General features: G+C 36.7%; 4 protein-coding genes across 7 annotated transcripts; 2 read left to right on the top strand and 2 right to left on the bottom strand.

Moving 5' to 3' along the window:
* The first annotated feature begins 1,535 nt into the window (after positions 1-1,535).
* On the top strand, positions 1,536-7,631 carry LOC141596933 (calcium-dependent protein kinase 11-like). The gene is made up of 7 exons (XM_074417214.1): positions 1,536-2,526; positions 3,763-3,906; positions 4,403-4,555; positions 4,668-4,783; positions 5,437-5,604; positions 5,719-5,943; positions 7,203-7,631. The coding sequence occupies exons 1-7, from the start codon at positions 1,947-1,949 to the stop codon at positions 7,344-7,346; spliced, it is 1,530 nt and encodes a 509-aa protein (XP_074273315.1). The 5' UTR covers positions 1,536-1,946; the 3' UTR covers positions 7,347-7,631.
* A 17,606-nt stretch (positions 7,632-25,237) lies between these two features.
* Positions 25,238-28,639, top strand: LOC141596932 (large ribosomal subunit protein bL21c). The gene is made up of 5 exons (XM_074417213.1): positions 25,238-25,725; positions 26,123-26,203; positions 27,541-27,642; positions 28,224-28,298; positions 28,388-28,639. The coding sequence occupies exons 1-5, from the start codon at positions 25,363-25,365 to the stop codon at positions 28,472-28,474; spliced, it is 708 nt and encodes a 235-aa protein (XP_074273314.1). The 5' UTR covers positions 25,238-25,362; the 3' UTR covers positions 28,475-28,639.
* Positions 28,640-28,927: 288 nt separating this feature from the next.
* On the bottom strand, positions 28,928-32,131 carry LOC141596931 (NAC domain-containing protein 30-like). Its single transcript, XM_074417212.1, has 4 exons — positions 31,935-32,131; positions 30,019-30,199; positions 29,660-29,931; positions 28,928-29,564 (listed from the first exon to the last, which is right to left on the bottom strand). Exons 2-4 carry the CDS (start codon positions 30,179-30,181, stop codon positions 29,010-29,012), a joined length of 990 nt encoding a protein of 329 aa, XP_074273313.1. The 5' UTR covers positions 30,182-30,199; positions 31,935-32,131; the 3' UTR covers positions 28,928-29,009.
* Positions 32,132-43,963: 11,832 nt separating this feature from the next.
* On the bottom strand, positions 43,964-46,045 carry LOC141596930 (uncharacterized). 4 transcript variants are annotated; one of them, XM_074417211.1, is made up of 3 exons: positions 45,853-46,045; positions 45,066-45,139; positions 43,964-44,639 (listed from the first exon to the last, which is right to left on the bottom strand). In XM_074417211.1, the coding sequence occupies exons 2-3, from the start codon at positions 45,135-45,137 to the stop codon at positions 44,085-44,087; spliced, it is 627 nt and encodes a 208-aa protein (XP_074273312.1). In that variant the 5' UTR covers positions 45,138-45,139; positions 45,853-46,045; the 3' UTR covers positions 43,964-44,084. The 4 variants fall into 4 exon arrangements, with proteins under 4 accessions (XP_074273312.1, XP_074273311.1, XP_074273310.1 ...); XM_074417210.1 differs by having other exon boundaries at positions 45,878-46,045; XM_074417209.1 differs by having other exon boundaries at positions 45,903-46,040.
* Positions 46,046-72,089: the final 26,044 nt, after the last annotated feature.

Below are 72,089 nucleotides of genomic sequence, written 5' to 3'. Positions count from 1 at the left end.
CTCATTTCCTTTTACTAGCTAATTTGATTTTCTTAATAATCTCCTCTTATAGGAGTTTATGTCGTATTTGTCGAATAATTAGTCTTGTTGGAGTGGCGAAGCAGTGCTCTTGGGCAACTGTTGGTTACGACCACTTTTGGTTCCATGTGGGTTTGGGTGAGAGGATGTCCTGTTCCTCTTCCGTCATTGTTTGTAGTTGGGTGAATTTGACGTTGGAATTGGTTGTGGAGCTTACCTCTTCCCAGCTTTTCAGCTTACTCTTTGTCTTTGGAGTTTGGTCCGTTGACTGTAGTGTTCGTTCTACGTGATGTAGGAGAGTTTTCTCCACCGAATGTAGGCCTTCGTGGCTTACCTTTCACTTTAAATTTCTACGCTCTTGTGGCGTAAGTATACCTCGTTCTTGGCTCGCGACTTCTCAACTGATCCAGTCTCCTGGGAGAAAAGTTTGTCGGGCTGATGATTTGGGTGAAAATGCTCGTGACCAGATCGTCGTTATCTATCATCAAGTTTCGGATTGCCTATGGAAATCGCTTCCTAGTTGTTTTTTTAGTAAGGAACTATTACTCTCTGTTGTTTCTATTTCGGTTTTACATTGTAGTACTTGAGTATGGCTTTGAGAGCCATATTACTGTAATATAAGACTTTTGCGCATTGTGGAAAAAAAAAAAAAAAAAAAAGTTGAGTCGGGTTTATCGGTGAATAATATCCACGAAAAGCAAACGGTATTGCTCTTTCACATACGCATTTTACTCTTTCACATACACAAATTACCTTTTTACCCTTTTTATTTTTTCAACTTTCTCTCACCCTTATCCCTATCTTTCGTACTGTATGTTAAAAATAATTAATAAATCCAACAACCCCATTGCCACCACCTCCATCCTCGTACCTGGCCACCACTAACAACCCACCGGCAACCATAGCCGCTTTCGCCCACCCATCATAGACATGAGGCGGTAGCGTTTTCCCCAATCGCTCTACTCCTGCCGCACATCGCATCATCGTCCCTCTTTCCTGCTCTCCTATTAGTATGCTAGAACTCATTAATTAAAAAAATGAGAAGACAATCAAGAATTAAACGGATGATAATTCTATTAAGATATCAAACTAATAATAATGTACGTCATTCCCTAGCCAAAATGAATCGCAAGATGAAAAATTTGTGTACATTAAAGCAAAACAATCAAGAATTCTGACCAATTACTTGCCGAAAGAAATTTGTGGAACAAATTTTCGTTTTCGATTTTATAAATTAACACAAAACACCCACGTTGCAAATGCAATTTTGGGTAATATATAAAGCAAACTAATGTAATGTTTTGATAAATTAGAGTAATTACTTGTTTCATATGAGAATTAAAATCCATAATTGAAGATTTTGAGTGAAATTTAGTTAGGTTTTAGAAGGAAGAGAAAGGATAAAATCAAGGGTTTTTTAGTAGAAAGAAAGGTAGTGCTTGGAAACATTATGAAAATATGTATGTGAAAGAGTAAAAACCGTATATGAAAGAGCAACACCCAAAGCAAAATGTAGTGAATCACTCAATCCTATGCGTTGAGAATTATCCACAGTCAAGGTTAGGTCTGGTTAGATCGCGATGGATGATGATTGGTGACATGGAGACAATATGTAGTGGTCACCTACCAATCAGCACGACACTGCATCTGCATTACTACTGCATATACGATTTACATACATACATTTCCTGAGAGCTGCATACCTGATTGATTGCTGATTCATCTCATTTTCCCTCCTATGTTTATCCCTTAATTATCGACGACACATTAATTTGTCTCATTAACAACTTCTTCCCCCAAATTCACACAGATCTCATCACAATAACATTCCCCCAAAAAAAAATAAAAAAATTTGAGCTACCCATTTCAGATTTCACAAAAACATTCATACCCAGGTAGAAAAAGATCAAATCTTTGCGATAAAAAAAATGTCAGAAAAGAAGGAAACAAGCTCACCAGAGGTAAAGAAATTGATGACATCAACAGCAACAAAACCAACAAGATCCGTATTACCATACCAAACCCCAAGATTAAGAGATCATTACACGATTGGTAAAAAATTGGGACAAGGTCAATTTGGTACAACATATTCATGCACAGAGAAAGCAAGTGGTAGTCTGTATGCATGTAAATCGATTCCGAAACGGAAATTATTATGTAAGGAAGATTATGAAGATGTATGGAGAGAAATACAAATAATGCATCATTTATCAGAACATGATAATGTTGTTAGAATAAAAGGAACATATGAAGATTCAGTGTTTGTGCATTTGGTAATGGAATTATGTGCAGGCGGTGAATTATTTGATCGAATTGTTGCAAAAGGACATTATAGTGAAAGACAAGCTGTTCAATTGATTAAAACTATTGTTGGTGTTGTTCAAGCTTGTCATTCTCTTGGTGTTATGCATAGAGATCTTAAACCTGAGAATTTCTTATTTGATTCTACTGATGAAGATGCTTTGCTTAAGGCTACTGATTTTGGCCTTTCTGTCTTTTATAAGCCTGGTCAGATTTTCTTTCTTGCCATCTTTTGGAATTTTTCTGTATGATGGTTTTGTTTTGTTCATGTAATGCGAGTTTTCCTGGCGCCTTTTTCTTGTGAATTTGATGCTCAATATTGCTCGTTATGTGAATCTGTTTTGTTGATGTAATGTGTAGATTTAAATTGAATCTGATATTGGGCTCGTTTCTCGCGTTGGACAGTAGAATGGAATGGGTTGGATGTTGAGTGTAGCTTTGATTTTGTGCATTTTGGCCATGGGAGACTAGAAACCATTGGCAAAACTGTTGTGGTTTCTTAAGGATAAATTTGATTTTGCAATCCAATGGCCTAACTTGGTTTGGAACATGATTAATAAGCAAAATGTCTTATTAATCTCATGTGCTTCTTGTATCTTTATTGGGAGAGTGTTGATGCATTATATGCGTAATTTTCATTATGGATTTTTAGTATTAAAAGGTGCAAGGCACACCAAGGTAATGAGGGTGCATGGCGTAAAGAGAAGGCGTGCACCTAACGAACAAGAGGCGCACAATTTTTGCAATCGAATGTGTATTTTCAAAATAAAGTATTGTGCAAGAATACCCTATTTAGCAAGTCATTGAAAGAGGGTTAAATAAATAAGATATATGGATAATGGAAAAACAGAAGAGGGAATAAATGCAGACTTTGCATGGGAGGAAGCGTTGCTTTTTGTGCTTATGCACAATGCAAAATAAAGTATTATTTTTCGCATTTTGAGGTGTGCGTTCACCCATGGACGGTTCTGAAGGATGATTCATGTCAGCCGACCCCAAATCATTTTGGGATTAAGGCTCTGATGTTGTTGTTGTTGTTGTTGTTGTTGTTGTTGTTGTTGCACAATGCACACCCAAAACACCTGATTCGTTTTAACTGGCGCTTCACCAAGCCTTGAGCCGAGAACAATTTGTTTAATCTAAGATTATGGGTCCTCCCGAAATACCCTCTTAGTTTTTGTAACCTCATGATTTAGGTTGTGCACTTTTGCACATCTTACCTTATCCGGCACTTGGGGGATGTTGACGGAGTTGTATCTCTGTTAGTGTGGTTGCATTGCTAGCATAGTAGTATTGCTAATCCACTGATCATCATAATGTCCTTATGATCATAGTTGAAGTTAAAAGTGCTTGATATTAAGTCGTATTTTCTTAAAATTGCAAGCACTCTCCTGTACTTGTTTTGTAAGTTGCATATCATCTAATAATCTTGTTTGTTTGCAGGGCAATATTTTAGTGATGTAGTTGGGAGTCCCTACTATGTCGCTCCTGAGGTCTTGTGCAAGCGCTATGGGCCTGAAATTGATGTGTGGAGCGCTGGCGTTATCCTTTACATTCTACTTAGTGGGGTTCCTCCATTTTGGGCTGGTAATTCTTTTGTCACCTGTTTTGTACCAAATTTATGTCACTTCAACTCTTTACTGTGGTCGCTCTTGTGTCAAATATGACTCCTACGGACACGGTATAGAATTCGTCCCCAACCCTTACCCAAATGACATTCCATAACAGGGTAAAAAAGGGAGGTCTACTTGACAAAAGCCGAGTAAACATTGTTTATGAAACATTTGGGAAGATATTTTTCCAGTGACTATGTCTTATTTCGCAAGCATCTTCGTATTTCATTTCGAGAAAACTTTAAATATCTCAATTTATAGATATATTTTTGTTTTGGAAAATGTCCCCGTACCTGTACACTAATTCTAAAACGCAGTTCTCGTGTCTGAAAAGTTGAGGTATATTGAGTCGGACACTTGGATATGTTCCATTGTTCAACACCCATAACCTAAGGCCTAACAAATTATAAGATGTCATGTTTTCCTATCTGTTAAGATTTTCATGACCGATTTCATTATTTTCTTTGCAGAAACTGAGTCAGGAATTTTCCGACAAATTTTGCATGGCAAATTAGACTTTGATTCTGAACCATGGCCTAGTATCTCAGATAGTGCGAAGGATTTGATCCGCAAAATGCTTGAGAGAGACCCAAAGAAGCGGTTAACAGCTTATGAAGCTTTATGTGAGTCAAAAATCATAATATAGTTATATCCGTGATTAGTGCTATATATCCTTACGAATTGTTGTCCTAATCTAGCTGCCGTGAGTTTAAAGTCTGAGTTTTATTTGTGAAGGTCACCCCTGGATTGTGGATGACACTGTTGCACCAGATAAGCCTTTGGACTCTGCTGTTATATCGCGCTTGAAACAATTTTCAGCCATGAACAAAGTGAAAAAGATGGCTTTACGGGTATGCTCCTACCATTTATACTTTAAAATTATTATGCTGTCATTTTTTATAGCAAGATGCTTAAATACACTATGCAAATCAATGATATGATATCTAGGCAGAAGATCACTGTTAATGACATGGTTTACTCTGTAAGGAAAAAAAAATCATGGCTGAGTTCTGCTGCTATTCGTATATACAGCTACGGGTCAGATACTATAGCGTTAACTCTTGTGGGGAATTGATAAGAAAGATGCCGAATACACCAAGTAGGCTTTGCCTTCGCTACGTGTTTCCGTAGTTGAGCCTCTTTTCAGATTTATTCACTGAACTTAGATCCAAACCTCTTCCAAACACTTTTGTGCTAAACATGCAATGCAGCAGCACTGCGCCTTAGATCGCCCAGTCATAGCCAATTGTGTCAAATAGATGGGCAATGTTAGCATCGCCATATGCTTAAGAGTTAAGACATCAGAATATGTGTGATTTGATTATTTTTTATCAAAGTGTAATGAACGTTTTGAGATCAAGATTACGAGAAAGTAATTTAAACCTTTATTCCCGAGAGGTTTGGTTTCAGGAAAATGTAATTCTCAAAAAAGATTTATCTACATTCAATATATTTATGCAATCTATATCAATAGTTTGAGATTCATCTTCAAAACTTTGCGCAGGTTATTGCAGAAAGCCTTTCAGAAGAAGAAATTGGTGGTTTAAGAGAATTGTTCAAAATGATTGATACTGACAACAGCGGAACAATTACTTTTGAGGAACTCAAAGTTGGGCTTAAGAGGGTGGGGTCTGAAATGACCGAGTCTGACATCAGATCTCTTATGGAGGCAGTAAGTCGATAATTTCAACTTTCATTATTTGGGCTTGAGATCTCTATTCAATGTCTAGCCATCAAATTTATGCTTCCTTCCACCAGGTGTGTTAACATTGCTTGCTTTTTGTAGGCCGATATTGACAACAATGGAACTATAGATTACGGTGAATTCCTTGCTGCTACCCTGCACATGAATAAGATGGAGAGGGAAGAGAACCTGATAGCGGCCTTCAAATATTTTGACAAAGACGGTAGTGGTTACATAACAATTGATGAGCTTCAACAAGCTTGCAAGGAATTTGGTCTAGGTGAGGGTCATTTGGATGATACAATAAAGGAAATTGACCTGGATAATGTGAGTATTCTTTCTATCTTAATCTTTGCTTAAATTTCTTGCCTCTATCTGATTATTGGTCTAGGCGAGGAGGGTCATCTGAGATCATGTTTTCTTATCCCATTTATGCCTGTTGATTTATATGTTGGGTAAAGAGAGGGCAATTTATATTGGTCATCTGATATCAATTTTTACTTCTCAATGACTTCACTAGATATAGATAAGAGTTGTGTTACCCCGACTCTTCTACACGGTGTCGTATGCAAATTTTTCAATTTTTGGGTCTAGAGTGAAGTTGTCGAAGTGTCGTGTCATGTCGGATATACGACACGCAACACGGCAGCTAAGTGAAGTGTTGGAGTAAAATAGGATAAGAATGTATGGGCTCCTTATTACACCATCTTTCTTCGGCTTGATTCTTTATCAGCGGTTCTGCTTTTCAATCTCATTGATGATTAGCCTATTTTAGGTAGTTGTTCAGCATCATTCATTTCAGAAAGTAGAAGTTACATACAGTTTAACTACAATACATGATCACAACAACAACATAACCCCAAAGTCTCAGAAGGCAAATTGAAAATTGCATTGAGCTGCTACTTCATAAGTCCTACGGAGTAACAAATAAAATCACTTTACTGAGCCATGTTGCTTTATTTCATCTTAATCAAGAGCCCAAGAATAACAAGTCTTCAGCTCTAAAACAAACATGACATAAACTTGATTAGCTCACTTAATCCTGCTGTGTGCTTTGGAGAACTTGTAAAAGAGAGCATGTCTCCAATCGTCTCTTAACAGGATATAGGACAACCATTTGCTACTTCATGAAAACAATAATTGCACTAGCTTGAAATTTTGATCTAAGAACAAACATTACCCCAAAACCACGAGTCCATAAGGACTGTAGCTAAGGCGGGTAAGGGAGCTAAGATGTACATAACCTTCCCCTTGTATTTAGAAAACGTGGAGAGATAGTTTCCGAATGACCAATAAATATATAAGTGAATCGAGAACTGCATAATCCAGCTGCTACTCCAGTCAAGAAGCACAACCATTTTAAGGACTCATTTTGTTTTATTCCATGATGATCCAAAGTGGATCATATCTCATGGTGAGGAAAATCCTTGGTTCTGTTGTGAATGAACATGTAGTTACGATTCCTGGTCGACGGTATGTTTCAAATGAAGGTTCCTGTTAAGTTGAGACTGAGACGTAGTTGATGTTGCTGTTGTTGTTGCTGTTGACAATTACTGCTGATGATTGCGATTTTTTGAATTGAATAGGATGGCCGCATAGACTTTCAAGAATTTACTGCCATGATGAAGAAAGGTGATACAGGAGAGGGTGGAAGAACAATGAGGGGCAATTTGAATTTTAACTTTGCTGAAGCATTGGGAGTTAAAGACACGTCTTCCGCTTCGAGCTGAGAGCATCGTCCACTGTACAGCTCCGAAGGGTAGTACAGTACTTAGCAAACCGCCGTTCATCTATATAACCTTCACTTGTTCTATTACTATTTTATAGGACAGAGCTTATGTCTTCAAAATTTAAGATTTTTATTGTAAGAGCTACTCAATCTAATGCTTTTAGATCATTGTAGGAAAACTGGAAAAAATTTGTTTCAGTTTGAAGGGGACTTTTTTGGGCTCCTGAATCATCCATGATTAATGCTGTCATTTGATGATTAGTAATCCCATTCCCAATTAATTTCAGATTGTCTTGACTAACTGATGCGATTGGGTCTGGACGAAGACAAATGAGTGACTGAAGTCCAGCAAATTAATCCGATCCAAACGAGCAAATACAATCCGAAGTAGACCCGAATTCAAAAGTACTCTAAATTCCAGAATGCCCTACATGACCACGATGACCAAATTGAAACGAAAACCCGGATAACAATGACTAGTAACAACTTGAATGATCCGAGTCCAAGCACCTAACCTTAAAATAATCGAATTCAGATTGACTCATACAATATAACCCAATTGGATCACAATCCAAATAACCCGATTGTCCAATCTAATCTACTCCTAATTGAATTGTTTGGCCTCGACCTAAAAACCACAAAATTACTTTGAAAGTGAAACCTTACTGCTTGTTACTGCTTGAGATGAAGCCATGAATGTAATTATCACCGGAGTAGTAAAGGAGTGGGGATCTTCTGTCCCATTTGGTGTCTCAATGTGTGTGTCACTCCAATCACCTTCTAACACATCAACAAATTAATATAATTATTGCAATATTTTATTTTGCAACAAGTGATGTGTCAAAAGATGAATGAAGTGGCACACACAATGAGACATTAAAGTGGGACCGGTAATAAAGGCTAAAACAATAAGAAATGGAGGAGATTGGTGATTAGTGGTGGTTATGGAGGGTGGAACAAAAAGGTTTGGGAGGAATTATTTCCTCCACATAAAGGTAATACATTACTTTCACATGGAGGTAATATATTACTTGGGGAATAAATAGACTATTACACTATCTTCTCCCATTTCTATCTCCAATCATCACCACTTCCCTCTATTTTTTTTGTTCATTTAGGCTCCTCTTACCCAAGTAATAATTAGCTCCATCTCATTCCATTCCAAGTAAGCTGTCAGTATGATGAATTAGTACACTACCACTATTACTTAGAGTAGGCAATGGGCCGTGTTGGGCCGGCCCGTCGTGCATTCCCCCAAAATTGGCCCGATCCAGGCACGGATATTGGGCTCCTCGGGCCGTGCCGTGTCAGGCCCACTGATCCAAACCTACGTCGCGGCCTGCTCAAGGCACGACCATTTTCGTGCTCGGGCCGTGCCGAACCAATGGGCTTTTCGTGCCTTGTCCGTGGGCCGGCCCATGTGCTTTAATATTTTTTTTTATTTAAAAAAAAACGTTATATAATTGATATATTTTTAGTACTTTTTGTTTAATAAATGATGATTAATGGTTTAAATATACTCCCCCATATTTACTATTTTCTTTCCTATTTCCTTAAACGGATTATTCAGGTTTTCTTCCCCTTTCTTATTTTGGAAACGTTTACTCTTATTTTATTCATCCTCTCTCCTATTACCAAACCCCACCCAACTTTTACTCTTATTTTATTCATCCCTCTCTCCTATCACCATACCACACCTAACTCACAATTTCTTATTTAATTCCTAATTATTCATTCATCTCTCCAATTCACAAACTCCACCATCTTCCTTTATTCATTCTTTAATGAGTAATAGGTAAGATAAGGGACTCAACTATGAGTTTTTTTACAGATGAGGGACTCAACTTTTAAATAGTACAGTTAAGGGACTCAAGGGTTAAAAGTAACGGAATGTTCACATTCATTGACAAAAAAGTTGACAGTTAGCTACATAATTATCAAATAAATCCTTCTTGTCCAAAATACATGTCTCCTGAAAGACAAAAAAATGCATTTCACACTCGTCAAAGTGGAGTAATATTATGAAGTGCTTCCTTGGTTCTTCTTGCACTGACAATATTCTCCCTTCGTGATCTATGGTTTGCCCTTTGCCCAACTCTGAAAAAACAAACCTAATTGGCTAACAATGCATACACAAAGCACACATTATGCCGGCATAATAACGAAACTAGGTAAGTTAAAATTAACAAATTACCTTCCCATGTGCGACTTGTAACACAATTTCTTCCGCTAGAGTCCATTAAAGTGGGCATGCCCGTAGATGTTGTGCTAGTTTGAGATTGGTCGTAAAAAGTGAAATCACGCATTGTAGTAATGCCACGTAATGTTTGTTGACCTTCAAAATTGGAATAATATGCAACTTGGTTGGTCTCTACCATATCATCCGCCAAATGATTTAATAGAAAAACATGTAATAACTTTACGAAAACAAAAAACGTATACAAAAACAAAATTTTAGTCATAATCTATGAATATGAACATGTGAAAGAAAATAAGACAAGCAGCAATGTTTGAGAAAAACGTATACAACACAAAATTCGATAAAAATGTATACAACACAAAATCAAGCTCCAGTTAATATAAGTTTTAATAAATGAAATTAGTAAACATCTATGAACAACCAAGCTAAAACAAACGAAATTGACAAATTATCATACTTCATCTAGTTTTGGGTTTACTGCTAAAACTATGGTTAACCCTTACAAATTTAACACATGGATTTTTGTATATGTGATTATAAAAGCATACATAATTATTGTTGGATAAAAAAATTGTTACTTGAGAAGAGATGAAGTAATTTAAGAAACCACCATCCTGACAACTCCATATACAATAAGGTATTCATGCAAAAAATAATTGAAATCAATACATGCATATATATAAAGCAGAAACTTTCGAGCGATATTAGAGAGTCCAAATTTTTTAGAATTCCTATATATAAAATAATTTTTATATAAAATTATTATCATTATCCTAATAAGTGTAGATCTAGCTTTTTCTTCTTAATAATTTATGAGAAAATTATCCTAATCAAAGTAGATCTAATAATTTACGAGAAAATAATCCTACTAGAAGTAGATCAATTATTTATGAGAAAAATAATACTAATAGAAGTGGATCTAATAATTTATTTATTATTCTTTACTAAAATAATAATAGGAAAATAACGAATATTTATTTTTAAAATATTTATAACGCAAAAAAGTTCATATAATAAATGTATAAAAGTATTAAAATTACATATTTTATAAACATACAATTACTAATTGTGAGAAAAAAAATAAAAGAGATCCTAATTTTTTACAAATATAAAATATTCTCCAAAATCTAAATTGTTCGATTTTAACTACTTAGTGAAACTCGTGTACTAATAAAGATAATTTTATTTTAAATTTTTTTGAATATTTAAAATATTTACAAAATATTCGAGTTGTTAATTACAACCAAACCCCTAATTATCTTCCAAAAACCATAAGAAAAAGCTGATTTTTATTTTTAAAAAAATACTCCAGAAAAAGTAACATGTCATAATAGGAAAAAGAAGTAAGGAATGACATTTACTTAATATTTGGCTTTAACAACGGCAGCGGGAGGAGAATTTTTTTTTATAATGACAATATTAGAATTAAACAATTTCAACGGTGGCATGAAATAGTTTTAATTCTAAAAATATGATTATATTACCAATAATATTCACATAGCTATCATTTAAAAATATTAAATAAGTTTCATATTGATTTTGTCAAGCCAAAAATTTAAATACAAATGAACAAAGTCAAGAATTACAATTTTTGATAGGCTTGTCGCGTACCTATGCAAAGATAAATTCCCTAAACACAAATAAATGTAGTAATAGGGGTCGAACACAAGGAAACGGGAATTGCGTCGTGAATTGCTATGGGTAGATTTTTATCAAGGTCGATTTCGTTTTTAGTTTGGTTTGGTTGATTAATGATTAACAAAGGTTGTAATGAGATTATATAATAAAAGGGAGTCTAAGGGGTTCGGGTCACACATGCAAGAGTAAACATATGATTATGATAAATTCGGTACTAATAACATTGTCAATTGCTTAGGCTTAAAGATACCCACCTTGCGGCATTAGCATCAACCATAGAACAGGTCCTAGAGAAACTCTCGTCCATGACTAGATTGTCCTACTACACATGCTTTGTCTAATTCGATTCCAGGCCTCTCGATTTTTAGAATGAATGAACACACTTAATCTATGAATAAGGCCTTAAACAAAGATTAAACATTATGGTGCAAACATGTGATAGAAGAAATATGAACAATATTATTATTAACCTATTTTATCATGTTATATATTTGATTTATGCATGGCTCCCCTAGCCCTTAGACTAAGAGATTTAGTTACTCATATTAAGATGTGAATTGTAAATTAAGCTAAGAGAAATGATAAACATGATTGTATGATTTATATAAACTAAATGATTTAACATGTAATGTGATATTAAACTAAGTGGTAGAAACGAAAGGGTAGCGATATAGATATGAAAACGTAAATGGAAAAAACATAAACTAAATAAGCAAGGGTAAGAATTACCGAAATAGAAGTAGAACTTGAATTGCAAAGAGAAACAAATGCTTGAATTAACTTGGAACCAAATGTTTAACAACTACAAGCTTAATAAAATTGTAAACTAATATGAAAACTATTGAGAGAATTATATTTGCTTAAGGTTATGAAGAGTAAAATGAGACGTGAAGAAGAGATGCCTAAAGCCTTGGAATACCTCTCCTATAAATAGGAGAGGAAGAAGAAACGTAAGAATCCAAAGAGCAGTCAACCCCGATCGGGGTCGTGGTAATCCGGGTTAATTCCCTTAATTCTCTTCTTAATTGCAAATGGCATCCAATATTCGTGGTTAATGATGCGATTAATCACCCGGTTAATGCTTCACATTCCTAGCATCCAAAGCTTCCTTAGCATCCAATGCCTTCACCTTCAAATTGGACTTTTATATCGGGCTTAACTTTGCTTTTGACAACATTTGAATTAAACATGTTGATCCACCAATTTCTTCATGCAAAATCCACTCCAATACTCCATGCTTAGTCCAACACTTGGTCTTGTTTAGCTAAGTGGACTTGGTGTACAAAATGATAGGAAAAAGCCTCCAAATGCTTAGATTCCTACAAAAACATAGCAAACACAACAATACACCTAGAACACAAGATTAACTCAAAAGTATACTAATTAAAGTATGACAAACAATAGAAATCGAGCAAAAATGAGGGGTAAAAGTATATATAAAATGAACATATCAATTTTATATGGGACTAATAATCCAAGAACCAGCTAACTATGATTTTATGAATGAATCGGTGTACGATAAATATATATAAAAATTGTGCGGAATAAATATAATCTGCTATTATATCATCGAATTTTTTCTTCAAACAAGTTTCAAATTCATATCAAATTCATAATAGACGTTAAAAATGTATTGAACTGCCAAATATACAAAATTATTCGGTTACATCAATTTTTACTTTCTTACTTCCAATTCATCTATGTGTTTTTATTCACTTAATTATTTACCGCGGTTTGCGTATTGTGAACCCCCGCAATAACGCGGAAATATAACTTGTAAATTCAAGCGGAAATTTGGAAATTTTTTGATACTTTTAAAGTTTAAAGCGCGGGTTCATTAAAATCCAAAACACAAATAAAGAATGCGGAAATAAAGATTAAATTATACAAACGTGATAGTCAAGGTGAGGGAAAATATATCCCTCGAATGACAAAATGATAAAAGGTGAGTCTAAGCAATCCTACTAAACCGACTACTAGTCCAAGGTGCTCGCTAGCTCACACATGTCTTCACCCCATAGATGCACCAACTAATACCTGTCATTCATGTAAACATGAACGCCACAGTCAGTGGGGAGTAACTCAAGGTTCTCCCAGCCACAAAATGTCAAAACGAACATAACAAAGAACATAAACACATAACCATATTAGATAAGATATGAGTACATCGGATTATAACTAAACATGGGATCATACGTGTTTAAACCAACAAGGATAAAAGAAATGGTAGGATAGGCAAGTAAGTAATGCATAAGCAACAATAAATAATTAGAACAGAAAGACAAGGAAGCAGACACGACCACTTAGCCACGAGCACGTATTTCAAGGAGATATGACCAAAGTAATCATTCAAATAATGCAAGACATTTATCACTCTTAGACTATAATTTCCCCGGGTAGAACTACGATAATAATACGGTCCTAGTCTAAATCTGCAGATTTTCGGGTGTACATCCCGATTCGACGTGCGCCAAAGACAAGACGCACCCAAGACTCGACTACTAATGAGACCGAGTACCCCAATCGCGGAAACGACGAAAGTGGCGGAAAGACTAAGATAAGACTCACTTGCGAAGACAAGTGGCCAAAAGCCGTACTTGCCGAACAAAGACAAGTAGGCCAAACTGTACTTGCGAAACAAAGACAAGTAGGTCAAACCCGTACTTGCGAACAAAGACAAGCGGGCGGAAATGTATGTCAAGCATATACGATGGTATTATGGCATTTCTACAAGAATACGACTCTTTTCAATTAATCATGTGGAATAAATTACTCGTATTTGCAATACGATAAATAAATGAGAATAAATGAATTAAAGCTCATATAATAGATAAATGAAGATATTTCATATAGTTATGACATGAATAAACAATAAGTTCCACATTTATGATTCATGTGAGAAATATATAAATAAACGGCAAATAATGAATTTAAGATACATAAAACATGTGACGGAATTCAATTTAATTAAACCCGAACAAAAATATTTCACGGATAAAAATTAACCCAATTTAATTAACATGTAGAATAAATCATACGTACTTGAGGCGTGATAAATAAATGAGAAAGAGCAAGTACAAAGTCGTAAATGGAGTATTCCACGTCATTTCATACTTTTATAACGAGGACTACCATTTTATTTCATATAACTAAGCCATTTGAGCAAAAAGAAAACAAGCGGGAATGAACAATTGCATTATGTAAAACATGAGATGAAACGTAAATAATCACATGTGAGCCATTCATACGCATATGCCGCAATATACGAGTGACCCAACAACCACAAGGCATGTTCAAAACTTAACATAGGATATGGGAAGGCATAAAACAAAGGAGGAAAGACGGTCGCGAACTGCACAAAAGACGAGATGGACACACACGGGTTAAGGCCGTGCTGCCCAGCCAGCCTGCCCACCCTTGCCCACTGCCCAGGCCATAGCATGGCCACTGCCCAGGTGCTGCCAGGCCGTGGAAAACCCAGCCCAAGCCGTGGACAGCCCAGTCCAAGCGTGTCCAGCACAAGGCAAGGGGACGAGCTCAAAACTTCAACAACTTACCCAATTCAATGAAATAGGCAGATAACATGTTACAAAGGAGTATAGCATATACGGATTACGAAGTTGTAGTATAAGAGCATGAATGAACGACAAGGTATTATCGGAAAGATAAATCATGTATTTCAATAACAAAATATACGCGTTGATTATGGAGTGTCTGACTGCTAGACCCGACTAGAAGTAATCATCCAGAAACCCAATTCGTTCCCGAACAGAAATGCGGAAACAAACCGAGTCGAGACCCCCCATTTCGATCACTCTTATGTCCCCAAAAACAGTCCCGACAAGCACCATTTTACCCGCCCCAAACAGACTCATACACAGTCCCAAAACGGCACTTCACAGTCCATGAGTACAAGAGTGACCTGCACAAAGCGACTCAAAACAGTCCTACAAATGCATACAACCAGTACCCAGAACTCAACATGTATCCGTCTCAGTTTCAGCGTCTAAAACCCCTATTTCGGCTGTCCATAACATCACACAAACCGGACCAAAGATGGTATCCAAAACAGACTTTAAGACAGTCCCAAAACGGCCTACTCAACACGCTGCGACAGTCTTAAAATGTCCCGAAGTACCCGCAAAAACTGACTCAAAACCGTCCCAATTTCTGTCTTTAAGACAGTCCAATTCGACTCCTATAACTTCTATGTAACGATGCAAAAAAAAACTCAAACACCCCGGTTCACTTCATTTTGAGACGGAAAATTTACATACAAATGAGAAAAACATAAAGGTTCAAACTTTGACAAACAAGAGCATAAAAACGACACAAAAGACAGAAATATCGACATTTGTCGAGTAACCTATCACCGTTACCTCTTGGCTATTCACACTTCCGACTCAAAGCTACTCCGAGTTGTCCGAGATAGCATCTACACACAAAATACACAAAATTAAAGAGGAATTTCGAACTGAAAAAGGGACGGCAGACCTGAAACGTGAAGAAAGTCAGTCCCTTTCTTACATAGAAGGAAGGAGGACAGAAAGAGGAAGAGTTTGGTGTAAAGTTTATCGAATTTGGTTGAGAATGGAGGCGGGATCTGGGTCTCAAGCTCGGCGAAAAGATGGAGTTTGGCTCTCTGTCGATGTTGTCGATGTTGTTGCATCTGGTGACTTCGAAAAAAAGAAAGGAGATGAGGAGAGGTGGGGACGGAGAGGTGAGAGAGGGAGTATGTAATAATAATAATAATAATAATAATAATAATAATAATAATAATAATAATAATAATAATAATAATAATAATAATAATAATAATAATAATAATAATAATAATAATAATAATAATAATAATAATAATAATAATAATAATAATAATAATAATAATAATAATAATAATAATAATAATAATAATAATAGAAAGGTTATTTAAGTTAGAGTGTAAGTGAGTAGGTGACGGTAACAAAGACGAAAATATTTTTATTATTATCACCTATTATTAATATCCGAATAAATATATATATATTTTTACCGACTAAACTTTTAAAAATATAGTTTCCATAAAAATTATGTTTAAAAATGAGAGTAACTAAATTGAGCAATTGAAAATATAAATAAAGCGATAGAAAGATTAATTAATTTATAACTGCTAAGATTGAAAATTCGCGGGTGTTACAATCACCCTACCTTTTAAAAAGTTTCGTCCTCGAAACTTGAAAGTGGAAAATGAAAGGTTATAAAGGTAAAACTGGACTTTTGAAATCGGTAACCAAAATATTAAAAGGTTACTTAACGTAAGAATTTAAAATTCTTTCAAAAGTTTCAAATAAAATTTTCCGACAGAACCCGATCGAAAATTAAATTATTTGCATAAATCAAAATCCAAAATACTTTCAAAAACCTTAACGGAGAGTTTTTAAAAGTATAAGTCTTATTCATGGAACGAAATTGCCCTTGTCGTGCACACAAGAACGCTAACCTTCCAAGTCAAAGACAATTTAAAACAAAAATCAATTCGCCGACAAGCGTAGAACAAGTTATCAAACGTCTCCAATAACGAGTTCTATCATCCGATCAACGTTAAAATCAAAAGAAAAGATAATCCACTCAAATTTTCTCTTGCAAAAGCCAAATAGAAGTGAAAGTTTCACTTTTAAACTCAAAAAGGAGTCAAGTTTCTGAAAATGTAATCTTGAACTTTGACAAAGAAATCATAAATAGATCAAAGTTAACAGGAATTGGTTAGAATATAAAGAAATCATAGGTTTAGCAACTCGAAATCACGATAAGGAAGTCTATACTCAAAGAACAATTATGGAATTAAATCAAATTTTCATTTTCAAACCTTTAAAATAGGTAAGGTTTTGCAAAGGTAACATAAACTTTTAACGACTCAAAATTGGTAGCTTGAAAAGTTTAGAAGTTGTACAAAATGAAAAGTAACTTAGACATCATAAAAGCAAATTACGCTAAGAGGATTCAAACTTAACTAATCAAAAGAGCTATGATGAATTTCATAGGGTAAGAATTGAAGTCAAATCAATAAGAATGTCAAAGATAGAGTTTTATAGGTTACTAGCATCAAACTTAAGGGAGGAGCACGACGAAGCGAGGAAGAGAGGTATGAACGGTAACGCTAATGATCAAAGAAAAAGGGACATTAGACAACAAGGAAACGCCAGATACTCGAATCTCAGATAACAACATCAACCTAAACGGTCCCTGAAACTTCCTAATAAAATCAATCCCATAACCACATTACTTCCAAAGATTCCTCAGGATAACTTACGCCACTTTACTTACCTCTAAGCCACACCATGAAACAAAGTATTTCATTACGCTTGTGATTCAACAATTCCCAATCACTAATCATCCACAACGACCTCCACAAAAGAAGATCAAAGCTACTAACAAAGTTATACTCATATCCAACAACGTCAAAAGGTAACACTACCTATGTATGGTTATCCACATCCTAAAGGAGTTTTCTTTCAAGTTCACATCATAAACCTCACTCCATGTTTACTCACAAAGTAACAACGCTGAACTTACCAAACCTTTCAAATCCCAAAATAAATAACAAAGCCACGTTCTATAACTTTAGTATCACATGCAACTCACACTTAACACGCAGAATCCACCAATCAATTATACTCACTTTATCAAGTAACTAGGTATAGGAATCACCAAGTATGTCTCATCACACTACCTAAGTCTTTCTAACATCACAACCTCTCAAAACCAGGGTTATGCGCCAACCACAAACAAAATCCTCAAAAGTCAAATTATCCAATCAAGATTAACATCCCACAAAAGAAAGAGAACTATCTAAAAGGCGTTAAGGGAGGATAAACAAGGAACAGAGACAAGCTGGGGGTACAAGAGTAACTTCCAAGGAAAAAGAGAAGAGAGTTTAGAAGAAGGAATAAGTATCAAGAAGTAAAGAACAAGGCAAGATACACCAGAACGAGGAATGTCTTCGAGGAAGTAGAAGCATTCTTCAAAAGTTGAATAAATCCTCAATCTCCAGCAATAGGCACCGAAACTTGATTGCCACACCGGTAAGCTCACGGTTGTTGATCCAAGGGTACAAAAATAATTGACAATCAACAAATATGTTAGAACCTACCACGGAGCATACACAAAGAGACTACCAATTGATGTCCTTATATCTACCCATCTCTCATTCATTATTTAAGGTCAAGTTCAAGTTTAAATTCAGGGTACACGTGTGTGCGTCGGGAGCAACAAAGGCTCTGATACCAACTGTGAACCCCCGCAATAACGCGGAAATATAACTTGTAAATTCAAGTGGAAATTTGGAAATTTTTTGATACTTTTAAAGTTTAAAGCGCGGGTTCATTATAATCCAAAACACAAATAAAGAATGCGGAAATAAAGATTAAATTATACAAACGTGATAGTCAAGGTGAGGGAAAATATATCCCTCGAATGACAAAATGATAAAAGGTGAGTCTAAGCAATCCTACTAAACCGACTGCTAGTCCAAGGTGCTCGCTAGCTCACACATGTCTTCACCCCATAGATGCACCAACTAATACCTGTCATTCATGTAAACATGAACGCCACAGTCAGTGGAGAGTAACTCAAGGTTCTCCTAGCCACAAAATGTCAAAACGAACATAACAAAGAACATAAACACATAACCATATTAGATAAGATATGAGTAAATCGGATTATAACTAAACATGGGATCATACGTGTTTAAACCAACAAGGATAAAAGAAATGGTAGGATAGGCAAGTAAGTAATGCATAAGCAACAATAAATAATTAGAACAGAAAGACAAGGAAGCAGACACGACCACTTAGCACGAGCACGTATTTCAAGGAGATATGACCAAAGTAATCATCCAAATAATGCAAGACATTTATCACTCTTAGACTATAATTTCCCCGGGTAGAACTACGATAATAATACGGTCCTAGTCTAAATCTGCAGATTTTCGGGTGTACATCCCGATTCGACGTGCGCCAGCACAGCACGCACCCAAGACTCGACTACTAATGAGACCGAGTACCCCAATCGCGTAACAAAGACGAAAGTGGCGGAAAGACTAAGATAAGACTCACTTGCCGGAAACAAAGACAAGTGGCCAAAAGCCGTACTTGCGGAACAAAGACAAGTAGGCCAAACCCGTACTTGCCGAACAAAGACAAGTAGGTCAAACCCGTACTTGCCGAACAAAGACAAAGCGGGCGGAAATGTATGTCAAGCATATACGATGGTATTATGGCATTTCTACAAGAATACGACTCTTTTCAATTAATCATGTGGAATAAATTACTCGTATTTGCAATACGATAAATAAATGAGAATAAATGAATTAAAGCTCATATAATAGATAAATGAAAATATTTCATATAGTTATGACGTGAATAAACAATAAGTTCCACATTTATGATTCATGTGAGAAATATATAAATAAACGGCAAATAATGAATTTAAGATACATAAAACATGTGACGGAATTCAATTTAATTAAACCCGAACAAAAATATTTCACGGATATAAATTAACCCAATTTAATTAACATGTAGAATAAATCATACGTACTTGAGGCGTGATAAATAAATGAGAAAGAGCAAGTACAAAGTCGTAAATGGAGTATTCCACGTCATTTCATACTTTTATAATGAGGACTACCATTTTATTTCATATAACTAAGCCATTTGAGCAAAAAGAAAACAAGCGGGAATGAACAATTGCATTATGTAAAACATGAGATGAAACGTAAATAATCACATGTGAGCCATTCATACGCATATGCCGCAATATACGAGTGACCCAACAACCACAAGGCATGTTCAAAACTTAACATAGGATATGGGAAGGCATAAAACAAAGGAGGAAAGACGGTCGCGAACTGCACAAAAGACGAGATGGACACACACGGGTTAAGGCCGTGCTGCCCAGCCAGCCTGCCCACCCTTGCCCACTGCCCAGGCCATAGCATGGCCACTGCCCAGGTGCTGCCAGGCCGTGGAAAACCCAGCCCAAGCCGTGGACAGCCCAGTCCAAGCGTGTCCAGCACAAGGCAAGGGGACGAGCTCAAAACTTCAACAACTTACCCAATTCAATGAAATAGGCAGATAACATGTTACAAAGGAGTATAGCATATACGGATTACGAAGTTGTAGTATAAGAGCATGAATGAACGACAAGGTATTATCGGAAAGATAAATCATGTATTTCAATAACAAAATATACGCGTTGATTATGGAGTGTCTGACTGCTAGACCCGACTAGAAGTAATCATCCAGAAACCCAATTCGTTCCCGAACAGAAATGCGGAAACAAACCGAGTCAGACAGTCCCATTTCAGTCACTCTTATGTCCCCAAAAACAGTCCCGACAAGCACCATTTTACCCGCCCCAAACAGACTCATACACAGTCCCAAAACGGCACTTCACAGTCCATGAGTACAAGAGTGACCTGCACAAAGCGACTCAAAACAATCCTACAAATGCATACAACCACCCGACCCGAACTCAACATGTATCCGTCTTAGTTTCAAATGTCTAAAACCCCTATTTCGGCTGTCCATAACATCACACAAACCGGACCAAAGATGGTATCCAAAACAGACTTTAAGACAGTCCCAAAACGGCCTACTCAACACGTTGCGACAGTCCCAAAATGTCCAGAAGTACCCGCAAAAACTGACTCAAAACCGTCCCAATTTCTGTCTTTAAGACAGTCCAATTAGACTCCTATAACTTCTATGTAACAAAGTGCAAAAAAGAACTCAAACACCCCAGTTCAGCTTCATTTTGAGACGGAAAATTTACATACAAATGAGAAAAACATAAAGGTTCAAACTTTGACAAACAAGAGCATAAAAACGACACAAAAGACAGAAATATCGACATTTGTCGAGTAACCTATCACCGTTACCTCTTGGCTATTCACACTTCCGACTCAAAGCTACTCCGAGTTGTCCGAGATAGCATCTACACACAAAATACACAAAATTAAAGAGGAATTTCGAACTGAAAAAGGGACGGCAGACCTGAAACGTGAAGAAAGTCAGTCCCTTTCTTACATAGAAGGAAGGAGGACGGAAAGAGGAAGAGTTTGGTGTAAAGTTTATCGAATTTGGTTGAGAATGGAGGCGGGATCTGGGTCTCAAGCTCGGCGAAAAGATGGAGTTTGGCTCTCTGTCGATGTTGTCGATGTTGTTGCATCTGGTGACTTCGAAAAAAAGAAAGGAGATGAGGGGAGGTGGGGACGGAGTGGTGAGAGAGGGAGTATGTAATAATAATAATAATAATAATAATAATAATAATAATAATAATAATAATAATAATAATAATAATAATAATAATAATAATAATAATAATAATAATAATAATAAGGTTATTTAAGTTAGAGTGTAAGTGAGTAGGTGACGGTAACAAAGACGAAAATATTTTTATTATTATCACCTATTATTAATATCCGAATAAATATATATATTTTTTTACCGACTAAACTTTTAAAAATATAGTTTCCATAAAAATTATGTTTAAAAATGAGAGTAATTAAATTGAGCAATTGAAAATATAAATAAAGCGATAGAAAGATTAATTAATTTATAACTGCTAAGATTGAAAATTCGCGGGTGTTACACGTATGGCTGGTTATTACTATGTCATGCACTGATTGTATATTTAAAAGTGCAATAATTTTTGCAGTAGCTTTTCATAATTTTTTTTTTTTTGGAAAATTTCCATTTTGGTTCCCTGAGGTTTGCATAAATCCACTTTGGTGTCCTGAGGTTTCGACTACTTCCCACTTTGGTAACCCGAGTTTTGAAAAAAAATTCATTTTTTTTGTTAATGGCTAACTATGAGGTATCGCATACGAGTTTAGTTGAATATAAGGTACTGCTTAGTATTATAAATTAGGTTTAAATAAAGACAACTAATTGCATATATATTGGTTATGAAGTGAAAACGATTGTACATATATAATTAGTAATTTGAAGCCATTTTCTTAAAATTGAAACTCTTTTTTGAAAATTTGTTCATTTTGTTATTATAAATAAAGAGTATAATAATAATGTAAGATAATGATACTTGATTTTGTTGATAGATAAAATTTCAAATAAACAAAAATGAGTTATAATTTTAATAAAATTAATCTAAAACTAATCGAGTTTAACAGTAGTATCCTAATATCCTACTCCCTCCAATCCACACAAAACTCTTCATTTGCTTCTTGGAGGTCAGACTTTGAAAAGTTGATCATTAATTCACTCAAAAATATATCCCACATCTACAAAATTAGATGTCGTATTATATATTTCGCATGAAGTTCATAGGGAACAACCAGTCTTAATGGTAAATAGTCAAAAATAAATTTATTATTTAGAGATCTAACAAAAATCCTCCAAACAGTTTACACATATAATTGAGATACATGTTGTTTTGCGTACCATCATTCAACATTTACACTGTCATATGCTTACAAAATGGAATATATTGGTAGATTTTGTAAGTCAATCTAATTTGTGAATCTTATAAAAGTCAGTCTCAGTTATCATGTGTTCATTTTAAGGAAATAAACCACATTTTTGGGAATGGCGTTTTAAATTGACTAAAATCGGTGGTGCGTACAACAATAAAAATAGGTAACTGTATAATATAATTAACGTAAACCAAAAGTGTAGCTTTTATGTTAAATGGACCGATGATCCATCAATAATCAACTAAATCAACCCAATAGTTTTGTGTGTTCCTATTTTCAACATAGTTAGGCCCTTTTTTTTTATCAACTTAATAGAATTCTACTACCAAACCATGACAATGTAAATTAAACCAACCTTTGCAATCTATTGTTCAACAAATTCATAGAACATTCAACATGCATATTATAAAAGATGATCTTAATGGAAGCCTCATGCATTCTATGTAATAGAATCACATATATTTTTATACTGTTGTTTAGAGACTACTAATTTTATTGGAATTCAGTATGGATTTGATTTTACGATAAGTATATAGACCAAAACACTCTTAATTGTAGATAGTCAAGGTAAACTTATGCTATAAGAGATCTAACATTTTCTCTAAACACAATTAATATAGATAATTATGATACATGTTGCTTTATGTAACACCATTTAGTTTTACGTAATTGTTATTGGTTAGAATAATTTGTAAAACTCATAAAGGTCTGTCTCGATTATTAAGAGCGGTTTATTTGGTAAGCTGCACTATGTTTATGGTGATAACGTTTTGTATTTAATTAAAAACCAGTGATACTTATAACAATAATGAAAAAACTAACTACATACTCTTACAATGTTACTTGATGTTTTACAACTGAAATGATAACTACTAAATGAAAAAACTTCTATGATAAAAGCACTAATAGTTCATTGATGATCAACTATACCAATCACGAACTTTTATTTTTCAATGATTTAAACATAATTGAATTTTTTTTATCAACTATAAAATATATTTATACAGATGATCCTAATGAGAGCCCCGTGCATCGCACGGGCTTTTCAACTAGTAGATTAATATCACAAGAGAAAACTTAAATTGAACAATTAATTAGGAGTAATTAGTATCACTTACTTGGTTGTTTCTCCAGAAAGGATGCCCTGATTTTTGATTTTGGGGAAGATGGAGAGGGTTTTGTATATCAGTTTAGATTTGATCTAAGTGACTTCTAGAATTTAATTATTTTATTTCTTTTTTTTAATAAAATATACTTGCAGCACACATTGACGCCATTTTTTTCGTGGACATATCAAGGATTGAACAATATGGGATAACAGCGTTATAACGGAGTCCCTTAACTGTACTATTTAGAAGTTGAGTCCCTTATCTGTAAAATAACCCATAGTTGGGTCCCTTATCTTACCTATTACTTATTCTTTAATCATCTCCTAAAATCTTTTGCTTGCATCAAAGGGAAGAAAACCCCGAATAGGAGAGAGTATATTTTATTAAATATTAATGTACTTTTTGTTTAATAAATAATGATTAATGGTTTAAATCTATATTTTATTAAATATTAATGTACTTTTTGTTTAATAAATAATTATCAACTGACCATTCTTCGGGGGGGCCGTGTTAAGCCCGTCGTGCAGTGCGTCAAGGGCTCCACGTGCTTTGGCACGGATTTAAAAAAAATCGCGTCGGAGCCCGTCTTAAGCCTAGTCATGACGTGCCCGTGTTTCCTCAATTATCTCGCCGGGACGGGCCGTGCCGTGCTGTGGGCCGTGCCGCCCACCGGCCCGCGGCCCTTTATGCCAACTCTACTATCACCCCTAATTTTTTAACTCCACTCGCCCTATTAAAATGATGTTGTCACTCTTGTTCTTAATTAAAGGGATAGAGTATTAATGTTACCCTATTTCTTAAATCTTTCCAAAAAGAGAAAGTAAGACAATAAAAATGAGATGAACGGAATACAAATTTTGCGCATTCATCCACTTGTGCTAGATTCTACTCCGTAAGTTCGGGTCAATTCAAATTCGGTCAAATTCAAATCCTTAATTCACATGCCAGTCAAATTCGAATCAAATTATACGAATCGGTTCAGTTTTGCTAGTTTTAAACTTCTAACTCAGAGTACTCGAGCGAGTCTCAAAACTATGAAACTTTAGAAGTTTTTTTTTTTTTTTGGTCTTACGAAGCGCGCACATAGTCGCATTACAATAGAGGGGAGGAGGGATTCGAACCTGAGACCTATTGTCCACAATACCTCCGTCTTAACCACTAGACTAAGACATACTCCCTCCAATCCACACCAAACTCCTCATTCACTTTTTGGAGGTCAAACTTCGAAAAGTTTGACCGGTAATTTACTCAAAACTATAAATCATTCAAAAATAAAAATTACATATTTAGTTTTGCTATGAAAATATCTTTCACAAAATTATATTTTTTGTGAAAAATTTCTACATTTAAAGGACGAAAACTACGGTCAAAGCGTCGCCTCGAAGACCACCCAAAAGCAAATGGGGAGTTTGGTGTGGATTGGAGGGAGTATTCGGTATGAAACTTTAGAAGTTGGAAAGGGTGTTTTGGTCATTGAGCCAAAAGAGGATAGGATAACTTCACCCCACACTCTAAACACAACACCAGTTTATCCTTGAGCTTAAAAAAACCTTCAAGGACTTGCAAAAACAAGCAAAGCTCTCACAGGAGTGCAACAATGGCGTCCGCAACCTTGTCCTTCACACATTCATCCTTGTACACAACACCACCTTCATCAAAATTCCCTCAAAATCAAAATCAAAATCCATTTCCAATTTCCCTCTCCAAACTTAATTTCACCTCTTCCATCTCTACTACAACCCTCCAAACCCTTAATTTTTCCTCAATTAAAACCCTAAAAAACACCCAATTTACGCCCAAAATAGTCGCTAAAGCTGCAGGAACTGAGGCATTTGTGAGAGAAAATCCAGCTGAAGTTATTGAGAAAATTAAGCGTTCCGTTGCTGAGGCTGAAGCTGCTGAACCCCCTAAGGAAAGAGCTCCCCGTCCTCTTGTTGAAGAAGTTTTTGCTGTCGTTATGGTGTGATTTTATCCCTTTTCCTTAATTTTCTCTTATAAATTTGGGTTTTTGATTGGTTTTAGTGATGCCCAGATGATAATTTCAGGCCCTTTTCTTGTTAAATGATGTCAATTTCAGTTTTAGCCAAGTTAAGAAGTTTTAGTTAGTTAAATATTTGATTTTTATGTAGATTTATGCATATTTGATGGGTTATTATGAATGTGGTGATTTTTTTTTTCTTGAATTTTTCTGAACTTTTTAGGTTGTTGCTAGACCGATATAACCCGAATTACGAGTAATATTAGGATTATTATGCTTTCTGTATTCTCAATTTAATGTGAAGTTATGGATTGTTTCCCTTCTGCTGCTTATGTTGATGTTTAATGAGTTTTATTTGGTGTGTTATGTTATTCAATAGATTGGTTCGAGGCAATACATCGTCTTCCCTGGACGCTGGATTAACACTCAGAGACTCAAAGGTGCTAATCCCAATGATAAGGTAAGCGGACATGAGAATACAATTGCCTGTCTCCGAAAGTTTGTGTCTCCGAAAGTTTGTGTCTCCGAAAGTTTGTGCTTTTGTTCTTGTTCTTGATTTGAGACTCTCAGAGCGCCATTTTAGGTTGTCCCAATCAAATAAAAAGGATGTTTCTTGATTTTGAATGCACATCTCAGTTCTCATGCAAATATGAAACTGAGAGGTTTATATACGGACAGAGGAAGTACTTTGAGAGTAGGCATCAGCCTATAAAAATAGTAATGATGTAGGATGCTGGTTGATGGAATCAAACGGAGAAAACTTTAGAAATGGTTCTAGGAGAGCAAATGAGAGTAAATATTTGATCATTTACAATGTTGTTTGAGTGTAATATTGTTCCACAGCTAGCACATCTGCTCGTCTATCATATGAATGCTGTTTCCAGGGAAGTCGAGATAAATATGCTACTAGGATAAGTAGAAGATAACAAAGTCATCATTTGTTCCTACACTGTATGGCTAGCTGCTTCTGCAAACTACCCAGTACTTCTCTGGATCTTGTCATCAAGATTTTCACATTACACGTATTTGACATTTTCACTGTCTAAATTGAAGTATCTACCCTCTCACATGTTGGTTGGGAATATGGGCTTTTTGCAGTGCTGTTAACAAAAGAGAACGCTGGCATTTGAGATATGCATAGTATCCAATATAATGGCTTTGCTTATAAAGCAATATTGGTTTATGTGGTTCTTTTGTTCTGCTGGCCACAAGCTGAAACCCAACGTTCTTAGATGCCCAGAAGTAATAGCTTGAAAAGCGATAGAAGTAGGTTGTATGGTTTTTCTATGCACACCAAGGGCCTGACTGGCTTGACTTTAGAGTTGCATCTTGTTGTGCAGTCTTCGAACTGTTATCTAGTCTAGTCTCAAAGTATCCAACAGAGTCACAGAGGGGGGGTGCTCTTGTATCATACTCAGCTATTTTGTAAAAGCTTCGGGGTTTGTCTTAAAGTAAAGCATCGAAGTGTGATCGCTATTTCGGAGCGTTGAGTGTCGGACAAGGACAGGCGAGGTAATGTTAAGAGTTGGAGCAGCATAACTATGTAAGAACACGGTTGCACGCTGCCATGTCATCTTGTAGCATCAAGCTATCACTAATTGTTTCTTGAGTTGCTTGTGGTGCTATAGTTGACTGTATATGCTTTGATTCATCCCTGTTAGTTGTGACTGCATATTTGGCCATAATTATGTTCGCAATCAGTAACTTATTTCTATCCATGGGCTAAAAAGCTTCTTAGACACAGTTCCTATTTTCTCTTTTTATCATTCAAATCTTTGATCATTTGTTGACGTGCAGGTCGTTCTGAACAAAGTGTTATTAGTGGGAACCAAAGACAAAACCTACATAGGCAAGCCTATTGTCACAAATGCTGTTGTCCATGCCGTTGTAGAAGAACAGGTAGCTTTTCACCTTCCTCACTCTCCTAGTAATTAGGCCCTCAGTTTAGGTAGAATCCGGGTCTGTGTATATTGGAAAGGGGTATAATGGGTCAGGTGTATATGAGTTCATGCCCAGGTTATGGTCAAAACAAGGGCAGTATTCAAATTTGGCCTTTGCGTATATCCGGAAGTGTTTACAGTAGAGTAGAGGTGTCGTGTAATTAAATCTGGTCGGTTGATTATTGGTTTGTCATTTGTATATATCGGTTGGAATAATATGGGTTGGGTGTATAGTCTATACGAGATTAAGCTCATGTTAGATTCAAAATATGGCTTATCATTTTTGTTTATAAGTAAAGGTTTTCAAGTTTAGCCATTGTGTGTATAAGTGTATCACTATATCCGCAGGTGACCATAGATAGATGTTATGTAATCGGTCTCAGACCTTATTCAGTGAATCATCTGGTTGACCCTAACCTTAACCCTAACCCATTTGGACCTATATTTCCTTGGTTATCTCAGTGTCAATTTTTGGGTTTTGGGTTGAAAATATAGTAATTTTGACAGGTCTAGTCTTGCCTAACGCTATTATTCTTTCAGTTGCTAGATGATAAGGTGATCGTCTTCAAGTACAAGGCAAAGAAGAACTACAGAAGAAATATCGGTCATCGTCAGGTATTAAACTTCACCCTAAGATGACTGAAATACCAATTTATTACAAAGCTCTTTTCGTTCATATTCCAAATTTCATCCTCTTTCGACAGCCAATCACAAGGATTAAGATAACCGGGATTACTGGCTATGAAGATTTTCCTGCTGCAACTTTAGAACCAGAGATTGTTTCAAGCTAAACTTCAGGTCAATGACCTATTGTCAGCTGGGTTGTTTGTTACGAGTATCATCATAATTAGGCTGTTATATGTTGTAATCTTCTTATTGAGGTTGGATAGAACAAAAGCCACCAGATTTTGTACATCTTTTAATTACAGAGCTTTAATCCATATCTTTTTAGTTAACACTGTACCTTCATCTGAGTCGAGACACTTTAACTGCATACCGCCCATTCAACAAATAATGACATTTTCAATTTCCAAATAACCGAAAAAGACGACGGTTGATAAGTAGCTCATACCGTCTTCATGATACAGATAAATTGTCAGGGGATCAAGTCCACAAACCTAACTACTTTACATTAGAAAAAAGAAAAATAAGAAAAAGTTTACAGTTGGAACAATATAATTTCAGCCTTACGGATCTGTGCGAAGAAACTGTCTTGATCAGTCATTAGAGTCAGATTTATAAAATATTAAGTTTTTTTTTTTTTTTTGGGTATTTTCCCTTTTCCTTTTTCATGTTGGGAAGATTCAAGTTATTTGATCAGATGTGCTATAAATTGGGATAATATCCAAGGAAGCTGTTGATTTGATTCTGAGCCTCGAACTCATAATCATGAGGCACCAACTGCGAACTTGGTGGGTTCAAAAACGATGTCGATTCAGGGATAATTTCTGAACTCAACAAGTTATCCAAAATATCCCACTTTCTGCTAAAGCTTCTTTCATGATCTTGCTCCTCAGTATTCCTTACACCACACTGCTGATCAAATGCTTCATTCGGACCAAAACTTGTGGATAGAGATGGACTGTCGAGCCTGGGTAGATCTATCAGTTGACTGTCGATCAGATTAACGCTGTTAGACGAATACTCCTGCTCAAAATTACTGAAAGGTTGCCCGAGCCGTTGAGGATGGAAGTTGTTTGCAGTCCCTTGAGTTATCGAATCAGTCATTTCTGATGGAGTCGCCAAGTCTTGTAGTGATGGAGAGCCTACAATGTTGTTTCTGAAGTAGTGGTTATTATAGTGATGCTTCCAAGCATCAAATCCTTGCTTATGACTCGGACTCGGTTTCTTGAATGCTCTGCATACCACCCACCCTTCTTCCTGAAACATTTGTCTACTTGTTAGGAAAAACAATGGGGTAAGTAAATGACCGTCCTGATTACTGACTGCAATCAAGTTAAAAATTGGAAACTTGCCTGTGGAGGTGCAAGTTCAGTAGTTTGAAGACGGTATTCATGCATAATCCAATCAGATTTCCTTCCATTGGGAGCTCGGCCTTTGTAGAACACAAGAGTCTTTCTCATGCCTATCATTTTGCTTTTGGATAACACAGCTTTGTCCCTCCCTGTAGCCTTCCAAAACCCGGCTGCTGTTGCCCGGTTAGTCCGAGTTCCTGTTGGGTACTTCCTGTCTTTGTGACTAAAGAAGTACCATTCATTCTGTCCTGAATATCCCAGCTTGCATTTTTCTGCACCATATCACGTCGGAATTGCATTTATTAGACGTAATTTAATTAGTAATCGAGGAAAAAAATTCTGACAAGTGTTACAGTTACCTTGGAAGTCCCATGGTTCCATCCGGTAGAGATCAAGGTCAACAATGACATCAAGCTCAAAGTTAAGAGAATTGATCTTTCTCGTGAGGTAGTATCCTACCAGTTCTTCCTCGGTGGGATGAAATCGAAACCCGGGCGGTACACATGACTCAGTTTGATCCATTTGTAGTCAGTCAATCTACTGAAAACCATCCAAAGTATTAATCAGTTTTGGTGATTGAAAGCAACTAATTAAATGCAAATATGAAGTAGCAACAACTCTTATGTAAAACCCTAAGGCCAACTTATATACCAATATCGATTCGTGCATGAGAATCTTGAAATAATTAGTATGGAAACAACCTTACAATTATAATAGCGTGAGACATAACTCATAAACATTAAAAACAGACACAAAAAGGAAAAGGAAATACTAAATACAAAAGATAACTTCATTTTAAGTGACATGTGAATGACGGTTTTATCGTAAAACCGTCTCATATAAGAAAAGTAAAAAACTAATACAAGGGCCCTATAAGCGAGTTTTGAGCCACTCAAAATGGACCAGATAATTAAGACCCACCCTGAAATAAGAGCGTAAAGACACAAAAAATAGTAGTCGTATACTCGTATGATATGATGTTCATGTTAATATTTGATGGAAAATGGGATGGGAATAGTAGAAAAGAAGGGCCGAAAAGATTGACTTTGGCAGGGAATGAAGGGCACTAACATATCAACCTGTCATTGTCTTTTGAGTAGAGTGCACTACATTCATTCCTATACGCTCTTTTTTCCCTTTTTATACAAATACAAATACAAATAAAAATAGATATCGGTATTAAATATTACTCATTTCAAGTATTTAAAAGTTATAATGACTCATTGAATCGTAAGATTTTTTTATTCATTTCGGTTTCATCAACAATTTATTTATTCGGGTATTTTTAGCTCATTTATACGTGCTCATATTATAAAGTTGATCTAGAATAAACGTAAATTAAAAATAACACTGAAACCAAATTTTACGTAGTTAACACAATTTTCATTATACATTATCAACAAAAATTTTAGTTGTTTAAATGCAAAGAATTAAAAAAGTGTCTAGATTGGTGCTAGTTATCTTAAATTGAGTAGAGGTATGGGCATGAAGCATGAAACATCATTTTAGCATACATACCCACTACCAATAAAATCTATCCAACCAAATTTGGTATGATTATTATCATCCTACCAAAGTCAATGTCAACCCATGGTCATGGACGATGTAAACTTGTTTGAGCCATGTAGTCCACCAAACCCACGAATCCATGTTCCAACCAACTTTCAAATATACTATTCATTTATCTAATAATTATTATTTTTTTTGACTAAAATGGTCATTGATCTAATAATATTTGAGGAAACTAGTTAATTAATGCTTCAACTTAAAACATGATTTATCTATATTATCCACAGTGTGTTTATATACAATAATAACATAGGGGAGCAACATAAATGTATTTTTCGGGGTCGTCTTGACTCGTCTATCTAGATTTACTTGTAAAATAAATAGAAATATGATACGGAGTAATAATTTGTTTTAGACTCGAATTTCAGATAGGATTTCGAAATCCGTTTATAGCACTACTTGTTCGCCTCTGCTAAAATTTTCGCCCCCTAACTATAAATCATGACTCAACCACTATAGTCTTCCATTTAGTCCTACACCTTCAAGTTGACTCACAAGCATGCTAGCTTAGTATCATTCAAAAGAAAACCACCACATATATAGCTAATATTAAAGAAGAGATAGGCAAACTGCAAACACAAATGTAATTGTGCCATGTCTAATAGTCTAAATGTGCAATTAATCAAAAGTGTTGAATAATGACAAAGAAAACCCTTAAAAAAATAAGATGATTATGAACATAATTTGACAACGAAGTATTACTAACCGTAGAAATGGACTTCCTCCAAGAAATGGTGTATGTCTCTGTGGTTATTTGTGGTAGAGTTCTCGATATCAAACCGTCTCGACCGTAAAATGAAGTAATTAAGCCTCGAAATCGTGTTTAGCTTGGGGAATAAGATGAAGAATATCCAAAAATGAAGGTTGTGCTATGTTGTGGGGAGATAAAATACTCGCTTGTCTGAGAATAAGTAGGGCTGTGTAAGGTATATATACAAAGGGAGGGTATATATGTAGGGCTTGTTTTTTGGACGGCTATGACCTACACCAAACTTTTTCACGCCACCCCTTTTTTTGTGTCTTAAGAGTTTACTCTACTTCTCTTTATTTTATGCTTTTTTATCCATCACCATCGTCCTAAATTCCTCATGCTATCTTATGGTTTTCACCGTACCACATGGTGATAAAAAAGATAAAAGTTTTAACATTTTTTAGACAATTTGCCATGTAATTGTATGTATTTGACATGTTTTAAACTTAAGACGGATGTTATTATCCGTCTTAAGCAAGACTAACTAATTAACACTAATTCTATTTTATTAAACATGTCTTAACGTACTTGTTTAGACAAAAGGTGTGGTAAAAATCTTGTCTCATGACTCTCATCTATTTAGGGGATTACTATTTAACCCAATGTTGCTCAGACACGCCGACACGTGTTGGACACGGTTATTTGGGGTGAATTCTCCTGTTTTGTGGTCTTAATTGAAGTGTCGAAGTGTCGTGTCGGACACCGACACGTGTCTAACATGCGACACGACAGTTAAGTGAAATGTCGGAGTAACATAGATTTAACCTCATTTTAATTTTACGAAATATACCAAGAGATGACCAACTATGAATAAATATATCGGGCAACTACTTTTAATAGTAGTCTTAACATTTAGTATCATCACACTTAAACTCTTTTCGTTTGGCGTATGCGGGTTAAGGTCATATTCGGCTCTATTAATGTCATCAAGTCCTTCAGATATAATGGTCAGTTTGCAACAATTAACATTCAATTCACATTATATAGGTTTGGTTCAAATTGAATTACAGGTCATATCCTCGTATCTTCTGTTCGGGTGTCAGGTCGGGTACAGATCATGTTAATTGAGTCAGGCCGTTCAGGTTATGCAACCTAGCTAACCTTTCACCTCTAAACTCATCAAATCATACTGTTTTTACATATTCCATTCTTATTTTTAACACTTAGCTAGAATTAATTACCACAACTTACATAGGGAGTATATGAGAAATATCAAATTTTAAATTTCTTTGAAATTTATAAAGTGAGAAATTTGAAACAAATGGCAGGATTCAAATACATATAGCTTTAAACAACAAAGAAAAGTTTCATTTATAAAACTGAGCCCAACTATATATTCATGGAAGTTCAAACAGTAGTTAGTCAGTTTGGTGCGCCGCCCTTAGCCTATGTGTCATCATCCAACATCTGCCATGTGGAGGACATGTCAGATATTCCAAGCTGTCAACATCACGTAACCAATCATTAGCCATTTTGTCATTGTCCCATTTTATTATTTGTAAATATCACCCTCGTACGTCATATGAGTCTAACACAAGTAAGTCACTTAATTATCTGATTAATTAGTTTCTATTAGTTCATCCCTTCTAAATAAGTACTACGCTTAGTACGTTTCAACTTTCAATATGATAATCACAGCGATGGAACGAGGCGGAATATGTATGTTGTTGTCTCTTAAGTAAGTCTCCTGTAAAACCGTCTTACACTGAAATAACATGAACTGAAATAACATGAAACTATGAGTAATACACGAAAAAACTACTCCTTTGAACTAAAAAAAAAAAACTTTAAATATTGATTTCACTACTAATTGACTGAATCTAGCATAACAAACAACACCACCAATACGGAGTACCTTACGTAAATATTTGATATGTAAAACAGTATAATACTACCTTGTCAATGTTTAATTTGAAACTTCTAATTAATCTTCTAAATGACGGTTAAAATTAAATCATCGATAATTTGTCAACTACTTTGCGCTTCAAGTTTGATGTTTACACTCATTGTCAACAACTAAATTACATTAATTTCGGTTTGTAACATTATACTCGTACTCCGTATGCAATCCTACGATGATATCATATTTATTTTTGATGTTGTATTTAAACTACATTATTTTTATATGTTTATCAAATATTGACGGAATTATGACAGCCGCAAACATGAGAGGCACATGCATTTGTATTCAAACGAGCTTTCTAGAACAAATATGTGAGCTTGATCATCAACAAGAAAGCGTTCTCGATTGGTTTTGGTTTGGTATGGAGTTTTAGTACAATACTGAAATAAAATATTAGGTACTCCTATATTTATATAATAAAAATGTCACAGTATATTAACAAAATATTTGAATGATAGTATTGAAGTCGGTATAATAATGGCTAATCTCGTCTCGCTTTTACTTGTGCAACTTTAATCACTTATTTAAGGGATTAGGATTACTAAGCTAAAAGATGTCTTTTTATAACTATGTAAACTATCCTTCATCTTTTTGTTTTTTTTTTGTTTTAACGAAACGCCCACCTAGTCGCATTACAATAGAGGGAGGAATTGAACATGCGATCTATTGTCCAGGATATCTCCATCTTAACCACTAAATTACCCTAATAAGTTCATTAATTATTCTTCCAATTTTCTTTTAGGTGAATGCTAGCTACATATTATTCCACCTTAAGGATTTCTGATCTATGCTATTACAAGTACTTAATTACTCCATGTTATATGATATTAATGCTTAAGTTTACATAATGATACTTTCAACTTGAAATATATAGGCAATAATCTCAGCTAGCCTAGTAGTCTATGCTTAGGATTCCCATTTTAAATAATGGTAATGTTAAATACAGTCATTAGAGTTGATATGGTATTAACTTAAGAATTGAGAATTAAACTACACATTAATCAATGCAATTAATACAAATATTATTAAAGATTTATTTTCTCTAATAACTTCTTAAATACAGCCCTAACCCTAAGGATTATATTTATCACTTCCGTTTAAATAATAGTATCCTCCGACGGAATGAATTAAAAATAAACGGCTTTGAAATGGAGGGCTGTTAAAGATAGCTTATCCTTGAATAACCCCAACCAACAAAACGCCTGAAGTGGCCCGACTCATCGTAGTCAATATATATATTAACTTATTTATTATAATCTCTAGGGTTAATCATGTCATAAATCCTACTTAATCTACCGCCCAACTTTACTTTTTACTAAAATATTCCATCCACTTTTTATTTTATGTCACACACTCATTTTTTGATGAGTTAGATTATGTATTCTACACGGGTATCTTATAAGATAATATCTCGCTTGTAAAAATAGCAAAAATTATACCGAGTATTGTTATGGCACACAAATTTGCATACAACGTACTGAGGTATATAAGCCATTAGGTGACTGTTATAGCGTTTGTACATTATGCAACATTTTTTGGGTTTAAAGGAAGTCATAAGCGAAATAGGTGTCAGGAGATTTCGGTGGCCCTGTGCGAAATCCCCCAAAAGGGGTCCTAATTAATACAAATTTTCATTGAGGACGGGCACTATTCGTCACAAGCTGAATACAGATAATGCCCCTCTCACAATATGCAAGTGGCACTATTCACAAAGTATATGTTTCACGATTAGACAAAAAATAATCTAAGCCACGACCTTAATCATTACCAAAATACTTGGAATATTGTTTAAAGAATAAATGGTTCAACCACATGATCGACAAATAAATAAATAAAAAAATCCGCAAATTCTTGTTTCAGATGGTCTATTCCGCATTTATGCATTTTTTGTAAATATTAACACTCGGCTTTTGTTCTTCTGGGACAGTCTTATGTTATAGGACGGTCATATAGAAAAGAAATAAAAAGAAAAAGAAAACACTAACAATTAACGAGAAAATAAATTCAGGAAAACTCAGGAATTTAAAAAAATGGACCACTGTGAACACATTGGGCCCCATGACTAGAAAATTTACAAAAAAATGTGTAACTGCGGAATCGAACAGGGTATTTGCTGTGGCATTTCAACTGCCTGCCATTTCACCATAAACATTAATATTGTCTATGTATATATTGAGCAACTATTATCTTTAGCCTTAAAACATAATTGGGCCCCCTAGCTGTAAGGATAATTTTAATGCCAATGAGGTTTGAATCTAGGTCATAAGTATCACCTTTTATGACTTTACCAAATAAGTCAGTTGACATTTGCTGCGGCAAAATTTTAGATTTTTGGATTATATTTCATTAAAGAATGGGACACAAAGTATAATTGATTGAGTCCTCAGAGTTAGAGGTGATTGCTTAATCTTGTATGATCCACCAATTAGAACAAGTTGGTGTCCGAAAAGGAGTTAATGTAATTAGATTAACAGAGTGGGGCCCTATGGTTGAAAAGAAGAGTTAATTAAAGAGAAACAAAACAAAAAGAAGTGTTAATAAATAGAGTAATTAAGGACTCTAGGACACGACAACATAAGGCCAAAACATGGTCCCATGAGAGAAAGGCAGAGAATGTCACTCACACTTCCATCATTGTCCTATTTCTGTTGGGACACTCTGCTTCTGTTTTGCGGCATCGCGTGTTTAAAGTTTTCCCTAGGATCTGCTGTATCCTACTCACTCCGATTTCTAAAACAATTAGGAGAGCGGTAATCCCACTCCTAATTTAAGCACGCTGTTTAATTTAATACGGAATATATATGGAGTTAGACTAAATACAAATTATAGTGTGAGACGATCTTCTTTTATGAGAAAAATATTCATTTAATGTTAATAAATGAGTTCTTTTTTTTAAACAATAGGATCATCTCAAATAATAACTATTGTCACTAAAAATCAAAACTTTTGTACATAATTAACAGGGTTATGTAAGCGTTTTGGGAGTGACACGACACAAATTTTAGAATAAGATGGTCTCACATCGTTTATAAAAATTCATTCATTTATTACTATCAATAATATAGTGATTTTATACAAATGAACCATCTTACTGAGTGAGATCATCTCAAACAATAGCTACTGGTGACTGAATAACAAAGCTTTAAATGCACAAATGATTTGCAAGGTTTTTACAATAAATGCTTTGGAAGTCTTAAGAAATAAATGTGACTAAGACACTCTATTTATAGTGGATTTAGTCTTAGGTAAGTACACTTTGAAAAATTAAATCCAATATTAAAATGATAGCTTTGAGTGATGGTAAGTGTTAGACTTATAGGCTTGGGGCTTAAGAAATCAGAAAACTTAAGCTTCTACACTCAACATGTGACAATTTACCAAAATGGCAAAAAGTTTTTCTTACTTTAGAAGTTTGACAAGTCTTTTTTGCCATTTTAGTAAAAGGTGTTTGCACAAATCTGAGGCTTGACAAGTGCTTTGACTCTAAAATTTGATTATTTTCAAGCTTTTGAAAATTCAAATGTTTAAGGTTTAAAGTTTGCAAAGTTTTGACACTTAAAAACATTTGGTCGAAAATTCCTCCTCCGTATGATAGTACCGAAAACCACAAGACTGACATCGTTGCATGGTTTTGCCATTACTTGACTTAAATGAGAATGTTACACTTACTCTTACATATGTCGACTAAGGCTTGGAAAATATAATTGTCTTGACTTCCTTGATTAGCTTGATCATCTTGAATCATTGTTGAAAGTCCATTTGATTGCTTCATTCACTAATTATTTCAACTAAGAGCAAACAATCAAATAACAAAGGGACTTGGCATCATCAATCCAATGTGTTATAACAGTGACATTATGTCTAAAATTAAGGTAATCATGTTTCAAAGCAAAAAGCACTTTGCCTCGGTCAATTATTATCATTTGCATGCTTTTGAACACTATTCATAAGTGAAAATAATTTTTAGAATAATTTCCAATTCATAACATAAAATATATTCATAAGGGATCTTACTTGATGTGTCTCAATGAGTACATTTAGAATATAAAATTTTATTATATTTGTCCAACACGGATGAAAATGCTGATCAAAGGATAAATCGAATCATCATATTAGAGTTTGAAATCCCCAGTTATACTCCCTCCGTCTTGTTCAATAGTTATCTATTACTTTTGGCACAAAGATTAAAAAAAACAAGTATGGGTGAATTTGAACAATACAAATCACTTAACCCCACATGCACATGAAAAATGACCCAAAAAAAGTTACCAAAAAGTGAAAATAGATAACTAACTCCCAATTTTGTTTAAATTTTTTCTCAATTTGACGCGGTCATTGTAATTATGTTGTTATTCCTGATTGATGTTGAAATACTAAACATGATAATTGTAATATAATTCACATAAAGTTGGACAAATGGTGGTTAAATAATGGGAGATTTTTTCTTAAGAAAAAGGTTGGAGAAAAAGGATTGTACATCAGATGTACTACACCATACTTAATGACTTTTTGAGTTTTTGTATATTTTTTTTCGAGTACTATAGAGTTTATAAATTACATTTTAGTTTTATGAATTAAAAATAAAATTTTTTTTGAGTTTATATGTAATTTTTTTTGAGTTATAATATATCTTTTTGAGATTAAAATTTAAGTAAATAAACTCAAAAACTTTGTAATAAAACTCAAAAATTTTAGATTAAAACTCAAAAATTTTATCTTAATGCTCAAAAACTATACCATTTGATGTAGTACATCAAATGTATAATCCACTTACTGAAAAAGTTGTTAGGTTATTGATTAACTACCGAAATTAGGAGTAGGATCTATTCCTCGTTTTTATTGAATGAACAAAACTAGTACGTGTAAAGGCTTTTTTTGTTCTTTGGTACATATATAAACAGTACGTGTAAAGTTTCTGTTATAATACATACGTAGGTAGAATATGCTTACAGTTATTACATCACCCTTTTCAACAATTTTAAATTTTGTTTAATCAATTCTGTGATATCATCATCATATGCTAACATGACTGCGATATTTATCCAATTTTTCTGCAATTTTTTTTATTGTTTTATGAGTAGAATTGTTACACGTTACGACAAACGATAGATAAACTTATACCCAAAGTAGTAATTTCATATTTTTAATGTTCAAGTCATGATTCTCCCACACTCCCGATATAGGGTAAAGTATGATCCAAGTAGCTTATTAGTACAGTTGTGAAGGTATCAAATATTATATATCACACAGAATGCATAGTCATCATAAATTGGTGATCATATTATTATGACTTATGTATAATTTTTCCGAAGGTTTTTAGTAGAATGATTTTACAACAAAGTATCGAAAAACAATCTATTCAAGATAGTATCATCTCACCATCCCACCTATAAATCAGGTTTTAGTAAAATGTTAGTTAATTTCACATGGAGTCAAAGACTTATTATTGTTTGGTTATGGATTATAATGGAATAAATCAAAATGGCTCACTAAAGTGGCTGTGCTTCTTTCTTTTGTGAAGTAGCGGTCCTTCAATGCAATTCTCGACGCAATTTTCATCTTGGGTCCGGAAACAGCCTCTTTGTGTTGCTAACACAAGGGTAAAGCTGTGTACATCCGATCCCCCCCTACCCCGCAATTTGCGGGAGCCATTGAGGCATTGGGGTAATATTGTTGGTTAATTTCACATGTAAAATTGTTTTATACAAAAATTGTGTTTCGAAAAAGTCTTTTGTAAAATAATTTTATAATATAAATTCTATATATCCATAATCTGACTTATGAATACTAATCATTGCATTTTCAGGATATTGTTCAATGACACGGTAATTATAATACAAATACTAGTGTAAAATTGTCTATGTTGGTACTCTAAACACTAAATAGTCCTTAAGGTAGATGACATGCATTGTACATTTCTAACTACAATAGATTAGACAATGCTTTATTTTAAAGGGGATTTAAACTCCTTTTGTGGAGGATTAGGGGGAACCGGAAGAGATGAACAAGTGTATACTCCATGTAACACATTTGGTAGTTCGTTTCTATTTACCCCTCTATCTCATTCATTTGTTTATGTTTACTGTTTTTATGAGAGATATTTTAATTAAAGACAAACAAATGATTGAAACGAAGGGAGTATCACATTATCCGTACATCTCTTAGGTACAACTACTAAGTATCGTTTTATTTTTAACTAGTCACATATTAATAATGTAATTAAATAAGTGAACAACGATGAAATATATGGAATTGTGAACAAAATACATTACAGTATTTGACCGGCCTGGATTGGAAAAAGTACTATAAACAGAAATGATAACTATTGACTTATACACTTATAAATAGAAAATAATAAGTATTGACTGGCCCAGGACAAAGAAAGTATTATCATATTGAGTTTTAAATAAAAGTCTAAATAAAATGTATTACTTACTTGTTTAATCCATTTTCCTTATAATAAATCTCCATATTTGAAGATTGAATCAGATAATAAGGAGTATGTCATATGTGAACTGTCTCCCAATAAATTATTAACAGACCGACTTTGCAAAGTCGTTGCGTTAGATAAGTAGGGTAATAGCCTTGATCCATTCTCTAATGTAATCAACAATGACTCTAATATTGTACATATAAACATAAACATATGAACAAGATAACCTTAATTCGAATAATGCCTTTTGAATCCACATATATACTACAATAAAAATTGAAAAGAGAGATAAGTTCATTAAGTTATTCAAAAAAAAGAAACAGTGTAAACTACGGCTAAGTTTAGTGTCCTAGTGGGTGTTATATATGTTGGGCGGTTTGTGGGACTCATAAAACACCTATTACCTATATATTGTGTGTTGCTTTCCTTCTACACAAATTTCTATTTTTTTTTATATATACTAATTTATCCAACAAACAAAGCATTTATACAAAAAGTTTCAACCCTTTCAATCATAGGAAGAATCAAACTTCTGTATTCATGGGAGAATAACAAACAACTTCTAGAACCTTTAAAATTATCTTGGCTTAGCTTTTAGAGCTAGTGACAACCTGGCCGGTGCACGGTAAATTTAGCCGACTTGACTTAACCAAGTGATTATGATATGTACGTGTAAAAAATCTAAAGCTAACTTTTTTCGGGTTGAAGTGGAGTTAAGGGGCTAGCAGGGACGCTCGTCTCCATTAGCGGATGGAAATTGCAAAGATTTTAGTTAAAATTTATAAATTGTTTCGAGTTCCCTTTATACATATATACCATTACGTGTTTGTCACCGTTGAGTTCAATTCCTGGCTCCAACTCCAAGCCACCGTCTTTTACCGGGTGTACTCGGAGTAGGTCGCCAAGCATACATGACCTAACGATTATCAAGTCAAGTGGAAAATTATAGATGAGTTAAGTAAGGATTGATCTTATGTACACTCTCCTTATTTAGGATTATCGAGTTATACCGAGTTTAGTATTACCCTCTCACAATTTTCCCTAAAATAATATAACTTACACAATTACATATCTACGGAGAATTGTTTTGTTCATGAGTGGACGGTAATTCATTCAGCTGCAGAGCTAGGGGAGGAGCTAAAAGGGGCGGTTGGCCCCGCTGAAAAATAGAAATTTTGAATTTTTTTATGTTTAACTTTAACTTATACTATTACCCGTTCTTCCTTGATGAATTTTATCGCCATGGTAAGTTCGAATCCTAAGTCTGCCACTATGAATTGAGTAAATAGGATATGAGACCCAAAATGAAATGTAAGGCTATTTCTTGGACTTAAGTGAGTGTAGACACCATCTAATAGACTTTTAGGGGGTGTTTGGTTGGGGCATTTGGAATGGATTGGAATGGATTCCATCCATTTAAGTGTTTGGTTGGACCCTTTTGGAATGGAGTTTGATATCCAAGGGGTTCTAAATCCATTCCAACCCCTTCGAATCTCATACCTTAGTCTCAACTCATGATTCTAACTCCATTCCACCATATACAAACCGTAAAATTGTAAAAGGCAAGAAAAAGAAAAAAAACTTTAAACATTCAACGTAATATCTCCAATAGTCCAACTCTCCATTGATATTTTCTTAAATTTTCATTGTCATGTACGTAATTAGCTTGCAAGTTTCTTTTTTTTTTTGTTTGATTAAAATCTGGGTACGTACATCGGTACGTAGTACTGGATTTGCTCTTCAATTATGATGCTTTTTTTTGTAATAGTTTGTTCTTCATACATACAAACATATGATTGATCATTAGCGCATAATTTATTTAAAGCAATTTGATACCTAATTATATATAAGCTACTCTTCGATTGAATTTGTACGCTTATGATAATTTTTTATGGAATAATTGGGATTTTTGATTTTCTTATAATCTTGTATTAATTAATTTTAATAACAAATAATATTGTAGTCGTTAGTTATAATGATAAAAAAACAAACTGATTTGAAATTCATTCTAAATGTGGACAAAGTTACAAAAAAAAAAACCCCTTACAATCCATTACAAGATCAAACCAAACAAGCATTAAAAGGTATGGGGTTCTAACTCCATACTACCTTGGTTTTAGAATCCATTCCATTCCATTCCAATTGTTTGAACCAAACGGCCTCTTATTATGCAGATGGCCATACTCCTCCTTAATCCCCGTGGCTCCACCACAAACGTAAAACAAAATAATTGGAAAGCCATTTATGAAAATCAAGTAGTCCTAAACGTCGGTAATATCAGCAATCTTCACATATAAATCTAAGACTATTGAGCTATGAATTGATCGTCATACATCACTCATGAAATGTGCTGTAAGCCTGTAATTGATCAAGTAATAATTAAACCAAGTACTCTAATTTATGGTTGTCAATTCAAGTCTAATATTATGCGGAGTAAGATTTTACATGTAAATCCGTCTTCCACGCCAATATGACGATATGTGTTCGTTGCTTGCATTCTTTCTGTCTTCAATTATGACATAAGTCCATTTTTTGGTTACGTTATATTAGAAACAAATTAATACAGGCCTTTTCCGTCTAAAATTAAGACGCATAATTTCCCCTTGTATAAAGAGGTTGACTCTCCTTGATAATGATCCGCAACACTACCCTAATTAACTTTTATATATAGAGAGAGAGAAACTGGCCGGTGCACTGTAAATTTTGTCGGACATGCTTTATGTTTGTCAGATAATGACATTCATTCTCAGACATTAGAATTGGAGGCCGTGTGAGCCTGCAATTGCTATTTTTTGTTCACAATATCTCATTTGTAATGATGTTTTGTCACAAAACCGGTTAAAATAATGTTAAAAAAAAGAGGTGATTATGAGATGTCACAAGTTACTTTTCGCCACAAGCACGAGTCGCTAATTTTTGTGAAGTATTGACATGGGTTTAACCATACTTGGCTCAAGTGGTTTCGGTTGAGCTTGGTTAAATCGATGGAAACATGTACTAGTTATGACTACGGAGTAGTACGTTAACTTATCATCTTATAAACCTTGACTAACTCTATCACAGTCGATCGAGATGGTCCAAGTCGTAGGTTACAATAATAACCGAGACAGAGCGCAGTGTCAAAATTGATTTATGGTACCGTGACAACATCCGATGGCCGGAAGCATATTACAATGTGATGAGAGTTATTGATTCAATATAAAACAGTTGAGCAGTGGGCTATCTATTACAGTAGTTTCTCCTGAAAATGTCAACTAATCACGTCCTAGGCGATGTCCCGAAAATTGGTGAACTCGTTTCAGAGATTCCTAATTGCGTATTTGAAGTAATGCAACATATGTCAAGCTAGTAAGAAAGAGGTGAGAGAAAACCTTTAGAATCCGAAAGGATTACACTAATAACAATTGATCCATCAACTAATAACTAATTCAATGGTGTATCATGCAATCTCTAACAGACGAACATCCGTTGCGGCAACTCTGGCAAGTGCACAATGGTTGATTTCTTACAATGTTGTTCATTTGTTTGAAATTGCACAGTAGGGCTTGCTGGCTGCGCACTGTATATAAGGCAAACCGAAACGTTTTGGCCAGTGCCTCACTGATCTTGGGCTTACCCACACCCAAGGCACGCTACAACATTGTTACGTATATAAACATGTAGACGTACATTGTAAGCTTAATTTATCAGCAGATCAGTACATTCTTTAATATGCATCATACTAACAATAAATACCTTGAAAAATAAAAAATAAAAAGGTCAAGTTCATCTAAAATCTAGCCCAGCAGCGAGTGCATTGCGCCACACAATCTCCTTTACAATCAACATTATAACCCAAGAGTTTGGGATTACGAACAAGAACATTTCTCAATGGTTTACCTGTAATACCCCATTGCTGTTCCAGGATTTGTACATTATTCTTCAACTCAGTTTCAAGGTTGCAACCAAGAACTTCAGGGAATTTTTTAAGAAGTTTAGAAAGATCGTCGTCTGAAAGGCTCAAACTCTTAAGATACTCAAGTACTCCCTTCACTGCCTCGTAATTTGGAATTTCTGGTTTTCGTTCTTCGCCCCAGTATGGAGATCGGACTTGACCAAATGCTTTCCCGAGTATTTTATCCTGTTCTTCTAGGCTGAAATTGAAGGCTGACAAACATTCCCGACTAGCTGCCCATTTCTCGCTATCTTCACTGCTTAAGGTTATATCCGATGTAGGAGCTATTGATTGCAGTTCCCATCTCTTGGACGATGAAAGTGTATTAACCCGTGAATTGTGTGTTAGTTTGACTGGTAAAGTCAGAGATACAGGTTGTGCTAAGTCAGGCTGCATGGAAAATAGGGGATGCACAAAGTTAAAATATAGGGAAATAGCTCAATATCCATTTCAAGTCTCGTGTTAAAATATAGGGAAAAGTCTTAAGTTTCCTTTTCCATGGCATAGTCTCACCCTTTTTAAGTTTGAAATATGATGGAATAAAGTATAACAGCTCACTAAACTCTCTACTTTTATTGTACCAGAGTATCAAAGTGTAGGTGTATTAGGTTGCTTGCAAGTTGCAACCATCCCCCTTAGTCCCTTTCCTGCTAGTGGCTGGGCTCAGGTGCCATTGAAGCCCTACAGCACTAGGGTAATATTGTCATACTGTAGTTTAGAGCAGCAAATGTTGGTTGACGTAGATTCAGAGAAAGAGAAAGAAAAGTCGTCAAAACTGTTAAGCGGAAAATGAGAGCAGTAAGTTAAGAAACATACAGAGGAAAAACATAGAGGTGATCCATGATGAAGTGTCACAAGTGATGAAGAAGGTAAAGCCTTGGCCAACATCCCTGCATTTATTGCCAAAATCAAAACCCACATCAATTTAAGAATACGTATTTCACAATCATGTAGACGACAATTAAGAGAGGAAGAGTGAGTCCTTATTGATCCCTATAGTTGACTTGAATGAGATTGTTCTTACTTTTCACTTTTGCCTCCATCCACAACATCAAAACCTCGGACCAATTAGATGCCGTCTCCTCTAATATCCATGTCTCTCTTCTCATACCCTCCGTTCCAATCAATTGTTTACTTCTTTTATCCTTTGTGAGGGGCATTTTAACTAAAGTTAAACAAATGATTCAACGAATGGAGTAATATGGATGTGATAGACGAACGCAAAATGAGAGTATGTTTCGGATTACGTCATTACGACAGAGATCAACTCAATCACTTAAGCAGACAACTAATCCCAAGTTCTTAACTTTTCCTTGATGGTTTCTTCAAATAGCAATCTCACTTATCAACTCCAATTTGCTTAATTTAAACAGAAAATTCTTGATTTAATAGCATAAGGCTATGCTTACTTCAACTATATGTCATTAATTAATACTCAAATACTTAAACAACCAGACAGCAGAATTAAAAACATGTAAGGAATCCCACATCAACCAAATTAAAATACCATTTAACTAATGACAAAATCATACAAAAGGTTGACAAAATTGATCATTAATCAAGCAAAAACAAACATAAATTAATTAAATGAAAAACCCAGTACCCAGAAATAATTGAAAAAACAGCACCTGTGAATTTGCAGAGATGTATTACCTTCAATCACAGTCCACGCAAAAATATGAGGACACAGAGAAAATGCAAAAAGATTATTGTTATTGTGTGTTTTTAAAAGACGGTTAATTTGTCCCTAAGCATTTAGACATGGCCAAAGTAACAGGTCAGCCCGAACCGACACTCGAACCCAACCCCCCTTGACCTGACCAAAGGCCACTTAGAGCATATACATTGAAGAGAATGATCAATCCTCTCTTCTAATTTTTCTAATTTTTTCATTGGATACAATATTTTCTCTTTTTTTTTTGTCTCATTTTCCAAGTTTCCATCCTCTTTATCTATTTTTCTCACATCAAAGAGGATGATCAATCTTCTCATTTCAACCTTTTAAGTAGGACTCAACAACCATTTTTCTCTCTTATATGGCACAAGTGCCAAGACATGGACATCCTCTATAAATGGAGGATGTCTTCCTCTTCCTCTTCAAAGAGGATGTAAAGAGGAGGGTGTCACATTGAAGAGTACATCCTCTTAGCACTCTCTTTCATCTAAAAGGATGATCAATCCTCTTCAATATGAATGCTCTTAGCCCCACCACTCTAGCATGCCCTATCCCGGGCTTAAAATCAAAACCTGGCCCGCCCCCTCGACCCGCCCTCGGCCAGGCCCAGCCCACGTAAACAATCCATTTATGTGTAGTTTAGCCCAGCTATGTAACTTAGGGGTTGCTTGGTTTTCTTTTAAATTATGGGAAATGAAAAATCATGGAAAATAGCTAAATAAAGGTTTGTTTGGTTGCCCAATTTATGGGAAGCAGAAGTTCCTACGGAACTCCAAATTCTACATGATGTAAGATATCACTCACCTAATTCCCCTTAGGTAAGTGAAAGTTACCACATGAATTGAAATTCTCACATTCAACCAAATAAGATTTATAAAATTCCCATGATTTTCAAGTTCATATTTATTTCATTTTTACGGGAATTCTATCTTCCTATGGTGAAACAAACGACTCTAAAGCAAGTGCAATGAGAGAACTTTTCATAAAGTTCCTCATTTGCCATGTCATTTTTTTGACAATCTCAAGAATTAAGCATTTGTAGTCAAAATGGAAAAACTTTATTTTGAAGTTTTTTCATAAACCAATATTAGTTATTTAATGTGATTAATTAGTTAATTATTCATTGGGACTCAAAATTTGTCTTGTTTTTTTGAAAGAATTTGGTTCTTAATATCAAACTAAGTTTGTTCTTTTAAGAACAAACCTTTTTCTTTTTGGCAATGGGAAGAACTTTATTTTATAAGTTTCTTTTGACAACCTCAATGCTAAGAACCTCCATTGTTATTGCTCTTAGAAACTAACACGTATTTGTGCTATTTATTATTGAGTCTTGCTTAGAGCAACTCTAATGGTTATATTTATGGACTCCTTGTAATTATTACTATAAATTTTCCCGATAACGAAATCTCGTCGACGTTTTTCATAAAAAAAATAAACACTACCCTTGCATTTTCTTTCCCCCTTCTTCTTACTCTCTCTTTCCTTTATACACAATAACCACCTCCTCACCCCCACCCCACTGCCACCGTTCCCATCAACCACCACCATTCGTTCCACAAGTTCGCCATCCACACTAGCGTCGTCGTATTGTCACAACGACAACCACCATCATTGTAATACCCGAATACTTTGGGACCCAAAAAAGTACCTTGGGATGCGTGGGGAGACCTCAGGATTGGAGGAGAACTACTCGGAAGCAAGGGATGCCCGTACACTAGACCAAAGGTGACCTAAACTAAACCTAGTAGGGCTGTAGTGGACTGAGTAGAGTGTTTAATTGATCGAGTGGCTGACACTCGACCGAGACGGAATCAGGTCGAATTCGAGTAGGATATGTAATATGGGTAATTAATGTGTGATTAATTAGTAATTAGTATATGTAATATGGGTAATTAATGTGTAATAATAAGAGGTCTTGTAGTGTATAATAGTGTACGATATATTGTGATAGTATTATGTGATTTGTTTAGGACGAGACGGTCTTGCGAGACGATATCGGGTCAAAGTCGATTAGCTCATGAAGATTCGCTAAAAGGTAGGTTTATCCTACTCGGTTTCGATAATATGCATATTTGTTAGTCGGTCATTTGTCCTTGCTTGCTTTGTATGAGTCGTATTGCATATCGTGTTAGTATTTAAGGATCTTGGTGATTCTTATATGTGGTCGGAAAATGCATTATAACATGATGTTGGTTTATGACGACTCGGCGAGTCGGGATATTTGAGGAATGGACATTCATGGCATGTTTGTGAAGTGTGCCTCTGAATTAGTCTTCTTTTAGTATGTTGTGTTGCATATAATATCATTGTTATTGTCGGATATGTTGAGGATGCGGTTGTTGTTGAGGAGAAGTAAGACGGTTGGGAGACCGTCTTACGCTTGAGTACCAATTTGTGAGGTGTGGTGTCGTGGGCGTGTCCCTAAAACTAGTTGTAAGACCCCCACACACCAAGATGCCTTACCAAGACCACCTTAGCATATCAAGGTGCTACCATCTCGATTGCCCGAGGTAAAGTATATCAAATTGACCATTAAAGAACGTTTATTATCAAATACCAAAATTGTTTACAACAAAGATACAACTGAAGTTTAACAAAAAACGGTTTACAACCAGAACTACCAAAAGAACTAATGTTTAAATGTCAGCGGAAGCTAGCTAAGAGATCGATGATGACTCGACCCCATCCAAGACCCGCGAGCTAATCCACAGCCATTACCTACTAAATCAACTGCTCACCATTTTTGAATGGATCACCACAGTTTTGAAAACAATAACAGGGTCAGTCAAATGCATAACCAAGATAAGAAATCACAACACAAGCCAATATACAATCCAATCCAACAGTAGTAACATCCTCCAAACTCTATAAGTAACCAGTAACCGACTAGACACCGAAGTGTGTAGCCCTGCCAGGTTACCCATCGCAACAGGTAACCCTCATCGCCCGTGGGGGACCGCAACCTTGCCCACCTATGCCCCGCTCATCGCAACGAGCGAACCCAGATCATTAATGTGCACATCCCCTTGTGACGGGAGCCACAAGAGGCGAACATGGGGTTGTAACCGTCTCCAGAAAATCGTCCCATAACAACAATACCAATCACAATATCATCTCAACCAATCTCAATCCAATGAAACATGTTATACAATCAATCTCAAATCAATTACGCAATCAACTGAGTAGGGAAACCCTTCCTTATTCACAAATTCTGAAATCAACAACAACGATGCTAGAATTGTTCTTCTACGAATTCGTCACCTAGCAAGAATAAACAACAATACTATATTATAAACCATACTAATCAACCTTCACCTCTATCCTAACCCAAATTAAGGCAACTCTAAAAGACAACCACAAACTGATTAACAAAGCATTAGAGACTTATCAATGAAACCGGTATGGAAAGACGAGATGTAGACTCACGATTAATCAAATTAGACTTGGTTGTGATTAGGGTGATTACAGAAGTGGTAAACATATTTTAGGTTTTTGTAAAATGATTTAGTAACTGGTAATACGAAATTTATAATCTCTAATCACCTTAATCAAACCGCGGAAATTAATTCAGTCAGACCGGGTACTAGGCCGAGTACTTGGGATACTTGGCCCAGTACGACCTACTAGGCTGAGTATCTCACAACTTGGCGGAGTGCATACAAAACAGTAGACTATTTAAAAGCACTCGATAACTTACTCGACTGAGTATAGACTACTTGACCGAGTAAGCTAAGACCAGAAAACTGTAGTATTACAGTCTTCCCTCCTTAAAACGAACTTCGTCCCCGAATTTTATACCATACCCAAAACAATATGCAACACCAACCTACTAACCATGCAAAAAATACTAACTATCACCAATTATTGCTCACACAAGCCGAAACACAACCATACCGACCTCAAAACTACCCCAAAACACACATTCTCCTACCCCCCTTAAAAGACAACGGTCACGACCTTATAACCAAACATACCTTCTCAAAAAGGTGTGGGTAGCGTTCCCTTATAGACTTCTCCGGCTCCCAAGTGGCTTATTTCACGTTGTGATTAGACCATAGTACCTTAAGTAAGACGGTTTCACCATTCCTTGTTTTGCGCACCTTACGATCCAATATCTATTTTGGTACCCCTGCATAAGTTAGAGCTTCATCCAACTCGATATTCTCAACTTCGAGCACATGTGACGGATCACTCATATATTTTCGATGTTGTAACACATGGAAAACATTGTGCACCCGATCAAGAAATGGTGGTAAAGCTAGCTGATAAGCTACTTCACCCACTCGACCAAAAATCTCATAAGGGCCTATGAATTTCTGACTCAACTTTCCTCTCTTGCCAAACCTCATAACACCCCGCATAGGTGACACTTTCAAGAGAACCTTGTCACCCATTGCAAACTCAAAGTCTCTTCGATGCAAGTCCGCATAACTCTTTTGCTGATCTTAGGCTGCTTTCATCTTTTGACGATTCAAACGCACTTGTTCAACCATATCTTGTACCATCTGTTGTCCCAAAGCCACAGCTTCAGCGCTATCATCCCAACACACCGGACTCCTACACTTCCTCCTGTACAATGTATCAAAAGGTGTCATCCCAATGCTCGAGTGATAGCTATTGTTGTATGAAAACTCTATCAGATCCAGTCTACCCTCCTAACTCCCACCAAATTCCATCGGACAAGCTCGCAACATGTCTTCCAAAGTCTTGATAGTCCTTTCAGTTTGATTATCTGTCGTAGGATGAAACGTCGTACTCATCTTTATGGTAGTCCTCATCAATTCCTGCAACTCTTGCCAAAATCGTGATATAAACCTCGCATCTCTATCCGACACTATATCCTTTAGTACCCCGTGAAACCGTACCACATGCTTTATGTATTGCAGAACCAGTTGAATCTTACTCTAAGTATCTTTCATTGGAATAAGATGAGCTGACTTTGTCAAACGATCGACGACAACCCAAATCTTGTTATTACCCTGTCGAGTGTAACACCCCCATATCCAGAGGAGCCTTAACTAGGCCTTCCTTAGCATATAAGGGCGTTACCATCTCGGTTGCCCGAGGAAAGTAATTATCAAACGTCAATAAAAGAACTATTAAGTTATATTACAAGTGATTCAAACCAAAATACGATACAGAGGTACAACTCAAAGACTACTCGCTATGACCATCATATCTCGCGAAGACTCATCCCTGCCCGGACCTCAGCTATCAACAACATCAACACCTGCTAAAACCGACTGCTCACCATAAGGGATCACGGCAGACACACAACAAACAAACAACCACACAAGGTCAGTACTGAGATAAGACAAGACAACGGCAACTACAAATATCAATGCAAACAACAATAACAACCCCACACGCATTCACCACAATCCAATCAACTCTGTCACTGACTGTCCACTGGACCAGCCCTGCCAGTGGGGGACCGCAGCCGTTCCCACCTAAGCCCCGCTCATCATATCGAGCGACAACCCTGTCCATTAATGTGCACATCCCCTCCTGTGGCGGGTTCCACGGAGGGCGAAACTAGGGCGTGAAGCCACTCCCGCAAGTGACCCCACTCAGCCGAGAACGCATCTCGAGAACCATCGCCAGTAATCACAACCACAAACACAGTACAATCAATTACTATATCAAACAATCACAATACTATCATAACGACCGACACACTAGACTATCTACAGGAACTGAGTAGGCGAACCTACCTTTAAGCAACCGCAACCAATCCATGCCGACAGATAACACATCCAGCGACCAAGCAAAGCCTATAACCACCATACAATTATATATTACTAACAATCAAACCTTAACTATAGAGACAAATACACGGATGATGATTGTGACATACCTATAGGGAGAGACAAGGCAAAAGACCGCTACCCGACTCAAGAGACGCTCTCCTAAGACACAAGGATCTTCACAAAGGCTTCCATGGAGGTTTTGAGGTGAAGGGAAGGGAAAGAGGCGACTGAAGGAAAGGAGAAAAGTGGCGGAAGTGATTTGCGGATTTAACAAAACGCGATATAAACCCTCGCTGAAAACTGGGTACTCGATCGAGTACCCAACCTACTCGATCGAGTGGCCCCCTACTCGATCGAGTACCCTAGATACTCGATCGAGTAGCCCCTACTCTATCGAGTACCACTCTTAACACGCAGCTCAAACAGGTTTTGGTATACCTTCCTAAGACTACTTCCGCTCCCAAGGTTGGTCAACGATGGTCAAAGGGTCCCTAAAAGGGCGGGTATTACAGTCTTCCCCCCTTAAAAAGAACTTCGTCCCCGAAGTTCACCTCACTCATCTCCCGCTCGAGACACGAGGACAACACGTCCTCACTCATCCTTCCGCTCAACCCATTACACCCTGGAAATATCATCCCCCCCCCCCATGTCATCGTCATCACCGTCTATACTTATATCTAATGACTTTTACTACTATCACGCAAGCACTATTACTGTTAACCGTTACTTTATATACACATATAAACATCAAACCCGCAATGCGAATCACCACTCACGATCACCCGACGTACAATAACAACTATCAAACTATCGATCTAGAACATGTCTCATATCAACTTTCGCGTGGCACAACTAATGCCACCATGTTACTTGGCAACGTGATTCGAATACGATTTATCACACTATAACTATTCTTCATGACCATCTCTTGAAACATACAACCCCTTCACTTTAAATAACTAAAGATAATTCGTTATACTAAAGTAGAACATAACATCAACAACGACATTATGAACAAGCAAGGCATTATTCAAAAACATCCTTTTTATTTCGCGACATTACTCTTCCCCTCTAAAAAGGAACTTCGTCCCCGAAGTTCATGATAAGGCTAAAGTCGTATCACCTTAATCAAAGTAAACCTAAACTACTACTAACAAAATAGCTAGCGGTAAGTCAGGGTCGAATCCACAGGGAGGTGGTGATTATCTAGTTTGTTTATATTTAAATTTGTCTTAAAGTAACCAATTGTGGGGGTTTGTTTTGTTTGTATGCTAACCAACTAATTGCAAGTAATTTAAAGGGCAAATAACAATAATATTAAAGGTCTAGGATTTCCGGTTCACTAGGTCAATTATATGGGGTCTATTAATCAATTGCTAGATCTGTCAAGCTGTCTAAGGTCATAAGATCGGTCGACTCTATTATGCCCTTTAGATCGATTCTAACATGCGGTCGCTATAATTAGATACAATCTATTTGATTATCGCAGCCTATATTAATTCTAACCCGGTCGGTGAAAGGATTAATTCGCTACACTAATTAACAACTCAGGCCTAAGTTAATTAACTAGAATAAGAACAATAATCAAACGACAACTTATATGATTTCCTTAGCAATTAATCAATTTCCCCTTTCTAATTAACCTAGATCCCCTTCATCCTAGATGAGGAATTTAGCTACTCATACTAATTATAATAACAACAATAACAATATAAGAAGGCATAATTAAGAACATAATAAGATGAACAATAATGATAGAATAATTATTAAAGAAAGACTGATACCGTAATAAAGGAATGCTTAGATCCGGAAGGAAAAACAATAAATAAACTAAACTAAGTATATTGAGAGAGTTTTCTAAGGTAGCTATATTAAACCTACTGAAAGTAAAGCATAAAATAACTTAGGGTACGAGTTTTGGTATTTATAGCAATACATAACCGACTTAATGAAAGTTGCGGGAATTATAAAACTGGAAGGTTCCTCGATCGAGTCGAGAGTGACTCGATCGAGGCACCAAAGTTCAAGAACACCCAACTCTCGACATTGCGAAATTTAGTGATTAGGTTGGTTCCTCGATCGAGTCGAGAGTGACTCGATCGAGCATGAAGTTCCTCGATCTAGCCAAGGTTGACTCGATCGAGGCACCAATTTCCTGCTTCGCGCACTGAACTTCAAACGGCCGCCATTTCTTCGTTACTTGTCAGAAACAAGCGATTTTCACGGCGTTGGAAAGCTAAGAGGATACGCTTTCATCTCCAATTGGAATCACTTGAAAATGTGTTGTAGAACTCGAGATATGGCTCTTCAAAGTAGGCACTTGTAATAAGAAGCTCTTTTCTTCGTGTTTTCTTCTTAATTTCTCTTCCTTCATTCTTATGGATTCTCGTGTCATGCTTCGTGTATCCCTTCATGCCCACTCCGCGATGCCCATTTCATTCCTTTGCTACTCAAATGCATAATTCCTGCATCAAACATCAAAAGGCGGAAGTATCAACATTCTAACATAAAAGGCATGTAAATGATATAAACTAGCACGAAAACCGTATCAAAAGTAATTAAGGGGAGGCATAAATATGTATATAATTATGACTCATCAAACTCCCCCAAACCATATCTTTGCTTGTCCTCAAGCAAAGCAATACACAATACAAAAGGCAATCATACAAATGGCGAATAAACGACTCAGAGCTAATGTTTAATGCACATACAAATCCCAAGCTATCCATATTTGTAACAAAGTAATGACTAAAGTGTACCAATAAAACAAATTCAAAGGTACGGGAAATAGAAAACGTAGCTCAAGTCTCAAGTCACCATACTAGATACAAATGCCAAATACCTTTCGATCTTGCAAGACAAATTAGTCGGATTCTCGCGGATTCACTCATGCACTCATAAGTATATAGGGTGAGTTATATGTGAAGATAGAAAGAAGTAGAAACACTCACTCAACTTATGAAACATGCATGCAATCTAATGTGATAGGGATTTCCCCAACTAATATGCAATCATCATATGTAGACAAAAGTACATGTATCAAGGACAATAAGGGTGGCAAATGGGTTAAAGGAATAGAAGTGGTTTGTGCCAAAGCACGTTATGGATATGTGGAGCTAAGACGGTAGCCGCAGCGCTAACCCAAACCAAATCTAAATCTTAAAATAACAAATGAACCCAACTTAGAGAAATGATCTCAACTTTACAACATATGAGAGCTAACAAACTACTCTCCAATTATACATTAGACTCTAACAACCATCTTTTTGATCCTTGACAAAACCAAATGAAGCAATCTCTTTTCTTTTCTTTTCTCTTTTTTCTCTTTTTCGATTTTTTCTTTCTTCTTTTCTTTTTCTTTTTCTTTTTTTTTTCTTTTTTTTTTCGCTTCATATTTTTCTTTTTCCAACACAAGGATACAACACAATCGCTAAAAGTATTTTGCTATACCCACATGACAACAATAAGTCCCAACCCAACCATAATAGCAAAATAAACATGATAAACAAGCAACTGCGACTGTCCCGAAAAGGTAGGCAAATTCTTGGATTGTAGCTCATAGGATGTAATTAATATTGGCTACAAGGGTTCAAACGGGCTAACAAAAGGTAATGTAAGGCTTATCTGAACGATAAGAATCGCCTATCCACATGTAATTAGTCAAATGAAAGCAATAAAAGTATCAAGAAATCAATGTCACACTTATGCAATTTGATATTACACATTCCACAAGGAGAAACCACACTCAAGCCTAATTGACAATGAGACCAGTTTATTGATGTTCCTGGCCTAGGAAGCTCTATAGACCTCAGAATTTAAGTAGTTTACCAACATAATTGTGTCAAATCTAATCAATATAAGGCATGTCAATACGGCTAAGACTCGAATTATGAGCTTTGTTTCATGGCTAACGAGTCAAAACAATGTACATGGACAACTATATAGGATTCAAATGCAAAAAACAATGCAATTTAGCATCATAGTTATCTAATTCACCAAGACTCGACTCAATAAAGGAAAAACATGTTTTTGTATTTTGAAATTTTTAAATTTTTATGGATTTTTGATAAATGCACACAACATAAAGTAAATCACACAACATAATTAAACTCCTCCCCCAAACCTAAATGTCACAGTGTCCTCATTGTGACGCCTACAGCATAACAATCACAAACAATTCCAGCAACCTAAAGGACACTACTAACAAAAGGAATGGAAAAGAACTAGATAATACAATTAAAGAAGGTACAAGGAAAGAGAATACCGGGTAAGAGCTTATGATTCCCCCAAACCAGCTGCAAAAATAGGGGAAAAAAATCATCAACCGCGCAATTCCACATCAAGTCAGCTACGAAATAAACCCAAAAATGTGGTTACTCTATCGAGCCTCGTCTTACTCGATCGAGGAACCTGTTGCCGTCCCCTTCCTTTCTTTATATATCGATGACCCGCAATTGGGCACAATCAAACCAGCTCAAAGCTCTTAATAGTTGATCATAAATCTGCGCATGTGCTACACAAAAGCATAAGTAGCACCAAGATATAACAGGAGCATATAAAATAAATGTTAAAGACCGTCTCAGCATATCAAAATTTTGATGACAATTATAATAAAACCGCATCAATTTGTTCGTCCAACCAAAAGAATAAGGAGCATCAAAACACAAAGTAGAAGTCATACGAGGTAATTTCTCACTCACCACACCAGTAATCCTTATGAAGTTATCGTCAACAATTACCTCTTGGTCAGGAGGTCTACCGCTCCTAATGACAGAATTAGTGGCAAAAGAATATATTACCTCTACCATGCTAGGAGTATTCACTGACTCATATACCTTCGCGTTCCCTTTGTTGATAGGCTTTATCCCATATATTTCAGCCTCTAAAGCATCCAACTCAGCTTTCCAAATGGGAGATTCACCTGCACATGTCTCAAAAAATATCAAAGCATCTGAAGGTTCCTTAGTAGGGGTCCCTTGTGTAGAGTATTCATCAATATCATCTTCAACATCAGAAACATCAAAATATGCATTCTCCACAGATGTAATAAAATGAACCTCACTAGACTCAAAATTAGAATCAAATTCAACAACTGAAGGGGGAGTATCAAAAGAAAGAGTCAGCAAATCATCACACGAGTCCCATTTAACCTCAAGATCTTTGAATCGCGCATCATCACTCTCCTTATCCCAAGACTCATCACAAAAGGGGTAATCTAAGGGGTCTGTCAAGTCTCCCTCATGTGATTCACTGTCTGTAAAATCGTCATAGAGGGGTTCTTGACTGTCATCAAAGAAGGGGTTATCAACTGAGCATATGGTCTCATCCTCTATGTTTCCCTCAATATCCTTTTCATTCTTTAAAACGGTTTCTATGGTCTCACCCACACCCTCATCCATGTATGGCTGAAATGAAAAAGTGGGTTTAATGCATTCAATAGCAAGCCATTCAAAGAAAGAAAGGACATCTTCAATATTCTTACCACCAAAATCTCCCATACCTATGGAGTCAATATAGGCTTGGGTTTGTCTGTTCATACCTTTTATGATGGTAAGGCACATAGTAAGCCGTGGAATTTTGGCCTCGTAATTATGGGAACGAATCCAATCATTCCATCTATGCATGTAATCATGGAAGTTCTCATCTTCACCCTGGAGAAACTCGATGGAAAACATTAGAACGGTCTCAAGGAACTGATGTTCCCTGAGACAAAAGACAAACTAAACAAAAACAAACAGAAAAATTGTTGCCTCCCCGGCAACGGCGCCAAATTTGATAAGGCTAAAGTCGTATCACCTTAATCAAAGTAAACCTAAACTACTACTAACAAAATAGCTAGCGGTAAGTCAGGGTCGAATCCACATGGAGGCGGTGATTATCTAGTTTGTTTATATTTAAATTTGTCTTAAAGTAACCAATTGTGGGGGTTTGTTTTGTTTGTATGCTAACCAACTAATTGCAAGTAATTTAAAGGGCAAATAACAATAATATTAAAGGTCTAGGATTTCCGGTTCACTAGGTCAATTATATGGGGTCTATTAATCAATTGCTAGATCTGTCAAGCTGTCTAAGGTCATAAGATCGGTCGACTCTATTATGCCCTTTAGATCGATTCTAACATGCGGTCGCTATAATTAGATACAATCTATTTGATTATCGCAGCTTATATTAATTCTAACCCGGTCGGTGAAAGGATTAATTCGCTACACTAATTAACAACTCAGGCCTAAGTTAATTAACTAGAATAAGAACAATAATCAAACGACAACTTATATGATTTCCCTAGCAATTAATCAATTTCCCCTTTCTAATTAACCTAGATCCCCTTCATCCTAGATGAGGAATTTAGCTACTCATACTAATTATAATAACAACAATAACAATATAAGAAGGCATAATTAAGAACATAATAAGATGAACAATAATGATAGAATAATTTTTAAAGAAAGACTGATACCGTAATAAAGGAATGCTTAGATCCGGAAGGAAAAACAATAAATAAACTAAACTAAGTATATTGAGAGAGTTTTCTAAGGTAGCTATATTAAACCTATTGAAAGTAAAGCATAAAATAACTTAGGGTACGAGTTTTGGTATTTATAGCAATACATAACCGACTTAAGGAAAGTTGCGGGAATTATAAAACTGGAAGGTTCCTCGATCGAGTCGAGAGTGACTCGATCGAGGCACCAAAGTTCAAGAACACCCAACTCTCGACATTGCGAAATTTAGTGATTAGGTTGGTTCCTCGATCGAGTCGAGAGTGACTCGATCGAGCATGAAGTTCCTCGATCTAGCCAAGGTTGACTCGATCGAGGCACCAATTTCCTGCTTCGCGCACTGAACTTCAAACGGCCGCCATTTCTTCGTTACTTGTCAGAAACAAGCGATTTTCACGGCGTTGGAAAGCTAAGAGGATAAGCTTTCATCTCCAATTGGAATCACTTGAAAATGTGTTGTAGAACTCGAGATATGGCTATTCAAAGTAGGCACTTGTAATAAGAAGCTCTTTTCTTCGTGTTTTCTTCTTAACTTCTCTTCCTTCATTCTTATGGATTCTCGTGTCATGCTTCGTGTATCCCTTCATGCCCACTCCGCGATGCCCATTTCATTCCTTTGCTCCTCAAATGCATCATTCCTGCATCAAACATCAAAAGGCGGAAGTATCAACATTCTAACATAAAAGGCATGTAAATGATATAAACTAGCACGAAAACCGTATCAAAAGTAATTAAGGGGAGGAATAAATATGTATATAATTATGACTCATCAAACTCCCCCAAACCATCTCTTTGCTTGTCCTCAAGCAAAGCAATACACAATACAAAAGGCAATCATACAAATGGCGAATAAACGACTCAGAGCTAATGTTTAATGCACATACAAATCCCAAGCTATCCATATTTGTAACAAAGTAATGACTAAAGTGTACCAATAAAACAAATTCAAAGGTACGGGAAATACAAAACGTAGCTCAAGTCTCAAGTCACCATACTAGATACAAATGCCAAATACCTTTCGATCTTGCAAGACAAATTAGTCGGATTCTCGCGGATTCACTCATGCACTCATAAGTATATAGGGTGAGTTATATGTGAAGATAGAAAGAAGTAGAAACACTCACTCAACTTATGAAACATGCATGCAATCTAATGTGATAGGGATTTCCCCAACTAATATGCAATCATCATATGTAGACAAAAGTACATGTATCAAGGACAATAAGGGTGGCAAATGGGTTAAAAGAATAGAAGTGGTTTGTGCCAAAGCACGTTATGGATATGTGGAGCTAAGACGGTAGTCGCAGCGCTAACCCAAACCAAATCTAAATCTTAAAATAACAAATGAACCCAACTTAGAGAAATGATCTCAACTTTACAACATATGAGAGCTAACAAACTACTCTCCAATTATACATTAGACTCTAACAACCATCTTTTTGATCCTTGACAAAACCAAATGAAGCAATCTCTTTTCTTTTCTTTTCTTTTTTTTTCTTTTTCGATTTTTTTTCTTTCTTTTTTTTTTTTTTTTTTTTTTTTTTTTTTTTTTTTCGCTTCATATTTTTCTTTTTCCAACACAAGGATACAACACAATCGCTAAAAGTATTTTGCTATACCCACATGACAACAATAAGTCCCAACCCAACCATAATAGCAAAATAAACATGATAAACAAGCAACTGCGACTGTCCCGAAAAGGTAGGCAAATTCTTGGATTGTAGCTCATAGGATGTAATTAATATTGGCTACAAGGGTTCAAACGGGCTAACAAAAGGTAATGTAAGGGTTATCTGAACGATAAGAATCGCCTATCCACATGTACTTAGTCAAATGAAAGCAATAAAAGTATCAAGAAATCAATGTCACACTTATGCAATTTGATATTACACATTCCACAAGGAGAAACCACACTCAAGCCTAATTGACAATGAGACCAGTTTATTGATGTTCCTGGCCTAGGAAGCTCTATAGACCTCAGAATTTAAGTAGTTTACCAACATAATTGTGTCAAATCTAATCAATATAAGGCATGTCAATACGGCTAAGACTCGAATTATGAGCTTTGTTTCATGGCTAACGAGTCAAAACAATGTACATGGACAACTATATAGGATTCAAATGCAAAAAACAATGCAATTTAGCATCATAGTTATCTAATTCACCAAGACTCGACTCAATAAAGGAAAAACATGTTTTTGTATTTTGAAATTTTTAAATTTTTATGGATTTTTGATAAATGCACACAACATAAAGTAAATCACACAACATAATTAAACTCCTCCCCCAAACCTAAATGTCACAGTGTCCTCATTGTGACGCCTACAGCATAACAATCACAAACAATTCCAGCAACCTAAAGGACACTACTAACAAAAGGAATGGAAAAGAACTAGATAATACAATTAAAGAAGGTACAAGGAAAGAGAATACCGGGTAAGAGCTTATGATTCCCCCAAACCAGCTGCAAAAATAGGGGAAAAATCATCAACCGCGCAATTCCACATCAAGTCAGCTACGAAATAAACCCAAAAATGTGGTTACTCTATCGAGCCTCGTCTTACTCGATCGAGGAACCTGTTGCCGTCCCCTTCCTTTCTTTATATATCGATGACCCGCAATTGGGCACAATCAAACCAGCTCAAAGCTCTTAATAGTTGATCATAAATCTGCGCATGTGCTACACAAAAGCATAAGTAGCACCAAGATATAACAGGAGCATATAAAATAAATGTTAAAGACCGTCTCAGCATATCAAAATTTTGATGACAATTATAATAAAACCGCATCAATTTGTTCGTCCAACCAAAAGAATAAGGAGCATCAAAACACAAAGTAGAAGTCATACGAGGTAATTTCTCACTCACCACACCAGTAATCCTTATGAAGTTATCGTCAACAATTACCTCTTGGTCAGGAGGTCTACCGCTCCTAATGACAGAATTAGTGGCAAAAGAATATATTACCTCTACCATGCTAGGAGTATTCACTGACTCATATACCTTCGCGTTCCCTTTGTTGATAGGCTTTATCCCATATATTTCAGCCTCTAAAGCATCCAACTCAGCTTTCCAAATGGGAGATTCACCTGCACATGTCTCAAAAAATATCAAAGCATCTGAAGGTTCCTTAGTAGGGGTCCCTTGTGTAGAGTATTCATCAATATCATCTTCAACATCAGAAACATCAAAATATGCATTCTCCACAGATGTAATAAAATGAACCTCACTAGACTCAAAATTAGAATCAAATTCAACAACTGAAGGGGGAGTATCAAAAGAAAGAGTCAGCAAATCATCACACGAGTCCCATTTAACCTCAAGATCTTCGAATCGCGCATCATCACTCTCCTTATCCCAAGACTCTTCACAAAAGGGGTAATCTAAGGGGTCTGTCAAGTCTCCCTCATGTGATTCACTGTCTGTAAAATCGTCATAGAGGGGTTCTTGACACATCAAAGAAGGGGTTATCAACTGAGCATATGGTCTCATCCTCTATGTTTCCCTCAATATCCTTTTCATTCTTTAAAACGGTTTCTATGGTCTCACCCACACCCTCATCCATGTATGGCTGAAATGAAAAAGTGGGTTTAATGCATTCAATAGCAAGCCATTCAAAGAAAGAAAGGACATCTTCAATATTCTTACCACCAAAATCTCCCATACCTATGGAGTCAATATAGGCTTGGGTTTGTCTGTTCATACCTTTTATGATGGTAAGGCACATAGTAAGCCGTGGAATTTTGGCCTCGTAATTATGGGAACGAATCCAATCATTCCATCTATGCATGTAATCATGGAAGTTCTCATCTTCACCCTGGAGAAACTCGATGGAAAACATTAGAACGGTCTCAAGGAACGATGTTCCACGAGACAAAAGACAAACTAAACAAAAACAAACAAACAAAAAATTGTTGCCTCCCCGAAAACGGCGCCAAATTTGATAAGGCTAAAGTCGTATCACCTTAATCAAAGTAAACCTAAACTACTACTAACAAAATAGCTAGCGGTAAGTCGGGAATCGAATCCACGGGAGGCGGTGATTATCTAGTTTGTTTATATTTAAATTTGTCTTAAAGTAACCAATTGTGGGGGTTTGTTTTGTTTGTATGCTAACCAACTAATTGCAAGTAATTTAAAGGGCAAATAACAATAATATTAAAGGTCTAGGATTTCCGGTTCACTAGGTCAATTATATGGGGTCTATTAATCAATTGCTAGATCTGTCAAGCTGTCTAAGGTCATAAGATCGGTCGACTCTATTATGCCCTTTAGATCGATTCTAACATGCGGTCGCTATAATTAGATACAATCTATTTGATTATCGCAGCCTATATTAATTCTAACCCGGTCGGTGAAAGGATTAATTCGCTACACTAATTAACAACTCAGGCCTAAGTTAATTAACTAGAATAAGAACAATAATCAAACGACAACTTATATGATTTCCCTAGCAATTAATCAATTTCCCCTTTCTAATTAACCTAGATCCCCTTCATCCTAGATGAGGAATTTAGCTACTCATACTAATTATAATAACAACAATAACAATATAAGAAGGCATAATTAAGAACATAATATGATGAACAATAATGATAGAATAATTATTAAAGAAAGACTGATACCGTAATAAAGGAATGCTTAGATCCGGAAGGAAAAACAATAAATAAACTAAACTAAGTATATTGAGAGAGTTTTCTAAGGTAGCTATATTAAACTACTGAAAGTAAAGCATAAAATAACTTAGGGTACGAGTTTTGGTATTTATAGCAATACATAACCGACTTAAGGAAAGTTGCGGGAATTATAAAACTGGAAGGTTCCTCGATCGAGTCGAGAGTGACTCGATCGAGGCACCAAAGTTCAAGAACACCCAACTCTCGACATTGCGAAATTTAGTGATTAGGTTGGTTCCTCGATCGAGTCGAGAGTGACTCGATCGAGCATGAAGTTCCTCGATCTAGCCAAGGTTGACTCGATCGAGGCACCAATTTCCTGCTTCGCGCACTGAACTTCAAACGGCCGCCATTTCTTCGTTACTTGTCAGAAACAAGCGATTTTCACGGCGTTGGAAAGCTAAGAGGATAAGCTTTCATCTCCAATTGGAATCACTTGAAAATGTGTTGTAGAACTCGAGATATGGCTCTTCAAAGTAGGCACTTGTAATAAGAAGCTCTTTTCTTCGTGTTTTCTTCTTAACTTCTCTTCCTTCATTCTTATGGATTCTCGTGTCATGCTTCGTGTATCCCTTCATGCCCACTCCGCGATGCCCATTTCATTCCTTTGCTCCTCAAATGCATCATTCCTGCATCAAACATCAAAAGGCGGAAGTATCAACATTCTAACATAAAAGGCATGTAAATGATATAAACTAGCACGAAAACCGTATCAAAAGTAATTAAGGGGAGGCATAAATATGTATATAATTATGACTCATCAGTTCACCACCCAAAGATCAACGCATATTATTTATTATTTGCATCTTAAACATTAAAGAAAACCATATTATTTGTTGTGGACATTACTTGCTAATTATACACTCGTTAAGTTAGAAATTATACACAAGTCACCGGAATACCCAGTTACCGTTGACAACACACGTTAAAATGGTATGTGTAAACATAGGCGAAGTTACGTCGCCGACAAATAGGTCGTAAGGAGGCGTATGCAATATTAAAGTAACAAGAAATTATTACCGCCTTACTAATTGTGACAAATACACTTATAAAACTTCAAACACGACTTCCAACACACGAAATTTACGGTTCAAAGGTGTTACTACACACTAATAACGACATTAAACATTGAACTGGCCATTATAAAACATTTGAACATTTTTAATTTTCAAAAACCCCCTGTAACAGTGTCACTCGATCGAGTATGTATCGGTACTCGATCGAGTGCCATGCTACTCGATCGAGTGTCTTGGCTACTCGATCGAGTAGCCCGAGATTAGAATGTTTCCTTTCTTCTTTTCCTGCAGCTACTCGATAGAGTGTGGGGTACTCTGTCGAGTACCTGCAGGCCAAGTACCTTACACAAACCGTTATGGACCAACATATATAAACATGACTGTCACATAAATTGAGTCGGGATGATGCCCCGACTCTCCATCATCCTGCAAACAGTGAAAGTAGTAAATCCGGCCTTATGGCCTAACGATACAAGTCCGAAAATGAAGTTTCAACTAAAACAACCGAAAGTCTAACCACGCTACCAACAACAACTACTACTAACAACCATGAATGAAGATAGAAACAAGGAGTATCACTCCTGCTGCTGCTGCTGCTCAAACATCACCTCATCATCACCACCACCCGAAGTACCTGCTCCTGCTGACCCGATCCCCGCATCCGCTCCTGATCCTGCTCCTGGGCCCACGTACCATGGGGTCAAGCCACCGTAAGGGAAGGACTGAGGTGCCCCCCACGTCGACTGATCCACCCCGTAGGAATGGAAAACCCCCGAGTAGTTCCCAACTCCACTCCACCAAACTGGATGCGGTCCCTCGGTCCCTATCCCCTGAGTGTACGCCATCTCGTGCATGTTCCGGAGTGTCAAGGTAGATGACACTCTCTCCGCCAGGTAACTGGATCGCGTCTTCGGGGTGTCGAGGTAAGGGTAGCATGGAAAGGACTGCTGCTGCTGCTGTGGTGCTACTGGCTGTGGCCTAGGCTCCGAGGCCCTCTCCCTCACTCGACGGGGTCCCCTCACCACTCTGGGTCTCTCCACCACCCGAACTCCCGCATTCTCACCCTTCGTCGGCTCCGGCATCTCCTCGAGAATGACGCCGTCGATGAGATAGGTCTGTAGCTGGCGGGGTCCGTCATCATCCTGCTCCTCCTCGTCATCGGAGTCCACTGTCACTACACTCGGCTCCAGGGGCTCCGTGGGTGGGAGGTGCTCGGGAGCTGGAACTTTCATCCAACTCATCCCGTACACCCTCCATGCTAGGCTACCGTCAGCCAAGGTCCTCAACCATTTCAGGTCGAGATAGTACTCACGATCCATGGTAGGCACTGGAGTAACTAGAGGCATGTACGCCGCAGAAGCCTCAAAGGAGGTTAGCTTTTCAGCTAACCGAGTGGCAATAGCACCACAACTCAAATACCGGGAAGAGGAAGAAGCCATCAAGGCAAGGGCAGCACAGACTATAGAAGGAGCATTAAAGACCACTTTCCTGGCCCGCTCCGGGTTGAGGTACGACATCAAAAGTAAGACCTCATGGTTATTCAACTTACTGATATCCTTTCTGTCATAGAGGAGGTTCGAAAGGGAACGGAGAAAGACCCTCAAGGTAATATGCTGAACATCATTAATCAGCATATTGCTCGAGGTGGGAGCTTGCTTCCCAGTCACGCAAGGCATTAGGCGGCAAACGCCGCACTCAGCTGGAATGTCGGTAATGGAGTCCTTGGGAGGCTTGGCCAACCCAAGGTGAGAGGCAAACAGATCCATGGTCAACAGAAAACTGGTATTCATCAATCTAAACTCAACAGTCTGACCCGCTGGGTCATAGATGAAAGAGCTCATGAACTCTAAGGTAAGAAAAGGGTAAGTATGCTTCCTCAACCTATACAAACCCGTAAAACCCAAGGTCTCGAATATGTGACGGACATCCGTCTCTATCTCCAACTCCTCTAACACACCGGTGTCTATACACTTTGTAGGTCTCATCTTGCGTTTTTGTAAGGCTACAAAACGCTCTCTTTGCTTAAAGTCAACAAAAACAACAGAAGGGTATTCGGGGACTGCGGGTACCACCGGTCCACTAGCTTCCCCCCTCTCAGGTGGATCACCCCTCCCCCGTTTACTTTGGCGGGTTCCAAGGTTCAGTCTCGGCATCTGCTTTAGGTATAAGTTTAAACAATTTATATAAACATGCAACCATTTACCTCATGTAATTTGAATTCAACTTATCAGTTAGGCACACCAATTTATCAACAATTTTCAGCATGTGAAGCACATATGTCACGTTGTTACTTTGAATATTAAGATAAGTACACATGTTAATTAGCAGTTTCTACGATTTCAACATACAAGTTCATATTATTACTACTCATAAGTCATAGTGGTGAAAGGAATTATCATGATGATCACATATGCTCAACAAATTTGAATATCCTATCATGCTTCTAAAGGTCGTTCTATTTACGTTGCTAATTACATGTTACCAATTCAAGAGAATGAATAATTTATGAAGAATCAATATCACCCTTCACTACTATGTAAAACAACTCAATTAAAATTTTCAGACGGTCTTTACAGCTGTGAAAATTTCGGCATATAATCATCAGTCGTTGTTTCTATTATCATATTGAAGTGCAACTCATGCTTATATTGTCAATTACAACATCAATTTTTTTCGTTATGAGTCACGAATTTCCATTTAAGGCACTTTTAAGACGGAGTTTTAAGGCAACTTTCTAAGGGTAAAATCATCAAAATCTATCCTCCAACATGATATAAACAATACTTAAGGTTCAATTCTACCATCTAACCATTGTAAAACAACCAAAAATCGATTTCAATTTGGAAACCCTAGAAATTTCGGGTTCATCTTTCGCAATTTCTAATCTAATCTACAGCAATTTGTCACCAACAAACACGGAAAGAAGGCATGTGAATCATGTTTCAACAATTAAAAGCACCAAATTTGTCATTATAATCGAAAATTTCAGATTGTGTTACTATTTTAACACATTCAAAGCAATAAACCATGTACATTAGGAAGAATAGCATACCTTGATTGATGAACAAAGTAGAGAAACGAAATTAAACTAAGAAATCAACCCCAAGAATCACTACTAACCCAAGAGAAAGAGAGGATTTGAGAGGAATTAAGGTTTTGAGAGTAGATTAGATGTAAGAGAGTCGAAACATAGAGGAATAAGAAGAAGAAATAGGAAGATTAGAGGTTTTAAAAAAACCCGTAGGAATCGCTGAACAGTAACCTACTCGATCGAGTGCCTGGGGTACTCGATCGAGTACCACCCTACTCGATCGAGTAGGAGCTAAATCGTCGAGTATCTGCAGGAATTTTCCCACATCCCGACGTCATAGCTTTAGATCGAGTGAGGTCTACTCGGTCGAGTAAGCACTCGCACTCGGTCAAGTATAGTTAGGTACTCGATCCGAACACTAAATAGCTCACAGATACCTGCAAAACAATGCCGCGTGTCGATTCCAAACTAAGTTCGGGATTCGACACTAATTATCACATTCAATCACGTTTTATAACCATTGTCACACAAAATATAACCCTTCAACGATTAAGAGACATACCACGTTACGTTATACACATTACCCAACTCAGTCTACTTGTCACCGAGTTACCTATAAACCTAGTCGTGCCATTTTATTACACTTAAACTTACCTTACATGCTATTACTAAACCCGTGTTTACTTCAAATTAAAACGTATAATTAGCATTAATTCTTCCTTTCACTTATCACATAATTATACACTTTGCAAACCACCTATTCAATTATGTCTTACATTCTATCCTAAGCAATCTATCTTGCATAAATCAAACATTACGCAGCGGAAAATTTCAACTAAATAGCAAAGCATATACACATTACTATATACCGTGATTCGAATTATTACTCATCTATACTATAACTACCATTATAGACATCGCGGTAGGATCCATAAGCTCACTTACAACTTCCGTCATCATAAATTTTATGGCAAACACCTACGTGTCCACTATTTATATTACACATTCAATTCCACACTTTCACGCATCTCCATGACGTAAAAAAAAAAAAAAAAAATTCGTCACGTATCACATAGCTGTCATATAAGCTCACTAATCATTCAAAGAACTCCATAATCTCATCAACAATCACCATACTCGGTCCAAACATTACTATCACACCTCTTATTAATTCTAACAAAGACTTAACCGGAGGTAACTCCGGCACAATTAACATACCTAGCACACATAGACACACGGACTCCACATTCCCATCCCAGGTGACTGGCTTAAGCGTCATGGGGCCAAGATTTTGAAATGAGGGCGCCTACTCACCCAAAATCTAGCGTCAGCCGGGGCTCCCATTACACATACACCAGGTTCATTTTATTAGACTCCCTACGTTCATTCTGTTCATTTGTTACAGGTTCCAAAATCGTCTCTCTGATACCACTTTGTAACACCCCCATATCCAGAGGAGCCTTAACTAGGCCTTCCTTAGCATATAAGGGCGTTACCATCTCGGTTGCCCGAGGAAAGTAATTATCAAACGTCAATAAAAGAACTATTAAGTTATATTACAAGTGATTCAAACCAAAATACGATACAGAGGTACAACTCAAAGACTACTCGCTATGACCATCATATCTCGCGAAGACTCATCCCTGCCCGGACCTCAGCTATCAACAACATCAACACCTGCTAAGACCGACTGCTCACCATAAGGGATCACGGCAGACACACAACAAACAAACAACCACACAAGGTCAGTACTGAGATAAGATAAGACAACGGCAACTACAAATATCAATGCAAACAACAATAACAAACCCACACGCATTCACCACAATCCAATCAACTCTGTCACTGACTGTCCACTGGACCAGCCCTGCCAGTGGGGGACCGCAGCCGTTCCCACCTAAGCCCCGCTCATCATATCGAGCGACAACCCTGTCCATTAATGTGCACATCCCCTCCCGTGGCGGGTTCCACGGAGGGCGAAACTAGGGCGTGAAGCCACTCCCGCAAGTGACCCCACTCAGCCGAGAACGCATCTCGAGAACCATCGCCAGTAATCACAACCACAAACACAGTACAATCAATTACTATATCAAACAATCACAATACTATCATAACGACCGACACACTAGACTATCTACAGGAACTGAGTAGGCGAACCTACCTTTAAGCAACCGCAACCAATCCATGCCGACAGATAACACATCCAGCGACCAAGCAAAGCCTATAACCACCATACAATTATCTATTACTAACAATCAAACCCTAACTATAGAGACAAAGACACGGATGATGATTGTGACATACCTATAGGGAGAGACAAGGCAAAAGACCGCTACCCGACTCAAGAGACGCTCTCCTAAGACACAAGGATCTTCACAAAGGCTTCCATGGAGGTTTTGAGGTGAAGGGAAGGGAAAGAGGCGACTGAAGGATAGGAGAAAAGTGGCGGAAGTGATTTGCGGATTTAACAAAACGCGATATAAACCCTCGCTGAAAACTTGGTACTCGATCGAGTACCCAACCTACTCGATCGAGTGGCCCCCTACTCGATCGAGTACCCTAGATACTCGATCGAGTAGCACCTACTCTATCGAGTACCACTCTTAACACGCAGCTCAAACAGGTTTTGGCATACCTTCCTAAGACTACTTCCGCTCCCAAGGTTGGTCAACGATGGTCAAAGGGTCCCTAAAAGGGCGGGTATTACATCGAGTCCTCGTTAACCCCACGATAAAATCCATAGAAATCGATTCCCATTTCCATTCCGGTAACTCAAGTGACTGGATTTTACCTTGTGGTCTCCGTTGCACTCCCTTTAGCCTGTGGTAAGTCAAACACCTAGCCACGATGTACCTAATAAGGAGTGCAATGAGCCTCCGTCATGATCAACTCCTTCAAGTCAACGTCACTAAGTACACACCACCTCCTATCGAAGCGAACACTCCCATCTATATGGACAGAAAATCTCGAAACTGTACCATCTCCTACCCTTGTCTTCCACTCCTGAATCTTGGGATCAAGTTCCTGTTTCCTTTTTATATCATCATAAAGTTCAGGCTCGATAGTCAAATAACCAATGACATCTCCCTTGCGAATCATATGAAACCCCATCTTGGTCGTCTTATCTGTCATTTTCATCAGTGACATGGCAGTGCATAGCGAATGCACACTCTTTCTACTCAAAGCATCTGCAACCACATTAGCCTTCCCCTCAAGATAGATTATCTCCATATCATAGTCCCCAATCAGATCCATCCACCGTATCTGACGCATGTTCAACTCCTTCCGAGTGTAGATGTACTTCAAACTCTAATGATCTGAAAACATCTTAAAGGTTGCCCCCGTATAGATAGTGCCTCCAAATCTTTTGAGCAAAAACAACCGCACCCAACTCCAAGTCATGAGTAGGATAGTTCTCCTCATACGGCTTCAATAGCCTCGAAGCATAGGCAATGACCTTCCCATTCTACATCAAAACACAACCCAACCCATTCTTCGAAGAATCGGTATAAACCTCAAAGTTCTCACTTCCCTCGGGTAAACCAGAACGGGAGCTGTAGTCAAACGCTCTTTTAATGTTTGGAACGCCGTCTCACATTTCTTATCCCAATGAAATATGGTCTCTTTCCTCATCAAAGTTGTCATAGGCTCAATGATCTTAGAGAAATCCTTCACGAACCTCTTGTAGTAGCCAATTAAAGCCAAGAAACTCCGGATCTCAGCAACTTTCTTTGGTGCTTCCCAGTTTGACACCGCCTCGATCTTTCTAGGATCCACCGACACACTATCTTTTGAAATCACATGTCCTAGAAAAGCCACTCTTTCCAACCAGAACTCACACTTGGAAACTTAGCATATAACTGATTATCTTGCAAGGGTTGCAGTACCAACCTCAGATGCTCCTCTTGGTCTTCCTTAGTTTTTGAATAGACCAGGATGTCATCAATGAAAACCACCACAAACCTATCCAGAAACGGACTGAAGATTCTGGTCATAAGATCCATGAACACTGTCGGTGTATTAGTCAACCTGAAAGGCATCACCACATACTGATAGTGACCATACCGCGATCGGAAATCTGTCTTAGGAATATCCTCATCTGCAATCCTCAACTGGTGATAACCCGATCTTAGATAAATCTTGGAGAATACCCTAGCTCTACTCAACTAGTAAAAAAGATCATCAATTCTCGGCAAAGGATATCTGTTCTTCACGGTAACATGGTTTAGCTCTTTGTAATTGATGCACAACCGCATGCTACCGTTCTTCTTCTTCACAAATAGAACTGATGCACCCCAAGGCGATACACTAGGTCGAATGTATCCCTTATCCAACAACTCGTTCAGTTGTTTCTTCAATTCCTCTAATTAATTTGGTCCTATACGGTACGGATCGGAGCCTTAGATATAGGTCATGTCCCCGGTTTAAGTTCAACACTGAAATCAATGTCCCTCTTAGGAGGTAACCCTGGTATCTCCTTCGGAAAGACATCGCCAAACTCACTAACCACTGGTATCTCTGTTGATGATGGCTCCTCTACACGAGTATCCCTCACATGGCAAAGGATCAAAGGACACCTCTTCCTCAAACATGACTTTAAAGTCAGCACTGCAATCAACTTCATTTTGGGCTTTATAACAAACCCCCTATATGACACCTTGACGGCCTTAGGCCCCTATAAAGACACTTTCTTTTGACGACAATCTATCTTGGCCCCATACTTAGCCAACCAATCCATCCTGACTATGACCTCAAACTCATCCATATGAAACTCAAGCAAATTAACTGGTAAATTAACGTGCCCAACCACCATAGACACCCCTTTATACAACTTGTTACAAGACACTGACTCTCCCGATGGTATAAAAACGTTATCTTTTACCAACTCATACTTCCCCAAACCCATAGATAAGGCATGACACCTAGGCACAAATGAATGGGTTGCCCCTGAATCAAACAAAATGAAAGTCGGCTTATTATTAACAAGAAAAGTACCGGTGACCACATGTGCATCCTCCTCAGCCTTCTGCTTTCCCATCATGAAGAGTTTACCACTTTTTTTTGTCCTCCTCCCTGAACTGTGGTTGCCGATGTAGTAGGCTTAGCCGCCGAATTCTGAGTCACACTTTTAGTCGGACGCTGATAGGACCCACCATTATTTAGGTTGTAGCCGCTATTGTTGTTGATTTGGCC

Source organism: Silene latifolia, chromosome 8 (genome assembly GCF_048544455.1).
Source record: "Silene latifolia isolate original U9 population chromosome 8, ASM4854445v1, whole genome shotgun sequence".
NCBI lineage: Eukaryota > Viridiplantae > Streptophyta > Magnoliopsida > Caryophyllales > Caryophyllaceae > Silene > Silene latifolia.
This window is presented reverse-complemented; position numbering and strand designations above follow the sequence as displayed.

What these genes read in the sequence shown, in the direction of transcription:
- LOC141596933 (XM_074417214.1), top strand. Translation starts at nt 1,947, where the DNA reads ATGTCAGAAAAGAAGGAAACAAGCTCACCAGAGGTAAAGAAATTGATG. An exon ending in AACAGCTTATGAAGCTTTAT is followed by an intron (nt 4,556 to 4,667) that starts GTGAGTCAAAAA and finishes TTATTTGTGAAG; the next exon opens with GTCACCCCTGGATTGTGGAT. An exon ending in TCAGATCTCTTATGGAGGCA is followed by an intron (nt 5,605 to 5,718) that starts GTAAGTCGATAA and finishes TGCTTTTTGTAG; the next exon opens with GCCGATATTGACAACAATGG.
- LOC141596932 (XM_074417213.1), top strand. Translation starts at nt 25,363, where the DNA reads ATGGCGTCCGCAACCTTGTCCTTCACACATTCATCCTTGTACACAACA. An exon ending in ATGCCGTTGTAGAAGAACAG is followed by an intron (nt 27,643 to 28,223) that starts GTAGCTTTTCAC and finishes TTATTCTTTCAG; the next exon opens with TTGCTAGATGATAAGGTGAT. An exon ending in GAAATATCGGTCATCGTCAG is followed by an intron (nt 28,299 to 28,387) that starts GTATTAAACTTC and finishes CTCTTTCGACAG; the next exon opens with CCAATCACAAGGATTAAGAT.
- LOC141596931 (XM_074417212.1), bottom strand. Translation starts at nt 30,181, where the DNA reads ATGGATCAAACTGAGTCATGTGTACCGCCCGGGTTTCGATTTCATCCC. An exon ending in GGAACCATGGGACTTCCAAG is followed by an intron (nt 29,932 to 30,018) that starts GTAACTGTAACA and finishes GATATGGTGCAG; the next exon opens with AAAAATGCAAGCTGGGATAT. An exon ending in CTGAACTTGCACCTCCACAG is followed by an intron (nt 29,565 to 29,659) that starts GCAAGTTTCCAA and finishes CAAATGTTTCAG; the next exon opens with GAAGAAGGGTGGGTGGTATG.
- LOC141596930 (XM_074417208.1), bottom strand. Translation starts at nt 45,409, where the DNA reads ATGCCCCTCACAAAGGATAAAAGAAGTAAACAATTGATTGGAACGGAG. An exon ending in GATGGAGGCAAAAGTGAAAA is followed by an intron (nt 45,140 to 45,273) that starts GTAAGAACAATC and finishes CAATAAATGCAG; the next exon opens with GGATGTTGGCCAAGGCTTTA. An exon ending in CACCTCTATGTTTTTCCTCT is followed by an intron (nt 44,640 to 45,065) that starts GTATGTTTCTTA and finishes TTTTCCATGCAG; the next exon opens with CCTGACTTAGCACAACCTGT.